The 72089-nt window shown below is 41.8% G+C and overlaps 2 protein-coding genes across 3 annotated transcripts; one reads left to right on the forward strand and one right to left on the reverse strand.

The window, feature by feature from the left end:
• The first annotated feature begins 1585 nt into the window (after nt 1–1585).
• On the forward strand, nt 1586–48814 carry LOC308284569 (phosphatidylinositol 4,5-bisphosphate 3-kinase catalytic subunit alpha isoform). 2 transcript variants are annotated; one of them, XM_080725228.1, is made up of 22 exons: nt 1586–1723; nt 3211–3351; nt 6485–6773; nt 7866–8075; nt 10609–10859; nt 12739–12984; nt 14635–14720; nt 15910–16015; nt 19903–20055; nt 24646–24780; nt 26469–26593; nt 27923–28004; nt 29539–29703; nt 32560–32663; nt 34151–34322; nt 35052–35158; nt 36838–36959; nt 38392–38470; nt 41999–42169; nt 43824–43941; nt 45390–45541; nt 47614–48814. In XM_080725228.1, the coding sequence occupies exons 2-22, from the start codon at nt 3289–3291 to the stop codon at nt 47882–47884; spliced, it is 3207 nt and encodes a 1068-aa protein (XP_080581354.1). In that variant the 5' UTR covers nt 1586–1723; nt 3211–3288; the 3' UTR covers nt 47885–48814. The 2 variants fall into 2 exon arrangements, with proteins under 2 accessions (XP_080581354.1, XP_080581355.1); XM_080725229.1 differs by lacking the exon at nt 1586–1723 and adding an exon at nt 2166–2298.
• A 12094-nt stretch (nt 48815–60908) lies between these two features.
• On the reverse strand, nt 60909–67170 carry kcnmb3 (potassium calcium-activated channel subfamily M regulatory beta subunit 3; the record flags this gene model as incomplete). The annotated part of the gene is made up of 4 exons (XM_080725919.1): nt 60909–61409; nt 64518–64665; nt 65956–66168; nt 67076–67170. 4 exons carry the CDS (start codon nt 67168–67170, stop codon nt 60909–60911), a joined length of 957 nt encoding a protein of 318 aa, XP_080582045.1.
• Nucleotides 67171–72089: the final 4919 nt, after the last annotated feature.

Below are 72089 nucleotides of genomic sequence, written 5' to 3' on the forward strand. Positions count from 1 at the left end.
TCTAGCCCCCATAAGTCACATCCAACCATGAAAGATTGCGTTGTATCTTGGGAATGGGCTTATTCCGTGTAAAATGACATATTTAGCCACTTGTACGCATGCCACTGAAATAAGAATCTCTAAAACAATAGAAAGGAGTAAATTAAATCATTTTAACACTCATCTTTTATATTCTTTAATTACAATCTAAAATATGAACCCTTGTTTTAAAAAAACAAAGTTGTCCTTTAAGATTCATTGGGCCCGCGTTGTCTGCCGCTAAAGGGTTCCCCTGTCGGCCCTGACCTCTATCTGTCACTGTTTTATATGTCTTGCTGTTTCTGGACTGATGCTGAACTGTGCTCAGTGAATTTTGTTCCGATCTGGATTGGGTACCTGCCCTCTCCATGCTGAGGGGGTCGTGGGGGGCTGGGGACTGATTGCTTCGCTCATCATGTATTGACTTTTCCATTCTACATGGTATTGTGTCTGTCTTTTTGTTGTTCCAGTTTGTCATCTTATTTTTTTGTACAGTGTTTTTGTTGTTTATATATTGTATGTTTAAAAATGTAATAAACATATTCTTCAAAAAAAAAAATATATATCAAAAAATCTAGTGTTGCAATTTGCGGCTAATGTTTGCCTATCCCTGGCATGGAATTGTGGACTGGTGGCCCGTGGCTTAAAAAAAGGATCCCTGGCTAATACGACAAATATGCCGTAATACATTATAATTGTCCTCTATAACTACAATGTAAAATTAAAAACGCCTAAATAATTTTATTTCTTCAAGAAATAGCTAATCTTTCACTCAATAGGTGTAAATGCCTGTCGCAAGTTGATGTCATAAATGTCATGTGTACTTTTTATGGCATACAAAACACAAACACATTTGAAATATTGATTTGATGCTCATATTAACCATATGAAGTATTACGTTTGTTTTTATTTGCACATGCATGCCATAAATTCCATAGGGATAGATCACAATTACATTTATGACAGGCATTTCCCCTATTGAGTGAAAGATTAGCTATTTCGAGAAGAAATACAATATTTAAGGTGTTTTTAATTTTACATTGTATTTATAGAGGACAATTATAATGTATTAAGGCATATTTGTCATATTAGCCAGGGATCCCTTTAAATGCCGAATAAATAACCCTGACATGAAAAACGTTGAAAACAACTGTACTAGAGCATTTTCCTGCACTGCATTTCTACTTTTACTTGAAAGTAAAAATAGTATAATATAGGTATAACACTTTCTCATTCTCCTGCAGTCTAACCTCAGTCCAGTAGATGGTGGGCGGTCCGTTAGGTCTGGTCTAGGGCTAGCCTGTGAGGAAGCTACTGCAGTCAGCTAGCATTACATTACACTGTAGTGTGCCTGTGACTGTAGTGTTTATGGTGCTGCTGGGGGGGAATGGAAGGAATGGCACGATGGTGATTGTGATGATGATGATGGACGACAACAACATGACGACGGAACAGCAGCTCCTCTACAACCCTCAGCGCTACACTGACAGCATCATCAACAGCTACCGTTAGTTAGAGGAGAGAGGACCAGCCAGGGACTGACTGACAGCCCAGCCCAGGGGCCTGTGGTGGTGGTCCGTGGGGAGGAGGTGGTCCCCTGCCCTGCAACTGCCCGCCCCGGGCCGGTGGTGGTCCCCCCGCCTAGCCGTGTGGATGGACGAGAGCCCGGCGACGCCCGGCGGTCCAGAGGTCTAGGACGGGACGGGTAGGGTACCTCCTCCTCCTCTGGCTAATGCTAATGCTAAATGCTAATGGATCTCAAATGGGGTATAATTGACCCAGTGCAAGTCTGTAACTCTGACAGTGTGACAAATGGAACCAAAAATTTGGTTCCATTTGTCACACTGTCAGAGTTAAAAAGAGGCCTTGAAATGTCAAAGTGTGAGAAACAGTGCCCCTATGAATGTATTGTAACTTATTGGGGAGCTAGCTAGCTAGCTTGGAGGCTAACCCGGCTAGCTGCTAACTGCTAACTTGGTTAGCCTAGGTTTACAGGCGTACATTCACATTTTGGCTGGTTTTTAGTGTTTATTATTTGTTTGGCCTTGTGAAACGTGTATATGCGAGCCGAGGTGTTATCATACATCTTTTATTTGCAAGCTTTTTGACATTGTTTTACTGCGAGGCAGGGTGCTATACAACATGTAAGGTTGTTGCTGCACAGTTGAACTTGGAAACAACTAGCATGTTCCTTGTCCCATATATTCCATAGCAAGGATAGGGAATGGGACAGCACCGTGATAGTATAGTAGCTGCTGATGCTATAAGCTGTGTTAGCTGGTTTGTTTACATTGTTTCGTATCCGTTTTCATTCCACATCTGTACCGATAGTTTACACCCAACTGACGCATATTATGCTGCTTACTTTGGACACAAATTGAAATATAGTTTTTGCGACGCACTTGCCAAATCGGAGAGTGTTTATATTTAGATGTTTTTTTAATATTGATAATTTTTATGATGACATTTTGTTTAGCGTTGGCTAACTTTAGAATGAACGTGGTGACTGACTGACATCCCTTCCTTTTATATTATGCATTTGGATCATTGCCAACGTTGGCAATGACATTTTAAAATTGGCTTGTCATGTTTTGTGTTGTTGTCACCACTTATGATGACTCTCACAAAATACGTCTTATGTTTTGTGTTTGCTTATGTTATAAGGGGTGGGGTGTGTCTAATATTAATGCAATCTAATGTAATTTACAACAAACCCAATCTCGATTCAAAGGAGCTTTATTGGCATGAGACAATGCGCAACATAGTTTGCATTGCCAAAGCAAGTGTCAACATAATAATAAAAACAACTGAACAAGGGTAACATTATACACGGTTGGAAGGGGTACAGCATTGTGTAAAACAGCCGTGTCACATTTCGTTATATACATGTTATATACAGGTTACAAAGCTTTTGGAACAAATAGCAGCAATCTTGCAGTCACTTTCGGACACCCTAACCCACGGCCAAGGGTATATCCATTAATGTCTCTCTATAAAGTAAGTAACCAAGTTAATGCGTATGACCCATCCTGATGATGATGATATTGGGTTACATTGTACGTATAGTCTTTCTGCTGTCATCGTGCAAATCTGCCTCCACTGACTCTATATTGTTTTACCATAAACATCTTGCACGATTATAATCAGGTCACTGGCTGTAATAATACTCTCTCTCTCTCTTCTCTCCCCCAGTGGATAGACATTACTCAACCTAATTACCAGGCGTTGTGCTGAAGGCACCAGACTAGCGGCACCGCCAGCAGCACCACCATGCCTCCCAGGCCGTCCTCAGGGGAGCTATGGGGGATGCACTTGATGCCCCCCAGCATACAGGTAGGGGTCGCTGGGTGATATTAGGTGATAGCAGTGTTGATTTTGTTGACTAAAACTATGACGAAAAATGTTTGTCGACTGTGTTTTTTGACGAAAACGAAATAAAAACTACACTGTGATGACTAAAACTAAGACTAAATATATTGACAATTTCGTCAACAAAATAAAAAACTAGACTAAAACGTTAGGGAGGGACTAGTGGAGAAGAGAGTCATTTTATGTTTGGTTGCTCTCAGGTGTTGCAGATTGCAGCTTGCAGATCGGCTATTTTCAGCACGCAACCACGTGTAAAATCAGCCATTACCATGGCATCAAGGCCTGCAGAAATACTGTAGATTTAGTCAACTAAAATCTTATGATATTAAAGTCGACTAAAATTAGACTAAAACTAAAAGACATTTTATTCAAAAGACTGACAAAATTTGCTGTCAAAAACAACACTGGGTGATAGGGATAATAATAATAATAATATATTAATAATATAATATAATAATATATAATAAATAGATAATAATATATTAGGCACAATAATCATATCGTGGGATCAGTTAACTTTTTATTTGCCGAGCTGCATAGCTGGTACCATTTAAACCCTTTATAATTGGTCAAACGGACCAACATACTTGATAGTCTTTTTTCACTCTCTACCAAATCTCTTTGCCAAAAAATAACCGATCTACAAGCTCACAACGTGTCTAGCATGTAGCTCTGTTATTTTGTGCCAAATATTCCGCCCCAGGATAATAGATGTTGGGGATATTTTGATTATCGCAATAATCGTGACATGACATTTTCATATTGTCCCATCCCTAGGCGATATGGTGATAAATAGTGCTTTTTTCTTCTAGTTTTTGTAACCTTGTAGGTGGTTGTACTGTTAAATAACTTGGCAAAATAACCATAAAAACCAACATGAAAAAGACTTGTGATGATGAGATCGTGGATCGTGATACTGCTTGAAAAAGAATTGCGATAGGATTTATATTTTTTCTCCATATCGCCTATACCAACATCCAGGTAGGGATGGGACGATACTCGTTATTATCGTTTATCGTGATAAAAAAACACTCACAATAATCGCATCGTGGAGATTTACATTTATCGTGAAATAATCCTCTGTCATGTACTGAGATCAATTCACCTTTTGTTTGCCGAGCTGCATATCTGGTACCACTTAACACACGCATGGCTGAACAGGTAATTTTTTTTAGATTTAGAAATGAAATTAGATTGCTCAGGAAACACTCAAACAAATGTATTTCATATTTACAAAACATCTCAAATGGTAGAAAAAAAATCAAACCTCGGTTCGAAGTGGAGCGGTGAATCTGTGTGTGTGTGTGTGTGTGTGTGTGTGTGTGTGTGTGTGTGTGTGTGTGTGTGTGTGTGTGTGTGTGTGTGTGTGTGTGTGTGTGTGTGTGTGTGTGTGTGTGTGTGTGTGTGTGTGTGTGTGTGTGTGCCTGCACAACAGCGCCCCTCCTTTAACTTGTGTGGCCACTCAAGGTATTGCCATGCTACGGACATACCCAGCCAGCCAGCCAGCCAGCCAGCCACATAGCCAGCCAGCCACATAGCCAGCCAGCCACAGACATACCTGTCGATTGGGAGCGCTTTCACCGCTCCAAAAAAAAACAAGACTTGGCTTGTATGTTCAGGAAAAGTCATGAAAGGGAACATTTCTCAGTTTCCTGAGCAAACCCAAACCACCTAAAAATCTCAAAATCAGGCTCAGTCATGCGAGTGTTAAACCCTCTATAAGGGTGCCATCACACCAAAATACCTATGAGAGTGGAAATCCGCGTTCTGCCAATGCATTTCAATGAGAGTGGAGCGGTTTTTGCAGAAATCCTCTACTGGCATGAAACCGCTCCACTCTCATTGAAATGCATTGGCAGAACGTGGATTCTACTCTCATAGGTATTTTGGTGTGAGGGCACCCTAATAGACCTTTTGTCAGCCTTCTGATTGGTCCCTGAGACTCCCTGACTGGCCAACCAGAAAAAACATTCACTTTTTGCTATCGGGGGTGGAGTTTGTGCAGTGGAGAATGTTGCTTCAGCCTTTCAAAAACTGTCCGCAGTGCGGAGCACGGCAATCGCCTGGTACGGCCGCGGCAGTAGGGGGCGATCTCGCTCATCATAATGAATAAGCTTCAACAAACTAGTTCACATGGACCTTATCAATGGTCTAACTAGTTACGATTGGGTACATATATTTTAAATGGGCAGAATTACGTGTATGTGAGGAGAACAGATTATAGTTCTCCTCTTCCTACCCAAGATTCAATGCGCTTTCTATTGCTATTTCTATTCTCTCTCTGATCCAGAGGATTAAACTAATTAAAACATATATTTTCGGGGGGAAACTACTGTTTTGCTATGTAATTACTGTACCCTTTTCTTCCCTTTTTATTAATATCACGTAGATGTGTTTTTTTGGGTACTTTATATAGCTGTAATGAGGCTATGAACAAAAAAAAATCCCATCCACTTCCACTATAAAAGAATCTGCAATAGTGATTCTGTCCCACTGGGATTAAACACATTAAAACATATATTTTCGGGGAAACCCCCTGTTTTGCAATGTAACTACTGTACCTTTGTCTTCCCTTTTTATTAATATCACCTAGATGTTTTTCCTTTGGTACTTTATATAGCTGTAATGAGGCTATGAAAACATAAAAAAATCCCATTCACTGCCACTATAAAAACAATCTGCCCAGGGAAAATGTCCCATCATAGTAACAGGGCAGAATGGGGCGGGATTTGCAAACTAGTCTATTGGTCAAACGGATCTAGAAATAACGTACTTGTCTTTTTTTTCACTCAACCATATCTCGTTGCCAAAAAAATTGCCGATCTTTTCCGCCCCAGGATAACGGATGTTGGGAATTCACGGGTTGCATTTGTAGTCCTACACCAGCCATATTGAGGACCAACACAGATGTTTTGATTAACGTAGAACATTGGTTCTATGCCAATCAGACAAATTGAACACCTGTGTTGGTCCTCAATATGCCCGGTTTAGAACTACAAATGCAACCCGTGAATATTTCGATTATCGCGATGGTGTCTTAAATCGCAATAATGGTGACATGAAGCCTTCATATGGTCCCATCCCTACGTCCATCCAGGTGGACTGCCTGCTGCCCAATGGTATGATCCTGACGCTGGAGTGCCTCCGGGAGGCCACGCTGATCACCGTCAAGCACGAGCTGTTCAAGGAGGCGCGCAAGTACCCGCTGCACCACCTGCTCCAGGAGGAGACCTCCTACATCTTCGTCAGCGTCACGCAGGAGGCGGAGCGCGAGGAGTTCTACGACGAGACGCGGCGGCTGTGCGACCTGCGGCTCTTCCAGGCCTTCCTCAAGGTCATCGAGCCCGTGGGCAACCGCGAGGAGAAGATCCTCAACAGAGAGATCGGTACGACGACGGCCGCTCGCCTCGCCTGGTCCGCCGGGAGGCGATTAACCGAAAATGTTGTTTTTCATTGATTAACGACCTACTTGATCATACTACAGTGTCACGCAAAAGTAGCGCCTCGTTTTAAGGCTATGTCGCACCAATGCAACTCCTTGCAACTGCCATTGGGGATAATGGTTGCAAGTAGTTATACGTTGCAAGGAGGTGCATTCGTGCTGTTTGGCCTTTATGCACTTGACGAAGGGGTAATTGCAAACCGCACCAATGCAACAAGTCGCAACTCCTTGCCACAAAACCGTTTTAAGGTCAACCGCACCAATGCAACTGCCATTGGCGATGATGGTTGCAATGCGCTAGATCCCTGGGAGATGGACTGCTGAGGTGGAGCGCCTCACCTACCATCAGCTCCCAGTAGCAAGCAATCAAGCAGGGCATTATCTTATGAAAAATATCAATATCCTTTGAAAATATCAAGGTTTCTGCCCGACAGCAATGATATTGTGATATATGGCATTCACAAATAGTGATTTTTAGTATTCGAATTATTCGACCTCAAAGTATTCGAATAGTCGGAATATTCGACAGGACTGGCCAAACTCAAGTAAGCAAGAGGCGAACATTGTGAAAACAGCCGATCTAACAGTAGATCTGCTATTTTCACAATATATATCTGCGGAACCGAGTCACATTAAATGTAATGCCTACAATTCCAAGTGCTTGTCAGGGTGGGGGTCCCCAGTTAATATATGTTTATTTTGGGGGTCACGGCCTAAAAAGGTTTGAGAACCATTGACAAATCATTTTTATGACTTCCTATCTAGCCAAGCTTTATAAATTACATATTTTTTAAAGAGAGAGAAAAAAAAGCGCGAATATTCGACTTCAGTGAACAACGTCGAATAGTGACTTTGATATTCGAATATTCGGTGAATGCCCTATTGTGATCGTGTGATAGGGATTGTAGTCCATTATGCCTTGACATGCTGCCATTCACATCCAGATGGTAATGAAAGTGCATGCTTGAATTGTTATCGACTCACTACTAATGAGATTAATGCATCTAGTGCTGCTCTCTCCTGTCCTGTCCCACAGGCTTCGCCATCGGGATGCCCATATGCGAGTTTGACCTGGTGAAAGACTCCGAGGTGCAGGACTTCCGGAGGAACATCCTGAACGTCTGCAAGGACGCCGTGGACCTGCGCGACACCAACGGACCCATCAGCAGAGCCCTGTACGTCTACCCCCCCAACGTGGAGTCTGGAGTCGAGCTGCCCAAGCACATCTTCAACAAGCTGGACAAGGGTGAGGAGCAACGACGGCCTTTTAAACCAGTGGTTCTCAACCTTTTCAGGCCGTGACCCCACAAATAATCATATTTTAACTGGGGACCCCCAACCCTGACAAGCACTAAGATAACACTGTTCTATTGTGAAAATAGCAGATCTACATGCTCACAACGCCTCGCGCTGCGAGGCGTTGTGAGCATGTAGATCTGCTATTTTCACAATTTCTGCCTCTAATGTTTGACAATTTGTCCAATGTTTAATTTGTTGTTTTAGAGGTATTAAAAAGTCCTTAAATTGTCACTTTAGAAATGTGCAGATACCCTCTATACACTTAAACTTTATGCTGGTTTGTTTACTGTTGAGTGAGAAAACAATGTTGCACATTAAGTTAATCATCTGGGGACCCCCCAAAATAATTTGGGGGGTCCCGACCCACAGGTTGAGAACCACTGTTCTAAACCAGGGTTCTTCAACGTTTTCAGGCCAAGGACCCCTTAGTTGAGAGAGAGAGATGAACCAGGGACCCCCCCACAACCTTTTCATACATTTCATATAGTTTCATTGTTTGACAGCACAATCATTGTATTTTGGATTCTTGTCATTTTGTCTTATCAGATATTTAACCACTTGAACCGTCAATACTTAACTTGACATTTCGCTATGTACTTGGTCTGCTATTTTTCCCCTCTACGCCAAACGTTGCGCTGCGAGGCGTTGTGAGCTTGTAGGTCGGCTATTTTCGGCTAAAGTTCTCAGAATATGGACGCTAGGATTCAAGTGGTTAATATAAAAAAGGAGAAAAAGGTTTCTATCACACAAAGATTTGGAGGACCCCCTGTAGTAACTCTGAGGACCTGATACCCCTGTTCTAAACCCATTATGACCTGAGGACGATGCAAAAAAAAAAGTCTTTAAATCCTAACAGTTTCCTGAAAAATCATTGCTATTACAGTGATTCTCAAACCTTTTCATGTCGACGACCACCCAAAATGATATGTATTTGGCCGCGGACCCACATCTCAAAATACATTGTTACAGGGACTCCCAGAAGCAAAGATTTGAGTTAGAAATGTTTGCTTTAAAGGAAAGCAATTCATATATTCAAAGATTGCTCACCTAAAAAAGAAAAAGCAGATCTACAAGCTTTCGATGGTTCCGGGGATGTCCCGAAGGGGAACTTCTAGGTCTTGACCTTGGCCTGCCAGCTCCACCATTATGTGGCAACATTAGTTTCACAGGATGCTCTTTCACCAGCTCTTACCACTTGTGGGGAAGGCCGCGTACAGGCCTGTCATCTTGTTCCCCAAAAGGATTTATTTGTGTATGTGTACATGTTTAGTTCTACAGAAGCAAGGAAGATACACATTCATAAAAATAAATGGGTCAGGACTAAGATAACACATAAGGAAATGATTCTGCAACAAGAACGGCACACTGGTGAACACATATTTTAGCCTCATGGCAGTTGTACAGCACTCCCCAAAAATAGTTTGGATAATTAACATACACCCAGTGTAATTTTACGCAGTAAAGCATGTTTGGTTTTGTTTCGCATATGTTTTACAAAGCAAAAGCAAAAAGAATATAATGTACATCACTTTTCAGCTTGCTGGTTTAGATCATGAGAAGTGTTATTTACAAGGGAAAATGCACTGCATGGTGCCACATTATCAGCTTGCCCGGCGTTGCTGGGGTTATGTTGACATTATCGATCAAGTTTCAGTACAGCATTGGCCAGATTATTGCGTGGGAGAGCTAGTATAGGCTCTCTCCCCCCTCTAAAGGGCTTTTTCACACAGGCGCGATGTTCAACCATTACGTTTTTTCCATTTGCTGCATGACTAAAACGCATTGGATTTGGTGTTCAAGGCTGTGCGGAATCCGTGCTGCGGATCCAAAAAGGAGTGATGAGTTTTTACCACTTGCACAAATCGAACTGGGTTCGATCGGGAAAAAACTGACTGCCGCAGCCACCTGCCACATGGCAAATTTGGAGCCGGTGTGCATGAGGTCACAGAGAATCATTGTTGTTTAGAATCAGTGATGTCGGGTATATGTATATATATATATTTGGTTGTTTATTAGTAGGATCGTTGCAGTCGGGCAGAAACTGCCTATCTCTATTCTTATCTGACTTCAAATTTCGAGCTTGCTGAATTGCTATTTTTTGAAGCGGTGAAAGCCGCTTCTAAGGAGTGGCTTTGTGTGTATCGTGCGTCCAGGATTGAGGATTGGTCAAGCTTCACATGACAATTTGGCCCTCCAGATAAAATCATTCATTCATTCAGAATTCATAAAAACGTAGACTGAAGCACATAGAAAGTATAGATCTAGAACGTAGAATGTATAGATCTAGAACACAGATTTCATAGCTCTAGAACACATAGAATGAAAATTCACCGCTTCACTTCGAACCGAGGTTTGCTTTTTGAATTAGAATCCAAGAAAAGTAACAGTTTCCGGCCATATGAGGTTTTCACCCGACAGAGACTATATATATTTGACAATTTGACATCCATACCGGTCCCTCTCGCTCCTTCTCTCCGCAGGACAAATCATCGTGGTGATCTGGGTGATCGTGTCGCCCAGCAACGACAAACAGAAGTACACGCTGAAGATCAACCACGACTGCGTGCCGGAGCAGGTGATCGCCGAGGCCATCAGGAAGAAGACGCGCAGCATGCTGCTGTCCCACGAGCAGCTCAAGATGTGCGTGCAGGAGTACCAGGGGAAGTACATCCTCAAGGTGTGCGGCTGTGACGAGTACCTGCTGGAGAAGTACCCCCTGAGTCAGTACAAGGTAGGAATGGACATCGGAATCGGCCAATATAAAAAATCGGCAGGTATGATATCAAACCGGCTGAATCGGTGACCGGCAGGTCACTGACATAAATACCGGTTTTATGCCAATTGTGTCTATGGCACTGCACAGCATGATGCTCTAGTCCTGTGACTAAAGTAAACATTAGCAAGTTGCAGCCAGTCTACTTAGTGGCAGCCTACAGAATACAGATGGTGCTGATTACCTTTGCAATGTAAGGATATATTCCATAATCCTGTGTCAATGTCGTCTCCAAAAAGAAGGGGAAAAAACAAAAAAGCATGCGTCACCTGCCTATTCCAGAAGTCATATTAGACTGGATATTGTCTGTGATTTTGGATATTGTACTATTGTGATTGATTTGGCATTGATTTGGCATTGATTTGGCATCTAGCTTATTGGTACTCAAATTGAAGTATGTCTTGTAGGCCTACTTGGCCTGAAAAAAGGGTATTGGAGCAACCCTATTTTCTAGTTCTTAGCTAAAGAAATCGGTATCGGAAAAATCGGTTTTGGCAGGTCAAACCTTAATAAAACCGGTGGATCGGTATTGGCCAAGAATTTTGCAATCGGTCCATCTCTAAAGGTAATGTAATCCAGTCTCCAGAGAGAGATCTCCTGCCTTAATCCAATCTCCAGAGAGAGATCGTCTGCCTTAACATCCACTCAAACGTCATCGCAGAAGACAGCCTGACATTTATGACGCAAGATTGAATTTTAACGCAGCATCCCCCCCCAGTGAAAATGTGCTGATACAAGCCTGCGACATACAGCGTATATCACTGTGTTAACACAAAATGCAGTTATAGTTCTGCTCGCATCCAATGCCATCACCTCAGTGATAAAGATAATGGGACATGCAACTGTAAAACTCCCCAACAGTCAATTTCACAATAAACTTGAAAATGAAATCAGTTAATGGAATAGAAACCTTTTATTTTTTTGAAGATATTTTGGGGGGCTTTTTTGCTTTTTATTGAATAGTGCAGTGGCGTGACAGGAAACAGGGGAGAGAGAGAACGAGAGAGACAGGGAGAGACAAAGGCCTTTGGGCTCGGGAATCGAACCTGTGACTTGCTGTCACGCATTAGTGCCCATTTGTGTGGTATGCGCCTTAATAACTAGGCCATCTTCAACCCCAAACCAGACCTTTTTTTTTTTATTGTTTCTGCAGGGAAAATTCAGTTACAGTCTTTTACAATAAGAAAAAGCCTTGGGAGTCAAAGATTTCCTAAAACAACAAAGCGCTCAGGCATCTGGAGGTTTGCTTGGCATTCTTTGCTTGCTTGCATAGACTGTAAAAAAAATATGGACGGTGCGAAGCCATTGGTTTCTATGCCGCTAAAATGGCGCTTTTTTGTCCCTTGTATGGGTGTCGCCATCATTGTTTGAATGGTACCCCAGGAATCATAAGGAATGCTATTGGCTGCCAACGGTCAGGGATACATGGGAGAATGTGGTCGGAGCCTCCCGAAATACAGCACATGAAGAAGAACACAGCCGGCTGGTATCAGTTTAGTTGGCCACGCCCCCCGCAACTTTATCATCAATTTTAACATAAATGGGACCATATTTGCATAAAACGCATATCATGGTAATTGAAAGGCAGTTTTTCACTAGCGATAGGAACCATAAAGTATTTATGACAATGTTTATTAAGGTTAGAAAATCAAAGAGGAAAATTAATGGGGTCCAGTGGAGAAAAAATATTTTTGGTACCTCGCGGGGGGAAAACAGCACAACTAGCGGCCAATCATGGGATCTTTCTCTTCTGGGAAAGCTTCATGAATAATCCAGCCAACAACACCCCTGCTTGCTTGAAATCTTGCCCTAATGTGTTTTTTTCTTCCCCCAACAGTACGTGCGTAGCTGCATCATGCTGGGCCGGATGCCCAACCTGATGCTCATGGCCAAGGACAGCCTGTACTCCCAGCTGCCCATGGACACCTTCACCATGCCGTCCTACGCCCGCCGCATCTCCACCGCCACGCCCTACATGAACGGCGAGACGGCCACCAAGTCACTGTGGACCATCAACGGAACGCTCAGGATCCGCATACTGTGTGCCACCTACGTCAACGTCAACATCAGAGACATCGACAAGGTGCAGCTCACACTAGGGCATTCACCAAATATTAAAATATTCGAATATAGATAGATAGATAGATAGATACCTTTATTATCCCAAGGGGGAAATTCAGTTGTCCAGTTGTAGCACAGCAGTATACAGTTATTTACAAAGTTACAGAGAAGTAAGGTAGATAAGAGTAAAAAAGTCACTATTCGATGTTGTTCACCGAAATCGAATATTTGCTTATTTTTTTTATTGTTTTGTCTTTAAAAATATATGTCTTCATGGTTTATAAAGCTTGGCTAGATAGGAAGTCATAAGAACCCTGACAAGCACTTGAAATTGTAGGTATTACATTTAATGCGGCTATTTTCACAGTTTTCGCCTCTTGCTTACTTAATATTTGACAGTTTGGCCAGTCCTGTCGGATATTCGACTATTTGAATACTTTGAGGTTGAATAATTAGAATACTAAAAATCACTCGTGAATGCCCTAGCTCACACAAGGGCCACATCCTTACTTCATACTTGAATTGATTGTATACTTTATTAGCTGCTTTAAAAAAAAAAGCACAGGAAAGTACAGTTCAATACAAAGTCTGCTGGAGGATTTTAAACCCAAGAGTGATTGTGAAAATATCTGTTTATTTGCAATAATAACTATTTCCATAACTGCGAGTGAAAAAGGGAGCAACAGAAATCTCGTTTCTGTTGTGATGTGGGGCCGTTGCAAAATACCCATCAATTTTCGGGGTCCTTGACATGAAAATGTTTGAGAATCACTGCTATATGGGACTTGGATTTGAGAAGTGAACCTAGTGACACTGACTGGGTTTCAATTGCACAGCACTGAACGTAATTATCAGAAAAACATCAATACGGTTGAATTTCTACAATGAATCTTTTGTTCCCTTGGAATTTCACACCGAGGGAATCAACGTCTTGTCTTCTGGTTTAACTTAGGAAAACAGATGGCTCATACAGATGTCACTCATAAACCAATGTTCCTCTCTTAGTATTATTCTGAAAATGTCTTTCAAAGAACAAAACAAAAAACATGGTGTTTTTCCATGGGGAATCGGAATTGATCAAACAACTCGGCCCTTGGGCATTCACCAAATATTAGTCACTATTCGACGTTGTTCACCGAAGTCGAATATTCTCTTTTTCTTTTTGGTTTCTCTTTAAAAAATATATAGTTTATAGAGCTTGGCTAGATAGGATTAAGTCATAAGAATGAGTTGTCAATGCCCCTGGTGGATGAATTTGTTAATGCTTTTGTTAATCCAGGGGTTCTCAAACCTTTTTAGGCCGTGACCCCCAAAATAAACATATTTGAACTGGGGACCCCCACCCTGACAAGCACTTGGAATTATATGTATTACATTTAATGTGACTCGGTTCCACAGATAGGTATTGTGAAAACTGAAAATAGCAGATCTACATGCTCACAACGCCTCGCAGCGCGAGGCGTTGTGAGCATGTAGATCGGCTATTTTCACAATGTTCGCTTCTTGCTTACTTAATATTTGAAAGTTTGGCCAGTCTTGTCGAATATTCGACTATTCGTATACTTTGAGGTCGAATAATTCGAATACTAAAAATCACTATTCGTGAATGCCCAAGTGCACAAGTCATAAGTTGAACTGTTGAATGTTCTTTGTCCTTTGTGGCTGGTTTCAGATCTACGTCAGGACGGGGATCTATCACGGTGGGGAGCAGCTGTGTGACAACGTCAACACTCAGCGCGTGCCTTGCTCCAACCCCAGGTATGTTGCCGTCGAGCCCAGCCTCCTCCTTTACGTACCATAGCGATTCCTTACACTCGCAAGGTCGATAGTCTCCATACCAATGTGTAATTAAAAAGCAAAAGGAAAAACAAATTAGGACAGTGGCTCTCAAAGTTGGGTCCAGGAACCCTCTGTGTTCTTTGAGTGGGTTCCACATAGACACTGCAAGGTACACGCTGCAAGATGTTTCCTCCGATTATGCTGTCGCCGACAAAAACCCCGATCTGACGCAAGATCGGGCTTTGCACGATTCCAGCGCTCCGTGAGCGAGTAGAGAGAAGCAATGCGAGAAGCATCAGTTTCAACAAGTGAGAGAACACTCAGCCCGGCAGCCGCTCCTCCTTTCCTTGGGTCCATGTGTTGTGCATATAAACCAAAACAAACAGTGGAGACGATAACGGCGTGGCTCCAAAGAAAGTGCTCAACACAATAACACATGGTCCAAGGGAAAAGGAAGGATTAACTGGTTGACATTTGGCAGAGATGTAATCTCCAGTTTATCGTTTCAACTTTATTCGCTGAGTTTCACACAAACTCACAGCAGCACACACACACACACACATACACAACAAAACATCCCTCCCTCCCTCCAGACCAATCCCTGGGCTTCATGCTGCTAATGTCGATTCCACACCAACACCCCCTCTCATTGGCCAGAAGCTCGGATACAGCTCATCTAAAAGTACTGTGAAATGTCTTGGGCTGCATTCACACTAAAGAGTGATATACCCTTTCCCTGTCCTAGGGGAATGAAGGGGAGAGAGTGGAATCCAATTCTTTCATGCCTCTAGCAAGCCTCTCGGGGTAGGGCGTCGTCGCTTTAAGCCAAGAGGCTTGGAAGAGGCATGAAACCATGTGACTTCCATAGGGAATGAATTGGATTCCACTCCCCCCCCTCATTCCCCTAGGACAAGGAAAGGGTATATCACTCTTTAGTGTGAATGCAGCCTTGCAGTGTGTGATCCCTTCTCGGCGATCAATCGTGTTGTGAAAACCACAACGATATTATGACAGCCGATTTCAAGAAAGACTCTCGTATAGTGTGAAATACCTTGAGTCCCTGTTCACTTCCATATCGGTACAGTGTGTTCCTGCCTTAATTCTTGAGTGTAGAAATGGAACCAAATTCATTTTTAAATAGTGTTTTGTGTTGTCCTGTTGCTGACAGGTGGAACGAGTGGCTGAACTACGACATGTACATTCCAGACATCCCCTGTGCCGCCCGCCTCTGCCTCTCCATCTGCTCCGTGAAGGGAAGGAAAGGAGCCAAGGAGGTGAGACAACACTGCTATTAAACCACTTGAGCTCTATCTAGTCAGTGTTCATGTAGCTGTTCGTCGACTGCCCTTTTTCACTTACAAAGACTAAAACGTTAGGGAGGGACTAGTTGAGAAGAGATCCAGTAGAATTAAAACCAGTAAGACTCCCTAATTGGGAGATAAGCGACCGTCAGGTTGCAGCGTGATTTTCGGGCAAAATGTGTTGGAGCAGTATCCAAAAATGTGTTTAAAAAAAATCAGCCTGATGGTGGAGCTGTATGGGACAGAACCATGTTGATGAGATGAGTGTAGATATACTGTTATATAACGATTTGCGTGATTTGAGGGCAAAATGTGTAGGAGCAGTGTCCAAAAATGTGTTAACCCTGCAGGTTTTTCAGTTTTTCCCTGTTTTTTATTTGGTATTTTTCTTGTTTTGAGGGACTGGGAGGTGGGAAGCAACCTTTTCTTCACGTTTCACTCAATCTAAGATACTGTATGTCTGTCAATGAACACGATCAAACGTCCTTGCAGCTCTGTTCAAAGCCCCACTCTATATCTCTTTCTCATGCTCTCTCAGTCTGTCAATATTCAATAAAAGGCGCTGGTATGTTTTGTCCACCTACTTATCCTACTGACTAGTGTGTGGTGAATGCGTTACTATGGTAATGATGACCTGTTGATTTTTGTTGTGCTCGAAAACTGCCGACAAGCGTAACATAGCATGAATACATCGATTTCACTTCCCTTAAATTAAGTTCTGTAGCAGGACTCATTTATGTGCCAAGTGTGGTACAAGATGATACGTATATGCAACATGCTCGATGTTGTGCTTGTATATGTTCTTTAACGCACAGGGTGTAAAATCGGGATTTCAAATCCGACCGTCGACTAAAATCAGGATATAACGTTTCTTATATTAAACTGTTGCCGCGGCTCCACGGCACCCGGCACTGAAGCAAAAACTAAAATCCCCATAATCCATCGGGAGAAAACGGAATCAGCAAGTGAAATCAACCGTTGATCTGCAGGAAAATGGCTTCATCTCAGATAATCTCCAGATCGCGTTCTTATTTAAAACTAACCCTTCTCTCTACGGACCATAACAAAAGCACGGATGTAATAACGTTTTTCCCTGAGCCGTTAAAGATATGAAGATAATAATTACACATTTTATTTATATTGCACTTTGCATTTGAAACAAACCTCAAAGTTCTACAGAATAAAAAAACATTTGCATAAAACTATCTAAAAATGGAGGGCTTTAACAAAAACTTTAAAAAAAGCAAGGGGACAAAGAGAACCCAGGGCATAAAAGTTGAATACCTAACTGAATGTTCTATTTAAAAAGGAGAAGTCTTTAGTCCTCTCTTAAAAGCATTGACAGACTGCTGAAAAGATATTTTAACCACATCCTTGGCTCGGTGTGGTGAGTGTGCCTGAAGTAAAGCTCAAGAACTTCTTCTTTTTTTCTACAGTCTTATTAGTTTGACTTTGTGAGCACCTTGCACTCACCTAGTGTTTACTACTTTACAACCTTAACTCATTTACCGCCCCTCCCGATAGTCCCGTTAAAATCCCTATGTTCCTCCTCTCTGCCGGTCCCGATAATCCTGAGAGATTAATATGCTTTAATCACTATAAAACATTAAAAAGTAAAATCGCTGTTTTATTGCAGAAAATGCCTAACCGGAAGTGACCAACCGGAATCACTTCCGGTCGGTCACTTCCGTATCCGGTCGGATCCGTTTCCGGTCTGGGGCGGGACTATTGCGCAACTACTGTTGCGCTTTTTATTGAATATTGTCAGACTGAGAGTGCATGAGAAAGAGATATAGAGTGCTGCTCTGAACAGAGCTGCGAGGATGTTTGATCGTGTTCATTGACAGACACAGTATCTTAGATTGAGTGAATAGTGAAGAAAAGGTTGCTTCCCACCTCCCAGTCTCTCAAAACAAGAAAAAAAAAAGAAAAAAAACAGGGAAAAACTTGGTGTCCACCAATTTACCTTCTATCATTTTTGTGATTTTAACGATTTTGATTTGCGGCTTAATGTGTGTTTTTTAGACACAATAAACCCATTCCCAAGATGCACCACAATCTTTCATGAAGATGTGACTTATGGGGGCCCGGCTGGTGTAAATAGTAACAAAGAAATTGACGGCTTATTGTGTCTAAAAAGACATATTTAGCCAATAGAAAGCAGTAAATGAAAACATTTGAACACTCACTTTTATTTTCTCTAATTACAATCTAAAATATGAACCCTTGTTGTAAAAAAAACAAAGTTGTCCTTCAATAATTTGAAACCAACCCCTCCCGCTCAGTCAGATCAGCTAACACAGGGACGCTCGCTCACTGAACTTTATCTAAAACACCCAGAACAACGCTCCACTCGTCCCAGACTCTTCTCCCTCCTGGCCCCCAAACTGTGGAATGAACTCCCCATTGCAGTTAGAACTGCAGACTCACTCCCTAGCTTCCACCGTAACCTGAAGACTCACCTCTTCAGACTCCACCTTAGCCCGTAGCACTTAATGTAGCACTTATCCCTAGCCTTGACGACCTTGCAGGCTCATGCAAAGGCGAATATGTAATTAGATAGCATGTTATCTTGACCTGGCATCCTATAGTGCAGGGGTTTTCAATGTGGGTGACGGGGCACCCTGGGGTGCCGTGGCGGCAGTCCTGGGGTGCCGTGAGATAATAATTTGATAATATTTGGAATTGGACACTTGAAAAAATATTTAGTATCATTTTATACTTGAAGTACAAATTTATTGTCAGTTCTAACCAAAATGGCTATTATGTCAATGTTTTCCTCGCAACATAATCACTAAAATATCGTCACTGTCGCGCAGAAACCTTGTATCTCAAATGTGTATGTCTTTTGGTAAAGCAACGACCTGCTTCATCATTCAAGACCGTTGCACAAAACTAGTGAAAACAGCCGATCTACAAGCACACAACGCCTCGCGATATGAGGCGTTGTGTGCTTGTAGATCTGCTGTTTTCACTAGTTTAGTACATTTTATAGATGATGAATACAAAACGAACGGTTTTGGACATACAAGGTTTCCACCCGACAACGGCGATATGCTCTAAATATAAGGTGCTGGGAGTGAAAATTATAATGTAGGGGTGCCTCGGATTAAAACAATATTTATGGGGTGCCCTGAGACAAAAAAGTTTGGGAACCCCTGCTATAGTGCAGTGCTTCAAACTTTCACATTTCAATGTCTCCCCTTAACTCGTGACTGTGTACAAATGGAACCAAATGAACCTGTTAGGGTTCAATTGGTTCCATCTGTACACAGTCAGAGTTACCGACTTAGTTGGGTCAATTTAGACCCCCCTAAAGGAACCCACAGAGTCCCTGGAATCCTCTTTGAGAAGCACTGCTATTGTAGATTAACTAAATAATTACACAGGAGGATGTCGTAAAATGTAATAGTCTTTGCTTTAGATAAGGAAAAGAAGGGTAACAAGGGAAAAAAAGGTACAGAGATATCCTTTTGAAATGATTTATTTCTAGTTGGGCTCTCAGCTGCTATTCACACTGGTGAGGAAGTAAAGTCAGTGACTCCCGGTCTTGTTGCGCTAAGCCTTATGGGAGTTGAAGTTAGCTAGGCAATTCAAGCAAATAGAAAATCAGTCTCAATTCCTTTTAACTCAAAATACTGTATCATGAATTCAATTCTTTTTAACTGTAAATAGCAACTTTTAACTCTGTAAATATCAATGATTAAATTAACAGCTTTTTAACAATGTCAGGAAATATCATATGAAATATTATCACCATGGCATAAATGAACTTAACTTAGTCGCTCCGGATTAAGAGTGCCTGCTAAATGCCTAAATGGAGAATTGGGTCATTGTTGGTTTTTGTCCCTTTTTTTCAGGAGCACTGTCCGCTGGCCTGGGGCAACATCAACCTGTTTGACTACACACACACGCTGGTGTCTGGGAAGATGGCCCTGAACCTGTGGCCCGTCCCCCACGGCCTGGAGGACCTGCTCAACCCCATCGGAGTCACCGGCTCCAACCCCAACAAGGTCAGCCAACCTAACCTAACCCTAACTAGGGATGGGACCATATGGAAATGTCATATCACCATTATTGTGGTAAAAGAAATCGCGATTTACGATATTATCGCGATAATCAAAATCCATTATCCTGGCGTGGAGCGTTTGCCAAAAAATAGCCGATCTACAAGCTCACAACGCGTCGCTTTTGTAGGTAGGCCAGCGGGCTCCCCTAATTCAAGATTTTTCAGTCACTTAAAGATTTCTCAAAAATCGTAGATTAAAGATTTTGCGGCACAGCACTGTCAATTCAGCAGTTGAGAAATGTTCATTAATTTTCAAAATGAAGTGTAAAGTGTAAATAGCTTGTGAGCATGTAGATCGGCTATTTTCACGATTTCTGTAAATAGCAGACCTACAGTACAAGCTCTGCCACAGTATGCGTTGTGAGCTTGTAGAGCAGTCAACCACATTAAAAAAAACTACCTGATAACCTTCTCATCCCACTTCAATCAATTATTCACTGATGCAGTGCATGGCCCACAGTGCATTATGTATTTCAGTTATTGGTACTACTAGTCATTGTCAGTCACTTCTTTGTATCTCGCAGAGTTATTAGAATTTTTGTTTAAAAAGCCCAAAAGGGCAAACACATGTAATTCTTTTGGAATGTATTTTCATGATCTTGACAGCCCTACAAACAGCTTAACCAGTGAAGATGGCAATAGCGTGTGGGTGTAAAAACACACGCGCACGTACTGTAATGCGTGCAGGGGGGTCCTCAGGGTTAGGGTGGTCCTCAGGGTTAGGGGGTCCTCAGAGTTACCACAGTGGGTCCTCCAAATATTTGTGTGATAGAAGCTTTTTTTTTTTTTTTTTCTCTCATTTTTTATATCGACCACTATGAACCCTAGCATCCATATTCTGAGAACTTTAGCCAAAAATAGCAGATCTACAAGCTCACAAAGCCTTGCGCGTTGTGAGCTTGTAGATCGGCTATTTTCGGCAAAGAGCTTTGGTGTAGAGGGGAAAAAGAGCAGACTAAGTACAGAGCGAAAGGTTATTAGGTAATGACGGTTCAGGTGGTTAAATATCTGAAAACACAAATTGACATGAATCCAACATACAATTATGATTGTGCCGGCAAACAAAACTATATGGTATCTATAGGTTGTGGGGGTCCCGACTAAGGGGTCCTTGGCCTGAAAACGTTGAAGACCCCTGCTGTAGCGCCTTTTATGTGCATTACCGTCACACACAACAAACCACGCGAGGCACCAACCTGCTCATGGGAAGCAATTATAGAGGGTTCATTCAGTGCCTTGCTCAAGGACACTTGGACAGAGTAACACAGTGGGCGCCTGGGATCGAACCGGGCCACTCTGTGTTGATTTCGTCGACTAAAACTATGACGAAAAATGTTTGTCGACTGACGAAAACGAAATAAAAAATAAGCTGTGATGACTAAAACTAAGACTAAATATATTGACAATTTCGTCAACAATAAAAACTAGACTAAAACGTTAGGGAGGGACTAGTGCCGAAGAGAGTCATTTTATGTTTGATTGCTCTCAGGTGTTGCATTCTGAAAATAGCTGATCTATAAGCTCACAACGCGTCGCAGAGCGACGCGTTGTGAGCTTGTAGATCTGCTATTTTCAAGTGTAAAATCTGCTATTTTCAAGTGTAAAATCAGTCATTACGATGCCTGCCAAAATACATTTTAGTTGACTAAATCAACTGTAGATTTAGTCGCCATAAAATCTAAATGATATTTAGGTGACTAAAATTAGACTAAAACTAAAACTTTTCAGGTGACTAAATTATGACTAAAACTAAATGACATTTTATTCAAAAGACTATGACTAAAACTAAATCAAAATTTGCTGTCAAAAACAACACTGGCCACTCTACCTCCTGGGCCACTGACGTGACTGATATACCAGGAACGTTTCAGGTTATGGAAATCTTAGTTACCCTTCGCTGTGGAAAAAAAGCCATAACCACAGCGGGAAAGCACAAGGTCTCACGTTTCAGTGAGTCACCTCGTTTTAAGCCATCAGCTTATAGCTTCTCATCCCAACTTGTAAATTATTCACTGATACAGTACAAAAGGTGCCGTTATTTTTTGTGGTTCTCAAACGTTTATTTCAAGGACACGCAGTTGGGTTATTTATTTTGTCCTGCATCACGCATGTTTTGTAGAGGGTGTGTACTGTTTTTCATTATTGATGGTGTTCCTTTTGTGTGTGCTGTCTATACCCTCCAGCACCTACAGTAGTGTTGATTTTGTCAACTAAAACTAGAAAAAAAAAGAAAAATGTTTTCACTTAACGAAAATGTAATTATAAAAACTAAGCTATGATGACTGAGAGTGAGACTAAATATATTGATAATTTTGTCAACAAATAAAAACTAAGAGAGAATTCTTGTTTTTTTTTGGTTGTGCTCGGGTGTTGTACTCCGAAAATATCCGATCTACAAGCTCACAACATGCCGCAGCGCGACGCGTCGTGAGCTTGTAGATTGGATATTTTCAGCATGCAACCAAGTGTAAAATCAGCCATGAGGACGCCATCAAGGCTCGCCAAAATACATTGTAGTCGTCAGAATCAACTGTAGATTTTGCAGACTAAAATCGTATAATATTTAGTTGACTAAAACATTTCAGATGACTAAAACTAAATGGAATTTCTTTCTAAAGACTATGACTAAAACTAAATCAAAATTTGCTGTCAAAATCAACAGTTCTTTTCTCTTGCCCCGTAACTGTATCTTAACTACTCTGCTGCCTCTGGTGACCGAATAACCGTCCCGGGGGCAATAAAGGTCTTCTCTTAAATTTAGGAAGAATAGAATTATTGAATGCTTTAACTATTGAAAAATAGCAGATATACAAGGGTCCTTGTAGATCTGCTATTTTTGAAAAAGTCAAATGTTTGCAAATCTTTGAATATAATGTATTTTTAAAGCGAACGTTTGTAACTCAAATTTTGCTTCTGGGTGGTCCCTGGAACTAAATATTTTGAGATGCGGGTCTGTGGCCAAATAAATATCAGTTTGGGGGTCCTTCATAGGGCTGACCTTCGATTGAATTTTTTGCAATCGAAGCTCGTTCGACGAAATCGAGCGAACTTCGAAGCTTCGATGACGGCGGGGGGGGGGGGGGGGGGGTCGGGACTCGGGAGCAAAAGTTTATCGGTTACATAAGTGATAACCGTTAAGGAAATGTGTTTAAAAATGCGCGATTTACCCAATTTTAAAAGGGAAAACACACCAGTTTTTTCCTCATAATAAAGCTCCCTATTTTCATTCAATACAACAATACAACGAGGAAGAAGAAGAAGAATAGGCTATGATACGAATGTTTTCAAGTGTTTTTGCAGCACAGTAGGATTGACATATAAATCACATCACGTCTGTAATGTAACACATCGCGGCTGCAACAGCAAACACTGCAGCGCGACTCAAGAGCCCTATATAACAAACAGATTAACTCCCAAGTCCCAAGGTGTAGACTACTGTACACGCAAATGTAATAGTAGATTTTATAGTAAATAATTGCACTGCAGTGTGTCTGATTTAACGTTCCACACTCATCAACCGAAAGCTGACGGTCAGGCTCAGACAACTCTATGCGGGCGCGACTAGTGAGCTTGCAGATCCGATATAAACTTGTCATCATCAACACCACGACAACGTAACCCTAGCAAGCTGGTTTTAAGCTCTTTTTTCCTCTTTAAAACGGGATCGACGCTGACGGGGTCCGTTTTATAAAATCCAATTTTCGCTGTTTGTTTCCTTGCGTTGAGTTGTGTGTCGAGTCAGCGTGTGGAGGACAGCAACCGCATGCATGGATGTTACACCGACATTGGTTTGGTAAAGAAATGTGTGACTGCATCGCATAGTTGCATTGGGTGATGTTACTCAGACATTGGTGTCACATTATGTGACAGCGCGCTGTCTTTTCTTCATCGGCGACCATTCTGATGGCTTCATGCATGCTCTTGTTGTTGTTGGCTAGTTATTAATGTTAACACGTGTGTGAGAAGGGGGCGACGCTATCACGCTAGAGTGGAGCGAGGCTCGTGCAAGCTAAGGCACGCGGCCCCCCCAAAGGACAAACGGCCGCGGCCGATTAATATTCGAATTTATCTTTCAAATTCGAATACCGTGCATTCGAACGAAGCTTCGAATATTCGATTTTTTTGGGTCAGCCCTAGTCCTTCACATGAAAAGGTTTGAGAACCACTGACATAGTAGTCTCTCAAGAACAGACTAACTGAGCTCCAGTTAAGTGAAAAGGACCTTTTTCTTTGACGATGGCTGGCCAGATTGCTGACATAGAAACATAGGTTTTTCAAAAAACCTTAGAAGGATTCAAAAGACACTTATAGAATCGGGTCAAAATTCTAATTTTCACAATTTAAAAAAAAATAGCAGATCTACAAGCTCGGTGCCGCACTGTGAGCTTGTATATCTACTATTTTCAATAGTTAAAGCATAAAATAATGATACACAATAATGTGTACCCGTTCTGAAAGGGTTAATTACAATCTAAAATATGAACCCTTGTTGTAAAAAACTAAAGTTGTCCTTTAACCTCTCTTAAACGTCCAGGAAACGCCATGTCTGGAGCTAGAGTTCGACCACTTCAGCTGTCCTGTCAAGTTTCCTGACATGGCTACCATCGAGGATCACGCCAACTGGAACATCTCCAGGGAGCTGGGCTTCAATTACAGCCACACCGGTTTGGTAAGGCCTAGCAAAACGTCTGTGTGTGTGTTTGGGCGTGTACAGCTAATCTGTATTGACAATGTAAAATCCCTCATAACATAAGTCAGGAATGACTTTGACTTCCAGGACTTTGTGTGTGTGTGTGTGTGTGTGTGTGTGTGTGTGTGTGTGTGTGTGTGTGTGTGTGTGTGTGTGTGTGTGTGTGTGTGTGTGTGTGTGTGTGTGTGTGTGTGTGTGTGTGTGTGTGTGTGTGTGTGTGTGTGTGTGTGTGTGTGTGTCAGGGCTCCCACGGCCATGAAATTCCTGGAAATATTTTGACATTAACATTTTTTTTTCCAGTACTGGAAAAGTTTTGGAATTGATCAAGGGTCCTGGAAGGTCCTGGAAAAAATAGCTATGCATTGTCTTTGATTATTGATTTTGTTAATACCTCTGAAATGACAAATTAAACATTGGCCAAATTGTCAAATATTAGAGGCAGAAATTGTGAAAACGTTGTGAGAAAACGCTCACAACGCCTCGCGTTGCGAGGCGTTGTGAGCGTATTTTCACAATAGAACCGTATTATACAAAATTCCTCAACTCTTAGTGCTCGTCAGGGTGGGGGGGAGGGTGGTTCCCAGTTCAAATATGATTATTTCGGGGGTCACGGCCTGAAAAGGTTGAGAACCACTGGCATACACTATCTGTCTTTGGGCATTGCGCATAGGAGTAAGCGACCTGTTATAGAGCTGAATTGTTATATAGTCTGGAAATCGGGTTAAATATTCTGGAAAGGTTTTGGAAAAGTTTTGGAAATTAATTGGTAAAGATGTGTGGGAACCCTGGTGTGTGTGTGTGTAGACCTTACCACACATAGCCAAACAAACAACTGCTACCAGCAGCATTATATTCTACGGCCTCGTATAATCAGCCACAATTGCTGCTCTTGTCTGTGTCTGTACACGTACGCATGTGTGTGAGCAAACCTTTGCAGATAATTACAATTTAGGCATCTAGTAGACACTTTTATTTAGAGTGTCTTTAGAGCAAATTTCATGAACCCTTACAGCTCATCCGCACTGCCCACAACGCAAGCGACGCAACGCGTTGTCCCGCGAAATACTGTCCGCAAATGGAGCGTCAGCCATTGCATTGCGACGTAGCCCGAACCAATAAAAATAAATAAATAATAATAAAGGGGACTGCCCATTGGTCCGAAGGTTCATTAGTCCGAAGGTTCATTAGTCCGAATTTAGTTAGGGTTACTGAAGTTAGGGTTAGGGTTAGTGATAGTATTCTTAACAAATTCATGGCCATTTACCATTTACCTCTATGTACAGTACACCTCGCTCAAATAGACACTGCGTCGAGCGAAAAAAAGTAGGGGTGTACAATGTCGCGGCACAACGCGTTGTCTTCAGGACAGTCTCATTGAAACAAATGTATTTTTAATGAGATTTTGTCGTTCACATCGCGGGCAGTGCGGATGAGCTGTTACTCAACCGATGACGGGGTATATCACTAAGTAAACAGTGCAAAGAAAACAGTCAAGTACTTACAGTAAGTGCTTACAAAGTAACCAGGACACCAGGTAAACATCAAACCCAGCGCCTAAACAACATGTTCTATCTGAATAGCAAACCCATATGAAACTGATCTAATTATAATATATTGGGCAAAGCTGATTCATGTGTGTCTGCCTGTGTTGTGGTGTGTTTCTCCAGAGCAACAGGTTAGCGCGTGACAACCCCCTGACGGACAGTGACAACGAACAGCTCCGTCTCATCTGTAACAGAGACCCTCTGTCTGAAATCACAGAGCAGGAGAAGGACTTCCTATGGAGACACAGGTACAGCACTCAAATACCTGGAACGCGCTCTAGGATTATTGAATGCTTTAGCTATTGAAAAATAGCAGATATACAAGCTCACAGCGCGGCACCGAGTGCCGCGCTGCGAGCTTGTAGATCTGCTATTTTTGAAAAAGTCGTGAAAATGTGTGCAAATCTTTGAATATATGCATTTTTAAAGCGAACGTTTGTAACTCAAATTTTGCTTCTGGGTGGTCCCTGGAACTAAATATTTTGAGATGGGGGTCCGTGGCCAAATAAATATCATTTTGAAAAGGTTTGAGAACCACTGACATAGTAGTCTCTCAAGAACAGACCAACTGAGCTCCAGTTGAAGTGAAAAGGACCTTTTCTTTGACGATGGCTAAGCCAGATTGCTGACATAGAAACACAGGTTTTTCAAAAAACCTTAGAAGGATTCAAAAGACACTCATAGAATCGGGTCAAAATTCAGTCAAAGCGCAGCACTCGGTGCCGCACTGTGAGCTTGTATATCTGCTATTTTTGAAAAATCTTGAAAATGTGTGCAAGTCTTTGAATATCTTTGACCCGATCTTTGACCCAGACTTCTAAATCCTTCTTCTAAATCAGTGGTTCTCAAACTTTTTCATGTCAAGGACCCCCGAAATTACAGGTATTTGGCCACAGACTCTCATCTCATAATATGTTGTTCCAGGGACCACCCAGAAGCAAATATTTGAGTTACAAATGTTCGCTTTTAAATATACATGTTCAAAGACTTGCAAAAGAAAATCTTGATTTTTCAAAAATAGCAGATCTACAAACTCGCAGCGCGGCACTCGGTGCCGCGCTGTGAGCTTGTATATCTGCTATTTTTCAATAGTTAAAGCATTCAATAATTCAGGTCTAAATGGGTTCAGCAGTACATCCAATTCCGCCTCTATGACACGTCTATTTTAATTCATGCATTACAATGTCAATATAAATATTTAAACTATTCAGATTTTCATTGCATCTTTGAATGCCTTATTGGAAAACCATTTGTTAAAATGATTTCCTTTTGCTATCCATTGCTTCCGCCGTTTAACTCGTGTCAATATTCAGAAGTCTGATTTCAGTAATTTTAGATTAAACATCAAGGTTCAATAAGGTACAGCACATTAAGGTACATTGCTGAATTGCCATTAGTAAAACATGAGAAACATATTGAATATCAGTGTTTCAACACTTTCAAGCCATATCACTCATCTCCTCTGTTATATGCTGACCAAACTTATACGCTCATCGAAATAATCTCTACTAAGTGAAATTGCACAGACAGGCTTTAATGTAGGTGTGTTATTTATTGCATCTCATGTCTTGTTTCAGACACTACTGTGTGAATATACCAGAGATTCTTCCCAAGATCCTCCTGGCAGTGAAATGGAACTCCAGAGATGAGGTTGCACAGGTGGGGAGCAGCTCTCATGTTTCTGCTTTCTGCTGCTGACACACTTAGACCTTTGTATGGCGTTGCGTCGACAAATTCATACTAGGGCATTCACCGAAAATACGAATATCAAAGTCACTGTTCGACGTTGTTCACCGAAGTCGAATATTTTTTTTTTTTATTTTTTTTTTTATATAGTTTATAGAGCTTGGCTAGATAGGATTAAGTCATAAGAATGGGTTGTCAATGCCCCTGGTGGATGAATTTGTTAATGCTTTTGTTAATCCAGGGGTTCTCAAACCTTTTTAGGCAGTGACCCCCAAAATAAACATATTTGAACTGGGGACCCCCACCCTGACAAGCACTTGGAATTGTAGGTATTACATTTAATGTGACTCGGTTCCACAGATAAATAGGCGTTGTGAGCATGTAGATCGGCTATTTTCACAATGTTCGCCTCTTGCTTACTTAATATTTGACAGTTTGGGCAGTCCTGTCCGAATATTCGACTATTCGAATACTTTGAGGTTGAATAATTTGAATACTAAAAATCACTATTCGTTAATGCCCTATTCATACGCGTTAGACCAGGGGTCTTCAACAGGGGGTCCTCAGAGGGTTTAATTCTTTACTTGTCTGAAAACACACATTTAACACATTCGCTGCTTTTTATAAATGGCCACTTTCAGGCTGAACCGCCAAATTCTCCGTTTACTGCCATGTAATCCATAGTGCACGGATCATGCACGCCCATGCACAGATCGTGCACCACGTGTGTGCGCGCTGTTCATAGCTTTCAAACCAAAAAATCTGCTTGGAAATCCGTTCACGCATTCATGAGATAGCAGCCATCATCTTTTCTTCAAATGTAAATAAACACGGCTGCCATGTTTGGAAGATGGGGTTGGTCTGGGGGTCAAACATGCAATTTCGCGATCGTGATCACGTCTAGTAGATGGTAGTAGATTTTTTTTTATTATGCAAATTCGGCCAAAACTCAGGCGTGGCGGCGTCAACGGGAATAACTCAGGAAACTCGGGAGGTGGCAGCAAATGAGTTAACTCATTTGCTGCCACCGACTTTGAGGGTTTCCTGACACGATTTTCTTACCTTTTGACGTCAGTGGGCGAGTGCGTGTCCATCGTGCACAATCTGCATGCGCGTCAAGGTCCGTTTGTGGCATAAACGCTTTATTTTTGCTACACTGCCTGTCTTTGGGCATTGCACACAGGAGTAAGAGACTCGTTATCGCGCTGAATGATTGTTATATAGTCTTGAAAATTGAGTTAAATATTCTGGAAAAGTTTTGGAAATTCATTAGTAAAAAATGTTTGGGAACCCTGATTACTTTAGTTTACATTGATGCCGCTCCAATAATAACACTATTAGTAAACACTTCCTAATATATTTTAAAGTAGAGTCCGACCAATATACATTTGTGAGCTTTTTGGTTGTGAGCTTTCTGATTTGCTATGTTTGCTGTCACATGCCGTACTGTATTATAGGGTTAATATCCAAACATAGTATTTCAGCTCGTGTTTTGTTCTGTGTCCAGATGTACTGCCTCCTGAAGGACTGGCCTGCCATTAAGCCGGAGCTGGCCATGGAGCTTCTGGATTGTAACTTCCCCGACCCCATGATCAGAGAGTTTGCTGTGAAGTGCCTTGACAAATACCTAACGGACGACAGACTCTCACAGTACCTCATTCAGCTGGTTCAGGTGTGGGACAGGTGGCAACGTTACACCACACTTCATTAAAGCAATAGGCCACACTAGGGCATTCACCGAATATTCGAATATCAAATTCACTATTCGATGTTGTTCACCGAAGTCGAATATTCACTTTTTTTTTTTTTATTGTTTTCTCTTTCAAAATATATAGAGTGTATAAAGCTTGGCTAGATAGGAAGTCATAAGAATGAGTTGTCAATACCAGGGGTTCTGAAACCTTTTTAGGCCGTGACCCCCAAAATAAACATTTAAACTGGGGACCACCACCCTGACAAGCACTTGGAATTGTAGGTATTACATTTAATGTGACTCGATTCCGCAGATAAACATTGTGAAAATAGCAGATATGAGGCGTTGTGAGCATGTAGATCGGCTATTTTCACAATGTTCGCCTCTTGCTTACTTAACTCTTTGAGCGCCAGCGCCCTCTAGGGGCCAAAGAATGCCAGCGCATCTCTCATAGGCGAGCGCTTTAGCTTCCAGGACTTCAGCTTCCAGGACCTGACGTCCTCACGTTCATGCACGGCATGGAAATGTCCCGGATGAAGATGCTAACAGAATGGCTATTCCCATTTTGTCATCTAAAAGATCATTTTTGGGCGATTTCGCCGTAAATAAACCTTGCGCCGCTTTCCTAAAACACAAAAAAGAGATATAAGCCTTTAAAGTTGCTGTCTTTCATTGGATTAGGCGGAGATTGGCGATTGCGTTCGCAAATTACGGCCAGCCGGGACGTTGTTAGCTTTCGGCTAGTAGCTACAAAAATCAAGCCAGGCTTCAGAAGGCCTCTTATCATTTTATTCATGTAATTAAAAAAAGCCGGACTACTTCGGGATCGGCACACTCGTGTACTCATCGGAAGCGGCGCCGAACATCGGGTGAACATTGGGGAGCTCAAAAATGTATTTTAAACCATTTTTAATGGAATATATCGTCGGACAGAGTAGAACGGCTAGCTGGCTAGCGGCTAGCGAGCCAGGACCACCCACGACTCTACAAGCAGCTTGGGGTAAGTGAATTAATAAAAAAAAGATTGTATTGGATTGAAATAAAGCCGAACTAGTTCGGGATCGGCACCAGATGAGTTAAAGGTGATACACAATGAAAATTCACTTTTCCTATTTTAAAACCTTTTTTTGGGGTCCTACTAGCACCTTCTATCCTCACAAAGTCCCATTTCAGACCGTTGTGTCTTTCTCTGGTTTTGGGAAGGTGGAGGTTAAAAGCATCCCACGGGTTCTCAAAACAGGCTGTCCAGATTTGCTGCCGTTTGTGACGTCATAAACGGGGGGGAGCAGTTCAGGCCAAAGATGGTACTGCAGAAATGCTCTGAGAGCCATTCAAAAATGAGAGGCTCTCTATTCAGGAGTGGTAATTTAGCCTCAAACCTTTTGAAAAACGTTTTTGGGACATAAACAATATGACATATATACTTTTTAAATGCATGGTGTATCACCTTTAATATTTGACAGTTTGGCCAGTCCTGTCGAATATTCGAATACTTTGAGGTCGAATAATTCGAATACTAAAAATCACTATTCGTGAATGCCCTGGGCCACACAACGGAGAGCCTAAAAACAGCAGGAACAAAATATGAAGAATACACACTAAAGTGTGTTCATTGTAAAGGGATGCATACAGCTGCTATCGGGCAGAAACCTTTTGTGTTCTTTCATAAACTAATGCCCTACTTGATCATATTACAGCTTCACACAAAAGCAATGTGGTTTGTGCTTGTAATTCTGCTGTTTTTGAATCCTGAAAAGTAACAGTTTTGGACATATGACACTAAATATTATTGCGTAATGCCTATCTCAACTGTAGTGTACATAATTGTATTGTCTATAATAATTTACCACGGTTTTCACCTAGTGCAGTTAGATGTGCAAGCTATACAGGCTATATACACCTTGCATTGAGAATAAAATAAAAGGCTAATCTAAAATCTAATTGACTAATAATTGTGTACACAGTACACACTGTAAAAAGCAAAAGTATGTCAAAAGGTATTTATGCAAATATTGTGCTCCACATGTGTTATTGCAACAGTGATGGGAAATAACTGCAATTTGTCAGTGAGCAGCCCAACCACTAATGGCATTTTCAAGTATGTCTACATTTGTGTAGGCAATGGTAGTGGTAATTAATTATTGAAGGACATGTCACTCAACCGTGGTTACCCTACGTAACCATTGTTTGTTTTGATGTGAAGATACAATAAAGAAAAGGGAAAACTAACCATTGCCACTATGTGCGACATATTGCCTATTGAAATGTTGATGATCTAAGATGGTTGGGCAACTTTGATGATGGAGAGGGCCACTACATTCTCACACTCACTCCAGAGGGCCACAATGCATATACTGCATTGTGGTTTTGAGCTTGTAGATCGGCTATTTTTGAAGTGGAATCCTGAAAAGTAACTTTTTTTATTGTATTTTATTTGTTCATTTCAAATGCATTTATATGTTCTTATGTTAAGTTTATGAACTGAAATACAACTACATTGGACATGAAAAATACAATAACATTTTAATACTAGTCATTAAGCTACTAATATAGACTTAAGTAATTAAAGGCCGTAATATTTCCATGTTTGCAATTGTAACAGCTGAAATCAATAATATATCAGTAGTCCAATATCAACCTGCGGGCCGCATTAAGTGAAGGTGGGGGCCGCCAGTTGCCCATGTATGATCTAAGAGGATACTGCATCAGTGCAAGTCAGAGCACGGTGGTAACAAAAGAGGCTATTTATCATTTCAAGTATGTCTCACACCGATTTGTCCCTCTTTTACTCGAACACAGCATTTTACAACACATCCTTTTGTCGTCTGTCCCCAGGTCCTGAAGTACGAGCAGTACTTGGACAACCCGCTAGCGCGCTTTCTGCTGAAGAAGGCCTTGACCAACCAGCGGATAGGACACTTCTTCTTCTGGCATTTAAAGTGAGTCAATGTCACGTAGCTGCTGCGTAAACAAACAGCCCATTGAGCCGTACCAGTTGTTTATGTTCATGTCGTCTCAAAAAGGTCGTCTCGTGTGAATGTCCTCTGACAATCTAGTTTCAGGTCCGGTCGAGCCCGTTGGAAGTGACACTCGCTCTGTGGAAAACGCTGACGCCAGTGTTTTTGAACTCTGTGTGTGTGTGTGTGTGTGTGTGTGTGTGTGTGTGTGTGTGTGTGTGTGTGTGTGTGTGTGTGTGTGTGTGTGTGTGTGTGTGTGTGTGTGTGTGTGTGTGTGTGTGTGTGTGTGTGTGTGTGTGTTGAGGACGTAAACACTCTTTCCTCCGTGCTTCCCTCTACGCCTGCACCTTTAGATTTATTTTCTTGGCGATTACGATATTGATTACTTTTTCAATCAATCCGGTAAATCAAATCAAGCAGTTTAAATTTCTTTTTTTATATATATATATATATATATATATATATATATACATACATATATGTGTGTGTGTGTGTATTCTTTATACACCAACAAAACGGCTTGAAAATTGACTAGGATTTTTATAATCGACAAAATCAATACTTCCGATTTAAAAAGGTAAGCCCCATTTTACACTTCATCGTACAATTGCTGATCTACAAGCTCACACCGGTCAGATCACGGTTTATTTTGAGCTTGTAGATCTAATATTTTTGCTACTGAATAAAATAAATAATTAGATTCATTCTTTAAAATCCATTTTTATGATCATTTAGTTTGATTAACACATCGATTGCCAGGCCGTTAATTAATTCATCTGCCTGTGCCATGGGTTTTTCAGCGTTTTTAACCTTTTTTTCCCCCGCCGGCAACAGGAAGGCACAATATCTCCATATGTAAACAAAAGCTGTCTGGAGGGGGCCAGCCGATCATTCGTTCTTTTCATTCACCCGGAAAAGAAAAATGTTATCCGAGATCATCCGTTCCTTAGTTATGGTCCGTAGGAAAAAAGCTTGTTTTGACCATATAAATAGAGAGAGTTATGACACTTACGTTGACTCCCATTGTAAGCGTGGAAAGCGGACGGGACGTCACTATTTAGCCTACTGGAGTCTGGTGATATTCCTGCTGCTCTTCAGCCTCATCCACCTCCATTGTAACCGAGGCATTTTCAATCACTGGTAAGTAGACTAAATCACGTCTTCCCCCTTTTAACGCATTCACAGGCCTTTCCAAGTTAATTTAAGTCAATTTTAAATTCAATAAAGTAAACAATTTAAAAATCAATAAAGTCAAATTTCTTACATTAAACATTACCGGTAACTAGAGCCGATTACGTGAAATAATAATGTTGCCTACCTTGGAGAGGCCCGTGAATGCGTTAACATTGTGAAAAAGACACGATTTAGTCTACTTACCAGCGAGTGAAATACAATGGAGGTGAAGATCAGCGAGATCAAAGTGTGACGCTACTCTCCTCCCCTAACCCACAATCTCCAACCCATGGCAGGTCGGAGATGCACAACAAGACGGTGTCGCAGCGCTTCGGGCTGCTGCTGGAGTCGTACTGCCGGGCGTGCGGCATGTACCTGAAGCACCTGAGCAGACAGGTGGAGGCCATGGAGAAGCTCATCAACCTCACTGACCTGCTCAAGCAGGAGAAGAAGGACGAGGCCCACAAGGTGGGACACGCACGCACGCAGCACGCACGCACGCACGCACGCACGCACGCACGCACGCACGCAGCCACGCACGCACGCACGCAGCCACGCACGCACGCACGCAGCCATGCACGCACGCACGCACGCACGCAGCCACGCACACACACACACACACACACACACACACACACACACACACACACACACACACACACACACACACCACCACCAGTGTTCATTTTGTTGACTTAAGCCAGTGGTTCTCAACCTTTTCAGGCCGCGACCCCCACAATAATCCTATTTGAACTGGGGACCCCCCCACCCTGACGAGCACTAAGAGTTGAGGAATTACATTTTGAACACGGTTCAAATGTGAAAATAGCCGATCTACATGCTCACAACGCCTCGCACCGCGAGGCGTTGTGAGCATGTAGATCAGCATGTAGATCAACTATTTTCACAATTACATTTCTGTTTGGCTCTCAGGCTTTGGAGTTGCACCTAGCAATTATGATACATATACTTAAAAAAAAGAACATTGATAGTGGAAATAGCCGATCTACAAGCTCACAACAGGTCTGCTTTTGAAAGTGTTTGAAACTACAGTATATTAACATTTCTCAACATGGAAACGATTATGACGATTATGCAAAATAATTGCGATTACCTCAAATAATTGCGATTAGACGATTATGTAATAATTGTGACCGCCCTACGTATTGTAGTGTAACCTGTGCTGTGGTCTCTCAGGTCCAGATGAAGTTCCTGGTGGAGCAGATGAGGAGACCTGACTACATGGACGCCCTGCAGAGCTTCACCTCCCCCCTGAACCCCGCCCACCAGCTGGGAAACCTCCGGTACAGCAAGCCCTCACTTCATAACCACTTAGACCAGGGGTCTTCAACAGGGGGTCCTCAGCGTTACTACAGGGGGTCCTCCAAATCTTTGTGTGATAGAGACTTTTTTTCTCCTTTTTTATAGTAACCACTTGAATCCTAGCGTCCGTCCATATTCTGAGAACTTTAGCCGATCTACAAGCTCACAACGCCTCGCAGCGCGAGGCGTTGTGAGCTTGTAGATCGGCTATTTTTGGCAAAGACGTTTGGTGTAGAGGGGAAAAAGAGCAGACTAAGTACATGGTGAAATGTCAAGTTATGTATTGACGGTCCAAGTGGTTACTTGTATCTGAAAACACAAATTGACATGAATCCAAAATACACTGATGATTTTACTGTCAAACAATGAAACTATATGGAACATATGATAAGGTTGTGGGGGTCCCTGCTTCATCTCTCTCTCAACTAAGGGGTCCTTGCCCTGAAAACATTGAAGACCCCTGACTTAGACACCCTATATACGTTGTTTTCTTTGTTTTTCTTTTACCTGAATGAACAAAATCTTTATTTTGAACACGTTAAAACCAGACAAAGTAAAACAAACGCACCTATCTGTACACCAGATCTCTTCAGCGACAATACCCGGTCTATAATCTTGTGAGCTTGTAGATAGACTCATGTCATTATGCCCTTTTATGCAAGTATACCAGGAAGAAAAACCGTAATAAGCTTTGGAATTGATAACCATGCACACAGCATCCTTCAAGCACTTCAAAGTGTGCTATGATTGATTCATGTACATACTTTGCTATTTTTCTTACTATTGTTGCTATTCTTTTATTATTTCTAAATAGTTGTTAATGCTACATTATTTCTTTGTTTTTGTTGTTAATGATACTACAATGTGAGGAACCAAAACTAGACAAACAAATAAATAGAAAACATTCTCTGATGATGAAGCTGCATCTATAAAGAAATCGGTATATGATCCAGCCTTGAGACTGGAATGAGCACCTTGCCCACCTGCCCCCGGCAGGTAAATAAAACGTCAGGGCAGGTGAAGTTGGCTTTCAGGTTGCCCGACAGGGCAAGTGCTCATTTGAGAGGGGACACACATGTCTATAAACACAACACGAGATATCTGTCTAAACACCTGAACATGGCCAGTGCGCTGTGTCTTCTGGTCTGTGGAATGTAAAATAAGAACACTGTGTGCTGTTTTTACTGTTGCTACATTTAAAACAAAAAAATAACAAGTGTGAACCCATAGACGTATTCAATCATAGCTAAAGTATTTGGATTTGGAGGTATGACATTTTAGCGCACAGCCCCAGAAAGTAAAGAAATAAGTGTTAAATTGAGCAATAATTAAAATCGTACCTATCATTTTATAATGGACGATTTACTTTCGGGCAAGTGTGCATGACCTTCGGGCAAGTAGAACATGACCGATGGGCAAGTGCCTCTGATACCTTTGTGTCAACCCCTGTTAACATGTACGAAGCATTGTTCATTTTGACGGCACATTTTTATTTAGTCCTAAAACATTGTATTTTTGTCATCGATTAAGATCACATCATTGATCCTGTGGGGGGGATTTTTCAGTTGTAGTGTCAGTTTGTGCGACTCCCTCTTGGTGTTTGTGCGACGACCTTTCCCTGCCCCGACTCCTCACCGCATTCCACGGTGTGTGTTTTCAGCCTGGAGGAATGCAGGATGATGTCATCGGCCAAGCGGCCGCTGTGGCTCAACTGGGAGAACCCGGACATGATGTCAGAGCTGCTCTTTCAGAGCAACGAGATCATCTTCAAGAACGGAGACGGTGAGCAGCTCTTCGTGTCGAGTCATCTCTGTCATCATGGTGTCACGTCTGGCCTCATGCCTCATCTCCAGCATTAACAGACAGAATAACAGACAGAATAGTGTTCATTTGGGTAACATGTCATTAGGTCGAACACCCTTTGGATCGACCACCAAACTCTAACCCAAACACTAATCCTAACTTCAGTAAAACTATGCCTAACTCTAACCCTAACCCTAAACCTAACCTCAGTAACCGTGACGCGGGTGATTATCTAAGCTCTCAGTAAAACTATGCCTAACTCTAACCCTAACCCTAAACCTAACCTCAGTAACCGTGACGCGGGTGATTATCTAAGCTCTCAGTAAAACTATGCCTAACTCTAACCCTAACCCTAAACCTAACCTCAGTAACCGTGACGCGGGTGATTATCTAAGCTGCCGACGCTCGCAGGTGATTATCTAACCTGCCGACACTGTTCGTCCCAACGGGAGTTCGACCTATGGGGCAGTCCCCTTCATTTGCAGTCCAAATTCGTGATAATATCGTAAATCGCGATTTCTTTTGTCACAATAATCGTGATATGAAATGTTCATATCGTCCCATCCCTAGTCGGGTGCATTAAATGTACAAAACTGTACCTTATAGGATTCAAATGCAAAAGTGGGGCCCTATTTTCATCCATGCTAAACCCTAAACCCCTAAACTTCTTTGCCTTTTTTTTTTTTACAATTTTGAAAAACATTTTTAAATACTTCAAATATTTGATCTTCAAGCTCACCGTGTCGATCATGTAGATTGGCTATTTGAAGTATTTTAAAATGTTTTTCAAAAAAGTAAAAAAGAAGGCAAAGAATTTGAGGGCTTTAGTGTTTAGCTTGGACGAAAATGGGGCCCTAGATCTACGATCTCAAAACGCGTCGCTTTGCACCGCGTTAAACGCAATTTAATTAAAATTTTTCGAAATAACACTAAAAGTTAAAATATGGAGATTTTAAGATATCTGCACTTTTACACACCAGGTTTCCCAGCCAGAAACCTGTTAATCGTATGTCGGCGCTGCGTTCCAACTGCAGCTACTCAGGCATTCTGCCGTTCCATAATCCATACATGATGACCCAACTGACAACGTTCATAATGCATCACACTCCTGATCAAAGATCTGCTCGTCATCTGAGACCACACTCAACATGACCTCTCTCTCTCCTCCCCTCTCTCTCCTCTCTCTCTCTCTCTCTCTCCCTCTCTCTCTCTCTCTCTCTCTCTCTCTCACTCTCTACCTCTTTCTCACTCACTCTTGTTCTCCCTTTATCTTACTCTCTGTCGCTCTCTTTCTTTCCTTCTCTCCCTCTCTTTCACTCACTCTCGAATCTTTCTCTCTTTTACCCCCCCATCTCTTACTCCCCCTCCCCCCTCTCGTCATGTGTCTCTCTCCCTCCCTCCTCTCCTCCAGATCTGAGGCAGGACATGCTGACGCTGCAGATCATTCGTATCATGGAGAACATCTGGCAGAACCAGGGGCTTGATCTCAGGTACCTGCTGCTGCTGCCTCCTCCTCCTCCTCACACACACTGACATGAATAGTGCATGGACCCCATAACCCCAGAGCACGTTAATGAGCTCTGCTGCTATTCATTAAACATGAAGCCCATCGTCCTCTGCAGTCCCTCATAACTCCACTCCACTCACGGAGAGAAGTGAGTAGCTCCTGGAGAGAGAGAGGGTAGAGTGTTATGTTAGGCAGTCCTTCTCAAACGTTTTCTCCATGTCTTGTTTATTTGGCAACGGACCCCCATCTGAAAATGTTTTGTGCCAGGGCCCTGATAATTGATGTATGTAGGTTTAAAGTGGTTAAAAGTTTACGCTGAATTAACTTGATTGATTGAATACTATTAGAACAGGGGTCTTCAACGTTTTCAGGCCAAGGACCCCTTAGTTGAGAGAGAGATGAAGCAGGGACCCCCCACGACCTGTTTATAGATTCCATATAGTTTCATCTTTTGACAGCACAATCACTGTGTACTTTGGAATCATGTCAATTTGTGTTTTCAGATATTTAACCATTTGAACCGTCAATACTTAATAAACATGACCCCCTGTTGTAACCCTGAGGACCCCTTAGGGGTCCCGGACCCCCTGTTGAAGACCCTTGTGTTAGAAGTTCGCATAGGAAAAGTACAGGACAGTACAGTTCAGATACAAGGTCTACTAATAGGATTTAAACCCCAAAAAAGCACAATGGCTTGTTTACTTAGGGGTTTTTATTTTTTACCTTTTTTTCTCTCTTCTGGGCGTCCCTGCCTGGCACAAGAAAACATTTATACAAATACATACATAGCTATACTTTTGTGGGTCCTTGACGTGGAAAAGGTTTGAGACGCCTGCGTTAAACGTGACGTTGTCCATGAGCTCTGTGGTCCAGATCCTCCAGGCAGGACGTGAGAGTGTAGAGTGTTATGTAGGTCACTCACTCAGCGTACGCACGCCTGGAGGGACCGGAGGAAGTCAGAGCACAATGATTGCAGTTTGATTATGTTTACAACAGACCTGCTGTGACCACTGGAGACCTTATTTTATATTCTTCACGTCGTATCAGTGTTCACTGTTCTGTGACGAGAAAACACAGAGCAGAGGTGCTGCTCACTATGTATACTGTAGGTGCTTATCCTCGCTATCCTCGTCTGTCAAACTTATTACATCATCGTCTAATTGCAATTATGTTTTCATAACTGAGTACCTGAGACGAATAACAGTATAAGTCCTTATTTTAAAATTTTGGATGAAGATATTTTTTTGATTTACCAGACTGTAAACCACAAACTAGAAGTTTTTAATCTCTTAAAGTCTTAATGTACTCCTCTCTCATTTTGTTGAATTAGATTTTTTTACTTCACTCATTAGGAGTTATAAGACATAATACTTATGGAAAGTTGGAAAAACAGTATATCTCCAAGAGTTTGTGTAACAACAGTATAGGTCCGTACAAGCAATATTCAGCAGACAAAGGGAGCAGATAACATTAAAACCAACAATTAAACAAAATGAGGGGTGAGTGCATTAACAATTTAACAGATTAAAAATGACTAGTTTGTGGTTTACAGTCTGGTAAATCCAAAAATATATATATATAAAAAAATAATAATATATGGACTTATACTGTTATTCGTCTCAGGTACTCAATTATCATCATCGTTTCCATATTGAAAAATCTCATATATTTTCAAAAATAGTGGAAATAGCTGATCTACAAGCTCACGGCTATTTCCACTATCAATGTTCTTTTTTAAGTATAAAAGTTGTCAAATATGCCAGTCATTGCTTGGTATATTTAGGCTATGTGTCATATCTGCCATGTTCAACTTCAAAGCCTACTGTACAAGCCAAACAGAAATGTAATTGTCAACGACAAAATCACAATTGATCGCAATTATTTGACAATTAATCGTCATGTAAAATGTCATAATCGTGACGGCCCTATCGTCGCTGTTGCCTTTCAGAAAAAAAAGAACCTGCGTTCCAATGAATCTAATGTAGTTATTACATTTGTTCTCGTTAATGATTTTAATTTGTCAATATTTATAAAGCCCACAGGTAGACTTGAGCACTTCCATTGTGCAAATGGTTGCAAAGTTGCGAAAATAGAAGCTCTACAAACTCACAAGGCGTCATAATAAGATGGGTTGTGAGCTTGTACATCGGCTATTTGTTGACTTTTGCCCGACACTCGTGTCTGACGAAGCATGGCATTAAATAATGGGGGGGGGGGGGAAGTTTTGAGTTGGTTTCTTACTGATAACAACTATATCGTCGTTGTCGGGTGGAAACCTTGTATGTCCAAAACCGTTCCTTTTGCATTTATCATTTTAAAAATGATTTAAACTATAGTGAAAACAGCCGATCTACAAGCACACAACGCCTCGCACCACGAGGCGTTGTTTGCTTGTAGATCTGCTGTTTTCACTACTTTTGTGCGACGGCCTTGTACGATGAAGCAGGGCTTTGCTTTGCGAAAGAAAGTACAAATTTGAAACTTGGAGATACGAGGTTTCTGCCCGACAACGACGATATGCTCTGTACATTCATTGGCTGAGTTACCAGGCACCCCCCTTTAGCCAGACATTTTGACGTGTCATAAATGCTTAAATGCAGCTGTCAGTAGTGACATTAATTCTTCATGGTCATATAGGTGTTACAGTGTGTGTGCGCGCGCGCTGCACAGTTCGCACACATCATATGAAGATGTCTGCCTTGAATAACTTCCATTGCATACCAAACATTTCTCTTCGTGAGAAAAGCAGTCTCCCTCTTAGACTTCACAGACAAAGGACAGACATAATTATAACATAATTATCAGGCTAATTAGGTTCCCAATGCGAATGCATAAACAGACGAAACTTACAGAGCTGTTTCCGTCGTCGTTACACACTCCCACCTCACCCCATACCTAGGCCTGTCACAATTTTAACATAATCGTCTAATCGCAATTATTTTGGTCATAATCGTTTCCACGTTGAAAAATGTTCGTATAGTTTCAAACATTTTCAAAAATAGCGGAAATAGCTGAACTTGTAGATCTGCTATTTCCATTATCAGTGTTCATTTTTAAGTGAAGCTGTCAAGTGTGTCTGTCATTTCTTTTAGGTCATTTACAGTAGGTTATGCGTCATATCTGCCATGTGCAACTTCAAAGACTAAAACAGGATTGTAATTGTCAACGACAAAAAAGTCAATCAAATCGTTCATCGCAGTTGTTTGAGTGAGAATTAATTGTCATGTAAAATGTCATAATCGTGACAGCCCTACCCATGCCACCCCCACCTAGGGCTGTCACGATGATGACATTTTACATGACGATTGTCGCGATGAGCTTGTAGATCTGCTATTTCCACTATTTTTGACCTTTTAAAAAAAATATATAAACATTTTTCAACATGGAAACGATCATGACGATTATGAAAAATAATCATGATTATGTCAAATAATTCCGATTAGACAATTATGTAACAATCGTCCCCTAACCCCCACCCCTTTCTAATGACCTTTATCCCCCCCCCCTCCAGGATGCTCCCGTACGGCTGCATGTCCATCGGGGACTGCGTGGGGCTGATCGAGGTGGTGCGGAACTCCCACACCATCATGCAGATCCAGTGCAAGGGCGGCCTGAAGGGGGCGCTGCAGTTCAACAGCCACACGCTGCACCAGTGGCTGAAGGACAAGAACAGGGGAGAGATGTGAGTGGAAGGCTCTGTTTGTCCACTGCTCATTGAAGAAACGCTAAAATGACAATAGTAATAGTACGAAAAACAGTTTAAAAAAAAGTAGAAAAACTAAGATAAAACTAGAATAACACTTGCCTTCAGCAATATCCAGGGGCGTCACAAAGGGGGGGGGAGGGAAAGTTGGATTGAGTTACTAAGGCCCTGTCTTTAGCTATCGAAAAATAGCAGATATACAAGCACTGAGTGCTGCGCTGCGAGCTTGTAGATCTGCTATTTTTGAAAAGTCGTGAAAATGTGTGCAAATCTTTGAATATATGTACTTTTTAAGCCAACATTTGTAACTCAAATTTTGCTTCTGGGTGGTCCCTGGAACTTAAGTATTTTGAGATGGGGGTCCGTGGCCAAATACATATCATTTTGGGGGTCCTTCACATGAAAATATTTGAGCACCACTGACATAGAAAGAAGCTCACTCGGTGCCGCGCTGTGAGCTTGTATATCTGCTATTTTTCAATAGATAAAGGACAAAATGTGAGTGAATCCTTGACCCAGTGCCCAGAATTTGGTGCTGGTCAGTGGTAGCAATATCGCAATGCACATTTACGGGTAAAAAGGCCTGTTTTCACAATTATGCTTTACAAAATTGTTGGCTTTTAAATAGGGCTTAAGAGTTTAAAATGTCGACCTCTTTTAGTGGAGACCCCTGGAACCCCCTCAAGGATTCCGGAAACCCACTTTGACAACCAGTGGACTTTACAACTAGTGTATTTGTCTGACATAATGACATAATTACACCAGATATGCTTTATTAGATTGTATTGCAATCATTTGAACTTAAGGACTAGACTCAGCATTGCATTCTAAACACAGCCATTTTTTTTAAATATTTTTATTATGATTTTATGAAAGACATCACAGACAATACAAACAGTACATGAACAAGACATAACAAGACAAACACACCAGACTATCATGCATAAATCAAACACGGGTAATTCACCTATCATATAAAAAGTACAAAAGGTGGCAACCTTTGAAAGTACAAGCACTTGTACACATTCTAAAAACTGTTATATATTAGTCATCCTGATGTGCCGTAATAGGACCCCAGATGAACTCAAATGCAGCATGACTGTCCTGTTTATAGCAGCGAAGCCTCTCCAAATGGATTATTGATACAAATTAAGTAAGCCATCTTTTGAAACAAGGTATAGTAGAGGTTTTCAATTGAGTTAAAATAATTATTTTGGCTACTAGTGTACCAAGCATGAGTGTCTGTTGGACAGAGTACGGCAGAGAAAGAGAAGCTTCGGAGCAACCAAACAGGACAGTTAGTGCAACACAGCCCTTGTTAAATGTGTTGGGTTTCAATTGACTGAGAGTGGGACTACACCGTAATGCACTATTAAATCCACACGTCGACAGAGTGTCCACTTGAGCATTATTTTCATCCAGGGAGCTGAAATCACACACTTTAAAAGCTAACAGGCAAGCCTCATAAATCATTCAAATGTAGCCATACGATTATGTTAGCTTGTTTAAGGCTACTCAAAAGAAGGACTAGTTTCTACAGGGTTCCCTCGAAATCGCACAGCACCTGAGTAAATGTACTTGCCTTAACATCACTTGTTTTGAGTGAAATAATGTATTCTTTGATATTTCTCAGGTACGACCAAGCCATAGATCTGTTTACGAGGTCGTGTGCAGGCTACTGTGTAGCCACCTTTATCTTGGGCATAGGAGACAGGCACAACAGCAACATCATGGTGAAAGATGACGGACAGGTAATGTTTATATCCACATTTTAGTTTTTTTTACATTTCCCAGTGTTGAGTATGAAGCCTGATTAAGGCAGCCATCTCCTTGCAAAGTTGAAGACGACACGCATGGATTAGTTCTCAGTCGCCCCGACCGATTTCAGTCATTCGCGTTCCATAGAAGCCAGCATGTCATCTAGCACAGTGGTTCTCAACCTTTTCAGGCCGCGACCCCCAAAATACATAGAAAAGCATTTTGTATAACACGGTTCGATGATTGTGCTGTCAAACAATGAAACTACAGTATGTGGAATCTATGCTTCATCTCTCTCTCAAATAAGGGGTCCTTGGCCTGAAAACGTTAAAGACCCCTGGTTTAGGAAATAGCGCAAGTGTGGGGAGGGCTCCTTTCATTCAGACTGTTTCACAGATCATAATCAGTGGTGATATTTATTCAGCTTCAATCCATGTGTGACATGATTCCTGCCTGCGGGCCGTGTCCACAGAACGCTCCTGATGAGTGGAGGAGTGAGCGCTTTGCTTATCATCTCCAGAGCGCTCGGCACAGATCATTTATTGATGCCACCAACCTATCAACCATTGCTTTGCTGCGGTTATTATTAGCACAAATCGCCTGTCTGAGACAACGGTAAACATGGACTTTTGATGGCTTTGCTCACCATTCATTATCAGACACAGCAGGATCAAATGAGCAAAAGCAACATGACCATTTATCACAAAGATGAGCCTTCCCAAAGTCTGTTTGAATTTTATCCCACAATGTTGTAATCCTGTTTTCACCCAGTGCCAATGGCCTAAACTGTAATCCTGGGTGCTGCTCTCCCTCTGTCAGCCTGGGGAGAGCCCCGAACTGAGCTCATGTTTCCTTCAATGCATGAGAAGACCAAGCAGCTTCTTATCACCTGACGGGGGGGAAATATTTTCCCCGGTAGGACGTAGCGCTTGGAAGGAACACATTATTCCAACCAGTTCCTTCCCCCTCCTTCAGGCGCCCCCCGGCTGGCCAGGGGGAGGCAGGGTACGGGGTACTAGTGTATGGGCACTGTATGACGCGGAGGAGAGAACACGCCCCTAGCGCCCCCGGCGGGAATGGAACCCGGGACATTCTAGCCGTGAGGCGACAGTGCTACCGACATGTACTGTAGAAATGCATGGCAGACAGCTAAAAAGGTGCTTTTTGTGGACAAGACATTTCCCCAAGGCGATGGGAAATGGTGAACCTTAATGCAATTCAATTCAATTTCAATTCAAAAGAGCTCTATTGGCATGAGAAAACATACGTTTATATTGCCAAAGCAAGTGTCAAAATATAAGAAAGACTATTGAAAAGGCGGGAACATGCAGTATATACCATTTTAATGCAACAGAGCTGTTTATAAAAGTGTGACACCTAGTGGATAAATGTTGTCTGTTGTTCCTCCATTCTTTCTTCTCTCTCTTGCCACATTTCACAGCTGTTTCACATAGACTTCGGCCATTTCCTGGATCACAAAAAGAAGAAGTTTGGCTACAAGAGGGAGCGCGTGCCCTTCGTGTTGACGCAGGACTTCCTGATCGTCATCAGCAAAGGAACACAGGAGTGCACAAAAACCAGGGAGTTTGAGAGGTAACGTTGGCCCTGTGTCCTTTTGGTTTTCGCCTGTTGGGCTTTGAAATGCCTCAAAATCACAACAAAAGGTAAAAGAAAATGTCGGTGGTGAGGCCTGGGAATGTACCGTAACTTAATATCACAATAGTTTTTAAACCAAACACCTCAATATTGATATTGTGAGGATGACAAATATTTGCACAATGATATTTCTTTGATAAATATGCGATATGCATCATTCAATATCATCGCAATAATCAAAATAACCCCAACATCCATTATCCTGGGGCGGAACGTTTGCCAAAAATTGCAGTCACAACGCGACACGTTGTGATCGCTTGTAGATCTGCAATTTTTGGCTATTTTTTGGCAAAGAGATTTGGTAGACATTGTAAAAAGACTGTATCAATGTCCGTTTGACCAATTATCGAGGGTTTAAGTGGTACCAGATATGGGGCTTTTAAGCCGTGACATCATTTTGTAGGCAGAGGAGAACTCTGCCCCCAGAGCATTTTCTGTCCCTCGCTATTTCAACAGATCCGAGACAAAAATAACGACTAAAGTATAATTCTACCACTTTCCTTTCAACAACAAAGAGAAGAAAAATTGTAAAAATAGTAAAAAGATTCACGGAAACTGGGGGCAGAAATTCTCCTCTGCCTACAAAATGATGTCATACTTAACAGCATGGAAAATAAAAGGTGAATTGATCCCAGTGCATGACAGTGGACGATTTCAAGATAAATGTAAATCTCCAAGATACGATTATTGGGGGTCCGCTCAATATGCCGACGGGCCGTTGTTCCGACTAGCGTCGGCAGGTTAGATACTTGTCACGGTTACTGAGGTTAGGTTTAGGTTTTGTTTCAAATTATTTTGGGGGGTCCCCAGATGATTAACTTAATGTGCAACATTGTTTTCTCACTCAACAGTAAACAAACCAACATAAAGTTTAAGATTATAGAGGGTATCTGCAGCTGCACATTTCTAAAGTGACAATTTAAGGACTATTTAATACCTCTAAAATGACAAATTAAACAATGGCTAAATTGTCAAATATTAGAGGCAGAAATTGTGAAAATAGCAGATCTACATGCTCACAACGCCTCGCAACAATAGAACCGTGTTATGCAAAATATTACTCCTCAACTCTTAGTGCTCGTCAGGGTGTGTGTGTGTGTGGGGGGGGGGGGGGTCCGCAGTTAAAATCTGATTATTTTGGGGGTCGCGGCCTGAAAAGGTAGAGAACCACCAATATGCGATAAACGACAATAACGATTATTATGCCATCTAGGGGTGGGACAATATGAAATTTTCATATCACAATTATTGTGATATGAAATCATGATATACGATATTATCGCTATAATCAAAATCCATTATCTTGGTGCGGAACATTTGCCAAAAATATGCTGATCTACAAGCTCACAACGCGTCGCGTTTGCGACGCGTTGTGAGCTTGTAGATCGGCTATTTTTTTGCAAAGACATTTGATAGAGTGAAAAAAAAGACTGTATCAAGTACGTCTAAGTGTCTTTTACCAATTCTAGAGGGTTTACGTGGTACCAGACATGCAGCTCGGCAAATAAAAGGTGAATTGATCCCAGTGCATGACCGAGGACAATATCACGATAAATCAAACCTCCACGATACGATTATCATGAGTGTTTTTTTTTTATCACCATAAATAATAACATCGCTTATTGTCCCATGCCTAATGCCATCTAGGGCTGTCACGATATGACATTTTACATGACGATTAATTGTCACTCAATTGGCGATTAACGATTTAATTGTGTTTTTGACGTTGATAATTACATTTCTGTTTGGCTTTTAGGCTTTGAAGTTGCATATGGTAGATATGACACATAACCTAAACACACAAATAAATTACTGACATATTTGACAACTTACTACTTAAAAAATAACATTGATATTTCCACTATTTCTGACATTTTTCAACATTCACGATTATGACGATTATGACAAAATAATCACGAAAATGTCAAATAATCACGATTAGACGATTATGTAATAATTGTGACAGCCCTAATGCCATCCCTGCCCCCCACCCCACCGTGCCCAACCAGGTTCCAGGAGATGTGCTACAAGGCCTACCTGGCCATCCGGCAGCACGCCAACCTCTTCATCAACCTGTTCTCCATGATGCTGGGCTCGGGCATGCCCGAGCTGCAGAGCTTCGACGACATCGCCTACATCCGCAAGACGCTGGCGCTGGACAAGACGGAGCAGGAGGCCCTGGACTACTTCATGAAGCAGATGAACGACGCCCACCACGGCGGCTGGACCACCAAGATGGACTGGATCTTCCACACCATCCGCCAGCACGCCATGAACTGAGGAGGAACCCGAGGATAGAGGCGCCTCGGAACCGAGGAAGAGGAAACCTCGACCTGGGATGAAACGGAGGCTCGACTCCCCAAACGGTGCTTTTATAGAGGGTATGCACATGCATAAAAGTGAGTGGCAAGTCGAGTGGCGCAAAGTGAGTTTTAACGTCGTTTAACGCTATCAGATAAGGACTGTTCTGTTTGGATGTATGGGGCTGTCGAGGCCGGAAAGTCGTTTTTTGTTGCCACTCGGTAGGCGTTCCCGCATAACTTCCGGGTATGATGATGATGTCACGCGCATACCCTCTATTCCCTCCCCCGACTACGTGGACTAAGCGAACCGTGTCCGCGTGCCGTGAAAGGTATTCACGGCGCGGGGTTCTGGGGATTTGTTTTCCGTAATTCTTATGCTACTTACGGCTCGGGTTTTTCAACGCGCGGGTTCTTTCCGAACCTGACTTTTGTGGCCCTGCTGCTCAGGAGGTCGTTTCCAACCGTGAGTCCTTTGTGGGGGGAAACCCCCAGGGCTCTGAACTTGTACCTTTCAAAAAATGCGAAGAATAGCCGCTATACAAGCTTGATACGATGAACTGTGAGCTCGTAGATCCGCTATTTTAGCTTCCTTTCTTTTTTTAAACTAGTATTTTTTTATGAAGTACCTCCCCTCCCTGGCTCTGGAAACTTAAGCAAACAAACAAAAAAAAGAACATTGCGGAACCTCTCAGGGTTCTGGAAAGTTTCAGGTTAAGGAGACAAAAGGTTCTGGGTTTTCCGGATAAGAGCCTTGGGGAGGACTGGCGACATGACAAACTAAAGTCCAAACTAAATCCGATGACTTATTATAAAGTCTGTTGTGGACCGAGGTAACAGGGAAGAGAGGATTCACACAGCTTTCTGCCACACACACACACACACACACACACACACACACACACACACACACACACACACACACACACAGGGGCGTCACAAGGGGGGGGAAAAGTGGGACTGAGTTACTAGGGCCCAAGATGGAGGGGCCCTAGTAACTTTAGCTATTGAGAAATAGCAGAGTGCCACGCTGCGAGCTTGTAGATCTGCTATTTTGAAAAAGTCGTGAAAATGTGTGCAAATCTTTGAATATATGTATTTTTTAAGCACACATTTGTAACTCAAATCCCTGGAACTAAATATTTTGAGATGGGGGGTCCGTGGCCAGATACATATCATCTTGGGGGTCCTTCACATGAAAAAGTCTGAGCACCACTGACATGGGAACATAGGTTTCTTGCACGCATTTTCACGATAAAAAAAAAAAATAGCAGATCCACAAGCTCGCAGCGCGGCACTCGGTGCCGCGCTGCGAGCTTGTATATCTGCTATTTTCACGGGGGGGGGCCCGCAGTGAATCCTTGTACCCAGGGCCCAGAATTTGGTGTGACGCCCCTACACACACACACACACACACACACACACACACACACACACACACACACACACACACACACACACACACACACACACTAAAGACGTAGATCATGATTTATCTTTGAGCGCTCAGTCTTCCAGCACGCTGTGAAGCGAGGATGCCGGGCCATGGACGGGGGGGGGGGGGGGGGGGGAAAGACAAACTAAACGCTACAAGGATTTTTAAATATCATCTGGCGCCTCGCTCCATGGACCTGGGAGGGGCGAGGAGGTGGTGAACGGAACGAATGCTCTTTCATTGTAGGAACAAGAGGAGTCAGTCCGGTGCAATTCGAACATCGTTTGCCTTCTCGATACGTACAAACTCCAGGCAATTCTTTTTTTTTTTTTTTTTTCTTCGACAAGTGCAACAACATCTACACTCATTAAGCATTAAGGACGTCTACACGCTAAGCATTAAGGCCGATAACTTTGTACAGGGACCCCCGGTCCCCCTATATAAGCTCAAAACCACATTGTACCCAACTAGAATATAATACCCTATACAACATATGCTATGAACTAATAGAAAGCCAGATCTGTATCTCATCCAGCTGGCATTGTTGTCAGCCGAGCACAAATCGTCGTTAACAACCGTTACAAAAGAAACAATCACCACCCCTTTTAAAATCATGCCATTTTGACCATGTGTGTCAATAGTACTACCCGGAGGTCTTTTGTTGTGTAGTATATGGTAAAATCCTCCCGTGTTAATTTATCTATATGTAGTGGGGGTTCCCTGCTTCCTCTGTCGTCTCGTTTAAGGATTCCTAAGGAGCCTGGTCAGTAGTACTGCTGGGCGATATGACTCGGTCATCAATGTCATGATTATTTTAAACTTTTGCCTCGATTACGTGCAATGGACTTATTTTATTTATTGTGAAAATATCCCAGTATACAAGCTCTCAACGCGCTGCGATGGAGACTCGTTGTGAGCTTCTAGATTGTCTGTTTTTGCTATTTTTGTACGCCACCACTGTACAAGGAATTATAATACAGGTGGTTTAACCCGTCTAATCGATTAAATCGAGAAAAAAAAGCTATTTGCTTTTTTTTTCATGGCGATTCTTGATATGACATGAATTTAAAAACATTATAAATAAACAAATCTGCTTATTGATGATTTGATTAATTTAGAAGTCGGTTATTGCTTTCAAATGTGGCTTTTGTCACGATCATGACATTTACGATTTAAATGCACGGGGCAAATATGACGAATAACTTAAATATTTAAATAAGTTACATCATTTTATACTTGTAGACCGCTATTTTAGTGGAGAAGAGATCCAGTAGAACTAAAAGATAAGTAATTTTATGGCTCAGGTGTTGCACTCTGCTTGTGCGCTTGTAGATCTGCTATTTTCAGCAGGAAGCAAAGTGTAAAATCGGGCATTACGAGTACGACACCATCATGGCAAATCTGATTAAAACTAAATGACATTTTATTCAAAAGACAAAAGCCCCCTTTACACTATGAGGTGGAACCACAACTTTCCAGAACCTGAACCTATTTTTTTGGTTCTGGTTTTGTTTCCATAGCACACAGACCGGTTTCAGACAAGGTTCTTTTTATGAGGTCCTGCTCTTGAGGTAGTACTAAACTTGAGTTCTAGGAACCCAGCACAGCAGCGCTTCTGCATTTGATTCTGGACCTTCCCGGTTGGTTCTGGTTATATAGAAACATAAGCAGAACTTGGTCTTGGAACTTCACAGGTTCTTGAAAGTTCTGGTTCGACCCTGTAATGGAAAATGGGCTTATGACTGAATAAAACGGAATAAAATTTTCACCGTCAAAATCAACACTGGCTCAGCACAGAGCTGAGAGGAAGACACTATATGTGGGCAACGGAAGCAGCGATAATAAATGAATAAATTAACAAGAGAGGATTTTACTGTGCACCAGCAATATGAAACCCCGGTGACATGATATACAGCCAGTTGTAGACGCTAAACTAACATTCAACACTTTGAAAGCGTTAGGACAGGTTTCTGTTTGTTTTTAACCCTTTAAGACCTGGAACGCTATTGTGTGACTTATTTTATGCTTTAACTGTTGAAAAATAGCAGATCTACAAGCTCAAAGCGTGGCACCGAGTGCTGCGCCGCTACCTTGTAGATCTGCTATTTTAAAAAAATCATGACAATCTGAGCAAATCTTTGAATATAAACGTCTCCTTGATCCTAACGGGTTTCTGAAAAACCTACGTTTCTATGCTCAAACCTTTTAATGTCAAGGACCCCCTCACCCCCCCCCAAAATGATATGTATTTGGCCACGGACCCCCATCTCAAAATATTAAGATCCAGTGACCCCCAGAAGCAAAATGTGAGTTACAAATTTAATGTTCGCTTAAAAAAAATACATATATTCAAAGATTTTTTACGGAATTTTCACGACTTTTCAAAAATAGCAGATCTACAAGCACCGAGTGCCGCGCTGTGAGCTTGTATATCTGCTATTTTTCAATAGCTAAAGCATGAAATGACACACACACACCGTTGAAAAACAATGAATTATTTCAAATCTGGAAGTCGGGAGACGATAGCGGCAGATTTGTCTCTCAACCCCCCGTTGAGGTTTTCTGTAGAGATGTATTCATAAGTCTCATTATGCATAACTGTGCACATTACTCGTTTTTTCTTTGTTTTGTTTCTTCAGTCCTCATTTTATAACTGAGCCAAAGCACTAGATAACAGCTCCACTACGCAAGCAGTCTTATTTAAAAAAAACAAGTAAAGAAAAGTCACGACTATTCCAAGTCCCGCGTGTCTTCCTATAGCACTGATTGCTCATGCAGTATTTGTATTTTTTTTGTGTGTGTGTGTGTGTGTGTGTGTGTGTGTGATTATGTTGTTTTGTGTGTTTGCGTGTGCGTGTTTCCACTATGTCTCTGCATCAGTATTAATGTGTGTGTCCGATATTCGGGCACGAAATGTCTGCCGTCCGCTCCGGCTCCCCCCTCCCCCTCCTCCAAGTCAGATGCAAAACACAGAAGGACTCGAGATATATATATATATAAAAAAATAAAAAAAAGTCATTCATTATTACTCTTAAGCCTAACCAGGACACAAGACCACAACAGCAGCCGGACATCAGGTTTTGAATTCACCCTCGTCTAAGTCATATTTCGTTGTCTTTTTTTCCTTTTGTTTTTACATTTTATTCTTTGTCTTCTCGAGTGTGGCGAGGAGCACCCGGGAGGAAATGACGTGCAATGTTCTTATTCAGTGGTTCTCAAAAAGTGGGTTCCAGGGAACCTCGGGGTCCTAGACAGGTCTGTAACTCTTGAGACCGTGCGATTGGTCCATTTGGTTCCAGTCGCACGGTCTCAAGAGTTATGGAGGGGTCCTTGAGAACCGCTGCTCTTCTTATTGTACGCTGTGCTGTTAATACTATGCAAAAAAAAGTGTGGACTTTTAACATGTACTGTACCTCGAAAAAGAACACAACGAAAAACACTTTGAAGCCGACACCCGGAAACGACTAAAGGATATGCGTTACTTACATGGCAACACACGGCCATTAACTCATATGCTGCCATTTAACAATACCTTCGTACTCTTTAACTGCCATTCGTCTCCATAGACTTCCATGTAATTCATAGTGCACGGATCATGCACACCCATGCCTAGATAATGCACCACGTGTGTCCACATTGCTCACAGCTTTCAAACAAAAAAATCCGAATGGAAATCCGTTCAGGCATTCATGAGATAGCAGCCATTATGTTTTACACTGTTGTGAGCTTGGAGGTCTGCTACCTGAGTTGTATGGGGGTTAAACAAGCAATTTCGCGATCGCTATCATGCCTACTAACGTTTTTGGGGTCCCAAAACATTTTTTGAAAAAAATTTTTTTTTGAAAAAAGATTTTTTTTTTTTTTCAAAATGGCGGAAATTCTCGGGTTCCTCGGGCGTGGCAGGGAGGGACATCGCGAAATTCTCGGGTTCCTCGGGTTTGGCAGGGTATGAGTTAACTATAAACTATGTACAAGGGAACAGTATACAAACGCAGAAAACACACACACACAAAAATCACAGTTATGCACTGCAACGATATCGCCCGTTTCTTCCCGACAGGCTATAGTATGTGACTCTGAAAAGAACTGAAGAGAAGAAAAAAACAGCAACAAAAAAAAGCAAACTAAAAAAGTAACCCTGCCTTCTTATGATTTTCCGGTGTTTGCCGCCCCACCCCTTCCACCTCCCTCAGAGCGTTAACTTGGTGCATGAGATTGATTTAATGGAACGCGCAGGAAGAATTCGTCAGAAGAGAATGTTAGTTAGTAGATTTTATTTTTGTTGTCCCTCCTAAAGCCTTTCCGTTGGCCCGGGCCGGGCTGACATAGGACTGGTAAACACACTAATTATCCTTTTCTTTTTTTCCCGTCGTCACTACGTTCGATATACAATCCTACGTCGGGGACGAAGTTGATCCAAGACAAAAAAAAAATAACGAAACAAAACAAAAAGATAATAAGCCGAAGTGGATTTGTGGTTTTAACCCTCCTCAAGTGTCTTTATTCCCGCCTTCTATCCTATGATTGTGGTCCTTTCATTATGTAACGGGGAAGTGATTTGTGACGTTGGCTCGCTTGCGTAGACGACAGAAGCGGGTCGACAGCCCCCCCCCCCCTTCCCCCCCAGCCCCCTCCCCAGCTTAACCAAATGACACAAGAACAACGTGGGGACACTTTTTTTCCTGGGACGCTCGAGTCCGTCTGAAGAAAAGTCCCAACACTTTGAAAAAAAACCTTGAATGGATGCTATACTATACACTTTGTTTTTGTTCTTTTAGTTCTGGACTTTTACAACTGCCCAGGAAAGCGGTCCTTAACAGTTTGCGTCTCTGTACGGGATACAGGCGGACAAGTGGGCCGGACCCATTTGAAAAGAGAGAACTAACTAACAGAGACCCCTGACGTCCAAGTATAATACTACAGTATGTGTGGAAGAGCTACCTTTCGCCGCCTTCACCTGTTTTTGTTTGGTTTTGTTTCATTTTCTTTGTACTTGGCTTTAGTTAACTGTGTCTTTTACTCCTTTTACTCTCAAGTTTGATGTTCTGCCTGGTTTTACAACTCTGGCACCAGTGGTGGACAAAGCTCTCGACCCCAGTACTTCAGATATTACTTGACTTAAAAGTACTGAAGTACTGGCTTTTAGAAATGCTTGAGTATTTCAACAAGTACACGCTTCTAAATTTACAAAAGTATTGAAAAGTCTGAACTACAAAGTGCATTTGGTTTTTAATATCAATGCTTTCGTCTTTTGACAATTCTGACATTTTCCCCAAAAGGATTCAAAGATTTTCCAGGAAACAAAGGTGTTGTGAGCTTGTAGGTCTGCTATTTTCACTATTTTTTAAATGGGGCTTTATAAGTTGTTAATTCATAATCTACTTTTTACTTTTTTTAGTGGAGTGAAAAGTACAATATTTGTCTTAATATCATATAAGTGTCCAAGAAAATGTAAAATACAAATACTCCAGTAAAGTACAGATACTCTAAAAAAAGAAAAGGAAAAGAAAACGGCCGACCTACCAGCTACAAAACGCATCACTTTGGCGCCGTGTTTCGAGATCTTGTTACTTTTTGATGCTTTTGTGTGACAATGTTGTCCTGATCGAGTAGGGGCATTGGTTTACGAAAAAAACGCAAAAAGTTTAACCCATTTAGACCGGGAAAGCATTATTGCGCTTATTGTTTTGCTTTAACTATTGAAAAATAGCAGATATACAAGCTCACAGTGCCGCACTGCGAGCTTGTAGATCTGCTATTTTTGAAAAATCATGAAAATGTGCGCAAGTCTTTGAATATTTTGACCCGATTCTATAAGTGTCTTCTAAATCCTTTTTTTTTCTGAAAAAACCTATGTTTCTGTGTCAGTGGTGCTCAAACATTTTCATGTCAAGGACCCCCAAAATTGCATGTATTTGGCCACGGACCCCAATCTCAAAATGTGTTGTTCTAGGGACCACCCAGAAGAAAATATTTGAGTTATAAATGTTCACTTTAAAAAAATATATATTCAAAGATTTGCACACATGTTCACGACTTTTGAAAAATAGCAGATCTACAAGCTCGCAGTGCGGCACCGAGTGCAGCACTGCAAGCTGGTAGATCTGCTACTTTTCAATAGTTAAAGCATTGAATAATTCTAGGCCTAAATGGGAGACAGTGACGATTTACTCCACCACTTACCAGAGTGCAACCGGGCATGAATCAAACCTTGTGTTGCGTGAGGTCCTCAACTTTGTGCTTTTTGTTAATTTCTTTTTGACCCGGTGTTTGTTTTGTTTACTTGAATCTGGTGTATGAAAAAACCTTGTTACGTTGTCTCCGAGGTACAACAACATGTCACAATGAAGGTAACAGATTTACTGCTACTGCAAAAAAAAAAAAAGAAAAAAAAATGTGTGCAAATGCTTTCCTTGAATAACTCTACAGAGGTAATATATTTTTGTATTCTTAAAAAAAAAATGTAGGCAAACTCATTATATAACTATGAAAATGCTAACCAAAAAAAGATTAAAAAAGAGAGCGAGCGCGAGAGTGGAAATTATGCATTTTGTACAACATCCTCTTTTATGTCAGTGGTTCTCAAAAGTCTAGGGACCCCTCAGCAGAGGGTATCCTAGATCTATAGACCCTCCTTATGGATCTGCAAATGGAACCACAATGTTGTTCCATTTGTATACCGTACTCTCAGAGTTACGGAGGGTCCTTGAAATAAAAGAACGTTTGAGAACCACTGTTCTTATGAATCCCAAGTAGACTGCTTCTTGTTGAAACTATGAATTGGCCTCAAAGCAACTCGGATGCTCTCTGCACCCAAGTTGCACCGATCTCCATTTAGGCCATTCATGCATGAAACAGAGAGGTCCATACATGCAGTACTTAATCGTATTAAACAACCACATAAACTAATATTGCACCTGTTACGTCCTGTTTCGAAATTGCACATTATGCACAGGGTTCCCACAGTCATGAAATTCCTGGAAATATTTTGAAATTTGAAAAATATTTTTTCCAGTACTGGTAAAGTTTTGGAATTGATCAAGGGTACTGGAAGGTCCTGGAAAACATAGCTGTGCGTTGTCTTTGGTTATTGATTTTGTTACTACCTCTGAAATGACAAATTAAACATTGGTCAAATTGTCAAATATTAGAGGCAGAAATTGTGAAAATAGCAGATCTACATGCTCACAACACCTCGCGTTGCCAGGCGTTGTGAGTATGTAGATCGGCTATTTTCACAATAAAACCATTTTATACAAAATTCCTCAACTCTTAGTGCTCCTCAGGGTGCCGGGGTCCCCAGTTCAAATAGACTACGGCTATGATTATTTCGGGGGCCACGGCCTGAAAAGGTTGAGAACCACTGCATACACTGCCTGTCTTTGGGCATTGTGCATAGGAGTAAGCGACTCGTTATTGAGCTGAATTATTGTTATATAGTCCTTGAAATTGTGGTAAATATTCTGGAAAGGTTTTGGAAATGAATTGGTAAAGATGTGGGAACCCTGTATGCAGGACGTGAAGTGATTTCAAACGAGCGCTTCCCGACTCATCCACACGGAAAGATCATGGCTGCACAGAGAGAGAAAGAGAGACAGGAAAAGGATAACCCAAGCTGTGCATACAGGTGCAAATATTGGTGAGTTTATCATCATTTTAATACAATCGGATCAGGACCTTTTTTTTCTGTTTTCATGAATGAGGCTGTCAGTGGAGCTTGTTTGCAGCTTTTGGATGCTCTCTCGTTGCAGCTTGGATGCAGACAGACAGCATCCAAGCTGCTCGTGGCTGGATGTGAATGATAAGACGGAGGTGAGGAGCTACGAAGGACAGGGAGGTGGTCTGAGAAAGATGGCAGAGAGGCCCGATGCAGCCGCGTTTTCACCGTGCAGCCGCGACGCGTGGCTCTTAAATCAAAACTATTAAGAAAGAAATGCGTAAAGCCTAGGGTTGCAACTGTTGATTATTTTCTATCGATTGCTTTTCTAATAATCGCAAAGCCTGATTAACAACTTCAGCCCAATTGTAATGCTTCAACATTAGTTGACAGGGTCATTGCAGATTTACAAGCTCACCGTGAGCTTGGTGATCTGCAAATTTAGCTATTTAAAGTGTTTGAAAGAAAATGTATTTATTATTTTTATACAACAATGATTATCGATACTTCTTTAGTAATCAATTAAATGGATTAGTCTGTTGTGCAAAGGGCTTAAGCTACAGTCGAACTATAAATCAAATCAGCTAGTATTGTTTAGTGTTGATTGATATAATAGTATATAGTTTGATATAAAAATGCAAACCCCGAATAAAAACAATGCGCTCCTCGATTAACCACAAAAGTTATCGATAAAATAATCATCACTAGGTTGCAGCCCTAAAATCAGTTCTATTTGGGGAGTGGCGCAGCTGCACGATGATTTATAAATTAAGCCTGATTTATACAGGGTTCCCACGGTCATGAAATTCCTGGAAATATTTTGAATTTAGGAAAATATTTTTCCAGTTTTGGAATTGATCAAGGGTCCTCGAAGGTCCTGGAAAAAATAGCTATGCATTGTCTTTGGTTATTGATTTTGTTAATTCCTCTGAAATGACAAATTCAACATTGGCCAAATTGTCAAATATTAGAGGCAGAAATTGTGAAAATAGCAGATCTACAGGAGCATGTAGATCGGCTATTTTCACAATAAAAACGTGTTAAACAAAATTCCTCTACACTTAGTGCTCGTCAGGGTGCCGGGGTCCCCAGTTCAAATATGATTATTTCGGGGGTCACGGCCTGAAAAGGTTGAGAACCACTGGCATACACTACCTGTCTTTGGGCATTGCGCATAGGAGTAAGCGACTCGTTATTGAGCTGAATTTAGTAGAAATTAATTGGTAAAGATGTGTGGGAACCCTGTTTATACTTCATCGCTCGAAGGTGTCGTGCGCCGGAAGTAGCCGAGCTTGTAGATCTGCTATTTTAGGGCGACGCGCGTCATTGCGACGGGACACGCCGCGCTCTGCTTTAGGATCCCGGAACGGTAGAACGGCCTGTAAGCACAATAAGGATGAAGGGAGAAGCAAAACCCCTGCATGTTTTAAAGGAACCCGTCTCATTATGTGTCTCTTTACTCATCTGTATATTCATCTGAAATCTCTGAACACAACAAATACTCTTTTACTCATATCTTCTTCCATATGACCACGATGTCTGATGAGAGCATTCATTCATTCATCCACCCGTTCATTCATTGTACTGCTAAATAAAACATGTCTGTATATGAACTCTGAATATACCTTAAAAAGAAAAGCTTTTATTTTGTACATTTTATGCTTTACATTGTATTAAAGGGTGTGAATTACAAACAAAAGCAAAAAGGTTTAATCCCTTTACCACGCTTTGGTGCTTGAATTAGAAGGAAAGGTTCCTAAGCTAGTAGGGCATTCACCAAATATTCGAATATACAAATATCAAAGTCACTATTCGACGTTCACTGAAGTCGAATATTCGCTTTTTTTATTTTTATTTTTTATTGTTTTCTCTTTAAAAAATATATAGTTTATAAAGCTTGGCTAGATAGGAAGTCATAATAATTAGTTGTCTAATTGCCCCTGGTGGATGAATTTGTTAATGCTCTATACCAGGGGTCCTCAAACCTTTTTAGGCCCTGACCCCCAAAATAAACATATTTGAACTGGGGACCCCCCACCCTGACAAGCACTTGGAATTGTAGGTATTACATTTGATGTGACTCGGCTCCACAGATAAATATTGTGAAAAACACGAGGCGTTGTGAGCAAGCCTATTGCTGACTTAATATTTGACAGTCTGGCCGGTCCTGTCGAATATTCGACTATTCGAATACTTTGTGGTCGAATAATTCGAATACTAAAAATCACTATTCGTGAATGCCCTAGTCCACAGAATGTTTTACTTGGAAGTTAAACGTAGAAATGAACACAACGTAGAGATACTCCGTTAGGGCACTGTCGCACCCCACTTTTAATCTGCCTATTGTATGGGTGGATTCTGCCAGTGCATTTCAATGGGAATGCTTTGCTGCCATTTGCGGATTTCTAAAAATCTCTGCCAATGCATTCCCATTGAAATGCATTGGTATTCTACCTATTCTGCCTCATAGGTGGAATAAAAGTGTGGCGTGAGCGTGCCCTTTACAAGTAAAAAGCCTGTATTCAAAGTATTACTTGAGTAAAAAAAAACGTACAAATATTGGCATCAAAATATACTTGAGAACAACAGTGAAATATTCTTTATGAAAGACAAACTGCCCTGGCATCAACAGTATCATTTACCGTGTCATTTAAAGCAGTGGTCCGGGCAACACTTGTGGTCTTTGAGGGACCAAATTGACCCTTAGAGCAAATTGACAACGCCTCGCATCGCGAGGCGTTGTGTGCTTGTAGATCTGCTGTTTTCACTAGTTTAGTACATTTTATAGATGATAAATACAAAACGCACGGTTTTGGACATACAAGGTTTCCACCCGACAACGACAATATGCTATAAGGTGTTGGGAGTGAAAATTATAATGGAAGGGTGCCTCGGATTAAAAAAATATTTATGGGGTGCCCTGAGACAAAAAAGTTTGTTATCTCTCCTATGGTACCAACATCAATACAGCATGGAATTGTGGACAAAATCATATAGTCGGGGGAGCCACAAGCCCAAAAGATCGAAGAAAAGGGTTGAACCTGTGACATCATGACATACTTTTTTATTATAGTTTTTTCTATTACTTTGGTCACACAGAATTCCTTTTGGTACACAGGATGAGAGGCCTGCTCTGCCAGAAACATTGCGAAAAAGTTATGGCCATGGAATGTTTTCCATGCAAAACAAACGCTTGCAATGGATTCAGAATCATGAAGAACCCCTAGTTTGACTCCTCACATGCTATGCATTTGGTTCCATTTGTACACAGTTTTTGTGGTCCTTGCAAATAAAACGTTTGAGAACCACTTTTACTATTAGGCTACTGGTGGACACCTATATGTGCCATAGTGTCGTAGTAAATAGCTGTGTCACACATTCTGATGAAAACCGGGAGACTTGACGTTAAGTAATTGGGTATTGGGCCTCCGTAGTATTATGATCAGAATAAGAACATTATACTGGTGTGTAAAACAGTGTAATGGACCAGACTAAGTCTTTGCCACGACAAATTCCAAGCTAATAGAAACTACAGACTTTTGTCCTTCTGGAAATAAGTTCTAGCATACTGAACTATTGATTAATTTAGAACATTCTTGTGTGGGATTAGTAATCAATCCCTATTTTGGCATGTCCTTATAGGAAAAAAGTAAAAGACAAACTGCAGCCAACTTTAAAAAATGTTTTAAATCCAATATGCGCTTGATGATTATTCTACTAACCAACAAAGTATTCTATAGAGAACAATCATTAAGAAAATAATTGCTATTCAAAAACAGCAGATGCACCAAGCTCCTAATCTGCTATTTATTTTTTATTTTTTTTACATATTTTGAAAAAAATCTTAAAAGTGTGAGAAGATTTTTAAAAGCCTCTTTTGTAGAATCAGCCTCAGGTCTTACAATGAGTTAATTAGGCACACTCTTGCATGGGCGTGTTCCCGCCGGCCCTCCTGAGCATCCTGTAGAGTTTACCCTGCGTGTACCTGGGGGAGGATGCCCCCCTAGTACTGGAGGATGCCCCCCTAGTACTGGAGGATGCCCCCCTGCCCTCCTGGGCGTGCCTGGAGGTTGCTGCCCCCTTGCCCTCCGTGGTGCCGCTATGGCCTCTTCTAGCCTCCAGCTCGGAGCAGAGGTGTGCCAGCCACTGGGTCAGCTTGACCAGTCCCACCAGCAGAACCCCTCCGCCCAGCATCAGCCCGGGCCACAGCAGCGCCCACAGCGCCCGCCCCAGCGTGTACTTCCTGTTCAGGATGGCGCTCCCCGCCGGGCGGCGCCGCCTGGCGGCGGGGTCCGTCAGGCACGGCAGGGAGCCCCGCCCACCCAGCTGCTGTTGGTCCAGGCTGCTCTTCACCTGCAGCACCTCCTGTTGGAGCTCCGCCACGTCCATCTGACACTTGGGTATGTAGAAACACTGAGAGGGAAAGACCTTGTTTTACATTTAGAGCAGGGGTCTTCAACAGGGGCTCCGGGACCCTCAGAGTTACTACAGGGGGTCCTCCAAATCTCTGTGTGATAGAAACCTTTTTTTTTCTCCTTTTTTACATTAACCACTTTAAGAGAACTTTAGCCGAAAATAGCTGATCTACAAGCTCACAACGCCTCGCAGCAAAGAGGCTTTGTAGAGGGGAAAAAGAGCAGACTAAGTACAGAGTCAAAGGTCAACTTAATTAAGTATTGACAGTTCAAGTGGTTAAATATCTGTCAAACAGAAATTGACATGAATGCAAAATACACATGATGATTGTGCTGTCAAACGATGAAACTATATGGAATCTATGAACAGGTTGTGGAGGTCCCTGCTTCATCGCTCTCAACTAACGGGTCCTTAGCCTGAAAATGTTGAAGACCCCTGATTTAGAGTTCAGAGGTATAGTCCACCAGATTCTTTTTTTTTTTTTTTTTTTAAGATTAGTTTTGGGTCTTTTATGCCTTTATTGATAGGACAGTAGACTGACAGGAAATGAGGAGAGAGATGGGGAGTGACACGCAGCATAGGTCGTCGGGAACGGGACTCGAACTCGCGACACGCTGTCAGGCATCAGAGCCTATGTGGTATAGTATGCAACTGGCCCCATGGAGACATGAATTAATGGATATGTTTTTGGCCCATTCCTAAGGCAATAATTTGATGACCAGCAGGGAACCACTACCGGTCATCAAATCCATCCATCTTCAACTGCTTATCAGGAATCAGGAGGCAGGGATCCCCAGGCCAGGGTTCCCACGGTCAAGACATTCCTGGAAATATTTTGAAATTAGAAAAATATTTTTCCAGTACTGGAAAAGTTTTGGAATTGATCAAGGGTCCTGGAAAGTCCTGGAAAAAAATATCTATGCATTGTCTTTGGTTATTGGTTTTGTTAATACCTCTGAAATAACAAATTAAACATGGCCAAATTGTCAAATATTAGAGGCAGACATTGTGAAAATAGCCGATCTACATGCTCACAACGCCTCGCAATGGTGGGACTGGTCAATAGAAACGTGTTATACAACATTCTTCAACTCTTAGTGCTCGTCAGGGTGCCGGGGTCCCCAGTTAAAACATGATTATTTCGGGGGTCACAGCCTGAAAAGGTTGAGAACCACTGGCATACACTACCTGTCTTTGGGCATTGTGCATAGGGGTAAGCGACTTGTTATTGAGCTGAATTATTGTTATATAGTCCTGGAAATTGGGTTAAATATAACAGTTTTGGAAAAGTTTTGGAAATTAATTGGTAAAAATGTGTGGGAACCCTGCCAGGTGTTCTCAGGCCAGTGTGGAGATGTAATCCCTCTAAAATTATTATATTAAATATCCATGAATTTGAGTCTCCATGGGGAGAGTAATCGATAGAAAAAAGTGATTTTGGGGGTGAACTATGCCTTTTAATGGAGATTGGTGGTTAATTAGTACGATGAAGACATTCTGAAAATCTCTGGACAGCAAATTCCCTATTCTTGTCCTGTTTGACCTTTAAAATATATAGGCTACTGTATAATATTCTTGAAATATTGTCGCTGTGGGGCAGAAGAAACTCCATATTTTAGCTTTTTGTACATTAAGGCCCTACTTGATCATACTGTACTACAGCGGAAAAGCAACAGTATTGGACGTAATGAGGTTTCCACCCGACAGACGATTATGTAAATTGTGCAGCATCATGTACAGGTGCGTATTGAGGTCGGTGCAGGGGATTCAAATATCAATCACACTTGGAAATGTGTGATTTCCCTACTTGGAGTAATCTAAACTACTGTACATGCAGTACTTACACTTCCTTCAATAAGTCCATATTATGTGCTTATTGAAGGAGGTTTACACGTGTTTTGAATGTCATACTGTTCGTGTGAATATCATGTGAAAGTGGTGATCTGTTTTGTGCCTAAACTTTAAAAGGGATTTATCACTGCTGTGATAAATCTGGAGTCACGGAAATGAATGATTGGTTGAGCAGGCTTAAACATAGAGCTGGAAATTAGTATGGAGCAGGGGAGAATTCCTCCCTTAGCTTATTGTAATGTCACAGTGATATACACTGTGGTGACCTTCACACAGCACAACATCAAACTGCCCTGAGATAAAAGGTATTTTCAGGAGCAAAACATGAAGTATGGTAATGGCAATATAACATACAGCCTAATACTGCATGTGGTTGAATAGTATAAAGCAGTGCTTCTCACACTTTTTCATGTCAGTTGATGAATTGAATTCCTAGGACCCCAACGGGAACAAGACCACAATAGGCTGGTCGTATTTCAGAAAAAAAGGCCTATAAGGAGGTTAGAGGCATTTTGGGGTAAAAGTGGGGAACCAGGCCATTTCAACTAATTCAAGGGTGCTGAATCTGAAGAGAGAAAAAAAATTGTCCCAAGCTAAATTTTGAGTTTTTGACCTTCTAATTTGCCTAACAAAATAGCTGCCGAATAGTACATTTTTAACTATTTCTTAAACGCATATTTCACTTTTGAGTTGTTTGATTCAGTTTAGATTTAGATATTTTATATTTTTAATCAGACACACCCCCTTCCTATACAAACCCATTGTAACGTAAAACTCCATTTTAACCATGATAGATTTAATGAAAACCCCTGTCCTTTTTTCTGGTGACTCCTGACACCCTCCTAATACATGAGCATGTTGGGTTTTTCTTTTTGATAACTTATTTAATTTATTTTAAATAATTTCTTTATTGTATACATTTTTTTCATTTTCCCAAATAATTATAGAAAATGTACTAAAAATGTTATCGGGGGAAAAAAAACACTGCCTGTTTGTGTATTAGGAGGGCATCAGGAGTCACAGGATGGGTGTTTTCATTGAATCTATCATGGTTAAACTGTATGATTGTGAAATATCCCTTTCAATAACTCAACAAGGCAAGCAAAACTGACAAAGTGGCCTGCGGACCCACGTCTGAAAATATTTTGAGACTAAAACTAAATGACATTTCATTCAAAAGACTATGACTGTCTAAAACTAAATCAAAATTTGCTGTCTACAACTGAACAGTGTAATGAATGCAGGCCCTCCTACCTCCAGGCCCTGGTGGACAGGCTCCTCGTCGTAGTGCAGCAGGAGGGTGCGTTCAGAGCCGCTGACGTTGGCCAGCACCCTGAGACATGGAACGCTGCCCACCCCCCTGCAGCCCACCCAGTCCTCCTGGAGCTCTGTGTGGGACACCCTGCACTGGGACTGCACCGTCCACCCACTGGACACACACGCACGCACGCACGCACGCACGCACGCACGCACGCACGCACGCACGCACGCACGCACGCACACACACACACACACACACACACACACACACACACACACACACACGTACACTATAAAAAGCGCTATATAAATGCACCATTTGCCATTTTAAAGTAGTAGTTCACCCCCAAAATGATTTTCTTTTTCTATTTATTAGTCACACCATGAAGACTTGAATTCAATAATATTTTTTTTTTGTATTCGTTGCATTCCTAAGACAAAAACAATTATTATTATAGTAAAATGCATTTGGGTCAGATTGATTCTCCCATAAATGCATTTGGGTCCCCATCCAGGGACACTCCCGACTTTTTACAAAACCTGTATCAGTCATTTTGGGGCATAAACAAGAAGTTGCAGGATAACATTAAGTCTGATAATGATGAGCTGTGCATGTTCACATCATGTATTTGTATGCTTTACATTTACCGTAAATGTTTTAACATTATGGACAATTCATCAAGCTGCCCAGATGTCCCTATAGTGCAGTGGTTCTCAAAGTAGATTTCAGGGACTCTCTAGGTTCCTTTATGGGGGTCTAAATAGACTCTTACAAGTCTGTAACTTCGACTGCGTACAAATGGAACCAAATGGACCCTGACGTAGAGATCTGCGTGACTGTTTTTAAAATCTCATTACCGCCCGCTTGATTTCTGACCAATCCCACCCGCCACCACAATGATTTCATTTTTGACCGCCCGCAGACAATTCCTGTCTGCCGCTCCCGCCCGCAACAAACAAATTATGTGCATTTTTGTCCCACGGACTCCCTCGGCGCATAGTACCGCAGCGTGTCCAACAGCCTCCCTCCCAAGAAGGCATGTTGACATTTGTATCTTATCCATTGAGCCTGTCTTCAGGCTCAGCAGGGGAAATTAAGTTCTCTACATATTCACATCTTGCTTAAGTATATATATAAGCTTATTGCGGTAGAGTGCAGGATTTTGCAGGGCCCGCTGGCTTTATTTTGACCGCCTGCTCACGCCCTGCAGGGATTAAAATACAGGCCGTGCCGCAACTATTTGCGGCGGGTCCTGCGGGTCCCGCGGGAGCACGCTCCCACTGCAGACCTCTACCCTGACGGGTCCATTTGGTTCCATTTGTACGCTGTCAAAGTTAAGGGGAGACCTTCAAATTTTAAAGTTTAAGAATCACTGCTATAGTGCACAACCATCCCGTATCCCTTTGTAAAGGTGTCCTCTCCAGTCCTGACCTGTGGACGTAGGGCTTGACGGTGGTGAGCGCCACCACGAAGAACATGAGCACGGAGAAGGCCATCATGGCGAAGCCCAGCAGCATGGCCCGGTCCTCCCCCACACTGGGCAGGGACTTGGCCCTCTCCTGGACCGTCCCGCCACGGGCGTCCATGCCTCTCCTCCACGATGCAGCCTGCTCCTGGTGCTGCTTCACAGGCTGGTAGAGCTCTCTGAGTGACACACACGCACGCACGCACGCATACACACACACACACACACACACACACACACACACACACACACACACACACACACACACACACACACAGGTTACTAGAATTATTTAATGATTTAACTATTGAAAAATAACAGATATACAAGCTCACAGCACGGCACCGAGTGCTGCGCTCCAAGCTTGTAGATCTGCTATTTTTGAAAAATTTGCAACTCAAATATTTGCTTCTGGGTGGTCCCTGGAAGATGGGGGTCCGCAGCCAAATACATGTAATTTTGGGGGTCCTTGACATGAAAAGGTTTGAGAACCACTGATTTAGAAGAAGGATTTAGAAGACACTTCGAGAATCGGGTCAAAAATATAAAGATTTGCACAAATGTTCACTATATTTTTTATAGTTAAAGCATAAAATAATGGTTAAAGTGGTTCAAATCTAAAGTAACACAGATTTGCTGGCTTAACACATTTACTGCCATTGGTGTAATAACTAGTCACTTGATATCCAACAGTTCACTGCCAATTTCCAGGCTGTAGCTTTCAATAACTTCAAAGAATCCCTGTCAGTGATGTCACTAGGCAGGTTTCTGAACGGTCCATATTCCACCAATGACACACAGCAAGTAGAAATGGTGGCATCTCTTAATGAACGTTAGTGAGGCGTGGACGTTTCTATAATTCAGTGGTTCTCAAACCTTTTCATGTCAAGGAGCCCCAAAATGATATGTATTTGGCCCCCACATTTTACATATTTCAATAATGGCAGATCTACAAGCTCGTATATCTGCTACTTTCAAATATCTAAAGTATAAAATAACAGTTAAACTGTGGTTAAAATCTAAAACCACCACAGATTGTGGTTTCAATGGATTAAGCAGGTTTCCCCTCTCTTTCCCATATCTTACCGTGCGTTCCTCCTGCGAGCTCCCTGCAGGTTGATGTTGACGGGGACACTGAAGGACCTCCGGCTCCGAGGGGACGCGGGCTGTTTCAGGAACATCCCCACTTCCTCTGACTCATCCGCAAACAACACTCACAACTCCACACTCGGATGTACCGAGGCCCCAACACGCTGTTCTCTGTGTGTAACCCATTAGAGCCCTGTCCATACTTGCCCTGCCCTGTCAAAAGGTCCTTTTCGACCCTTGTGACTTCTGAAAAGCATTAGACCGAATGAGTGTTCGGAAATTTGCATTTCGGAAAACACAACTCACCTAACATTTCGGAGATACTATGGACAGGCCTTAAGACTTCTAAATCCTAATCCTGATGTTTCTTTATCTGTGGTGCTCAAAGTTTTTAATGTCAGGGACCCCTAGAATTATAGCTATTTGACCGCAGACCCCCATCTCAAAATATTTTTGTTCCAGGGACCGCACAGAGGCAAAGATTTGAGTCAAAAATAGCAGATCTACAAGCTCATAGCGCGGCACTCGGTGCCGCGATATGAGCTTGTAGATCTGCTATTTTAGAATATCCAAAGAATAAAAAAACAAGGGTTAAAGTGGTTGCGTGACACAGATGGCGTCCCCGGTGTTTATGGTATAAGTCAATCAGTCAGACAGACATCCCTTCTCTCTCTCTTCCAGTGACATGGGTCTTATCTGCAGCACACTCCAGCGTAGCGTGGCGACCGACTCAGTCAGCCCTGGAGAACTGGGAATTACCACTGCTGTTTACCTAGGCTCAAAGGTGAGCACCAAACCACACACACCTAACGCCCTCGTCTCTCTCCGGGGTTTCTGTAGCACTGGTGGGAAGTAACTAAAGCCCCTTTTCCACTGACATGGCCCAACACCACACCACTCCACACGGCCCACTTGTGCCAGGTTTTCCACTACAAGGACCTGGGTAGAGTGGTGTGAAAGTGGTACTAAAAAGTATACAATCTAGAGTAGGTCTGAGCTAGGCCAAACAGGACCAAACACTTCAGAATGACTTTTCATGTAGACCACCAATATAGTTGTAATACATGATAATAGATTCTATTGTGTTATAACCACTATTATAATCTATTATAGTGTATTATAATTGCAGTTATAATGCATTATAGTGTAATATAATTAATTAGGATAGTTGTAATACAAATTTATATTGTATTATAATCACAGTTAAAAGGGTAAATTTGTTTCTTACCGATAGGGTAGGGGTTGCAATGAAAAAATGCCTATTTGCCTGCGGGTGTCGCTATTGAGCGATTTTGCCTGTCAGTTTGCAGATTTAGATGATTATTATAAAACATACATTTGCCACTAGAGCCCTTTTATCCTTCAGGCTATTCGAAAATAGCCAGTGAGGCTCGCGGCACGTCGCAACACGTAGATTCTCTAAAGATTTGGCACGTTTTGAAAACTCGCGAAAGCGTTGACGCGAATCGACTTGAAAATTTGAGTACTTTTTGTTGGGTACATAACTGAATTCTTTGATGCCCATACATTTACTTTCACTTAAAGCAATAGAGGCCTTGTAAATGTGCACTGAGTTGTGCTATTGTTACTTTCAAGTCTAAAAGGAAATCCATCTTCCAGCAGTGCGTTTACCTAGTGAAGGCTCAAAGGTGAGCGCCACACACCTTCCTCTCATCTCTGCAGGGTTTCTATAGAAACTGACACACAGGTACGCCAAGTAGGAGGACACTAATGGTCTCCCATGGTGCGGCTGGGTTCCCTGCACACACACACACACACACACACACACACACACACACACACACACACACACACACACACACACACACACACACACATCACCTGCGTTCTGTTGTGGAAAGTGCTGCCGTGTGAATCCCTTCTTGATTAGGCCAGTTTATATCATGGTCTCGGTCGGGTGGAAACCTCAGTCTATGACTGTTAACTTTTCGGGATTCAAATTCAAAAGCAGCAGATCTACAAGCTCGAAGCGCGTCGCTTGGCGCCGTGTTTCGAGCTTGTAGATCTGCTACTTTTGATGCTTTGTGTGACGCTGTAGTATGATCAAGTAGGGGAGTTAATTCTAGTAAAAACACAAAAGTTTATAATATGGAGATTGGAGGTTTTATGCCTGACATCAATGATATACATAATGACATGTCATAAAGATGCTTTAGACTGGAGGCATGAAGATGCTTTGATCAATGTGATATAAGCACACACACACACACACACACACACACACACACACACACACACACACACACACACACACACACACACACACACACACACACACACACACAGGCAATACCCATTTTGGCTGTTGGGTCCTCAGAGTTACTACAGGGGGTCCTTCAAATCTTTGTGTGATAGAAGCTTTTTTTTCCCTCCTTTTTTATATTAACCACTTGAACCCTAGTGTCCATATTCTGAGAACCTTAGCCAAAAATAGCAGATCTACAAGCTCACAACGCCCTTTAAGCTGCGGCAAAGAGCTTTGGTGTAGAGGGGAAAGAGCAGACTAAGTCCAGAATGAAAGGTCAAGTTTATTAAATGACGGTTCAAGTGGTTAAATATCTAAAAAAAAAGAAAATACAAAATAAATGACATGAATCCAAAATACACTGATGATTGTGCTGTCAAACGATGAAATGATGGTATCTATGGGTTGTGGGGGTCCCTGCTTCATCTCTCTCTCAACTAAGAGGTCCTTGGCCTGAAAACGTTGAAGACCCCTGCCTTAAAACAACCATTGCCCTTGTAACAACTGTTTCTCAAATTATACTATACTGTACTTGTGGGGACAATTGGCCCTTGCGCGCACACACACACACGCACACACACGCACACACACACACACACACACACACACACACACACACACACACACACACACACACACACACACACAGGGAATTGCTACTACATAGTCAGATGAGTTGTACAAAGACAAAGTAGTTCATCATACTGTTTGCCAGTTCCACTCCAGAAAGCATCGGTCGGACTGTCCCAACCACTTATTGCATTGTACTGGTTGAGAAACGTTGGTACGGTCTGCGGACGTTTATCAACAAATCCATTATTCATGACAGTTCTATATAAAAACAACGTATATTATTCATAGCGGGTGGATTATGGGTGTTTAACTTATTTAGGCCTTGAATTATTTAATGCTTCAACTATTGAAAAATAGTAGATATACAATATAATACAATATTTTTGAAAAATCTTGAAAATGTGTGCACATTTTTCAATATAACATTTTCAAAGCAAACTTTTGTAGCTCAAATCTCTGCTTCTGGGGGTCCCTGGAACAATATATTTTGAGATGGGGGGGGTTTGCGGCCAAATAAATGTAATTTTGGGGGACCTTGACATGAAAAAGTTTGAGAACCACTGATTCAGAGGAAGGATTTAGAAGTCGGGTCAAAGATCGGGTCAAAGATTTGCACACATTTTCACACATTTTTAAAAATAGCAGATCTACAAGCTCGCTGTGAGCTTGTATATCTGCTATTTTTCAATAGTTAAAGCATAAAATAATGGTTAAAGTGGTTCAAATCTAACGCGACGTGGGCGCGTTCCGGGTATTTGAGGGTTAAACAACATATGGAGGAATTATGTTAATACCAGCAGCCCAAGGCTATGGGAGTATAGAGCTGCAGCTTGTAAATGGAACTGGCCTGTCAATAAAACAGACAGCGCCGCCTCGCACAATGCTCTCTGTACTGAATACCAATATGCAGAATATGACTATGAATAATATTAATAATGTGAATGTTGTTTCAATAGGTCTTCTTGGCACACGCAGGAACCTATATAGCGTCCAGTGGTGGAGGACATTTACAAGCTGTGTGCGCTCAGGGGCGTCACAAGGGGGGGGGGGGGGGAGTGGGACTGAGTTACTAGGGCCCAAGGTGGAGGGGCCTTAATTATTTTATGCTTTAGCTATTGAAAAATAGCTGATATACAAGCTCAGTGCCGCGCTGCGAGCTTGTAGATCTGCTATTTTTGAAAAGTCATGAAAATGTGTGCAAATCTTTGAATATATGTATTTTTTTAAGCGAACATTTGTAACTCAAATTTTGCTTCTGGGGGGTCCCTGGAACTGAATATTTTGAGATGGGGGTCCGTGGTCAAATACATATCATTCTGGGGGTCCTTCACATGAAAAAGCTTGATCACCACTGACATAGAAACATTTTTGAAAACACCTCAGAAGGAGTTTAAATATTCAAAGTCTTGCACAAATGTTCAAGATTTTTCAAAAATAGCAGATCTACAAGCTCGCAACGCGGCACTCGGTGCCGCTCTGTGAGCTTGTATATTTGCTATTTTTTTCAATAGTTAAAGCACAAAATGTAAGTGAATCCTTGTACCCAGGGGCCAGAATTTGGTGCGACACCCCTGCGTGCGCTTGTGGGTGTGCATGTGCTCGCACAAACTTTTCAACCTAAAGGAAAATCGTTGCTGTCGGCCAGAAACATCTCCATATTCTAAATGTGTTTTTTTTTTTTTCTAAATTAAGCCTCAAGACCTGAAGGAATACCAGAAATATGTCTTCTAAAATCCTAGTTTTCTGAAAAAAAAATTCATGTAAAGGAACCCTATAATTGTGTATATATTTGGAACACCTGACGCAGAATAATGCTGGAATAGCAAGAGAGGCCCGCATCATGAAAAAACAGAAAAAAATTCAAGGAACGTGGACCTGGAATTGCTGTGTGTTTATTAAATTAAATGGATCCTCGCCCGAAGAAGCAAAGATCATGAAGGTAAGGGAACTCAGTGACTTAGACTCATACAGATAAGGCAACTATGGGCCCTGGTGGCAATAGATGACCAGGCAAGTGGAGAACGAACCCTTACACGCATGATGGAATATCTCAAAACTTTGTTTTTTCTGCTTCTTCAAAACTGTTGCCTCGTTTTTCTTGCCCCATTTTTTGCATGGATTTTTTTGCATGGATTTTTTTCTAATCTATCTTTGTACTGTTGCATAGACCCT

Source organism: Nannobrachium achirus (assembly GCF_963921795.1).
Source record: "Nannobrachium achirus genome assembly, chromosome: 5".
Classification (NCBI taxonomy): Eukaryota; Metazoa; Chordata; class Actinopteri; order Myctophiformes; family Myctophidae; genus Nannobrachium; species Nannobrachium achirus.

Coding starts and splice junctions, on each gene's coding strand:
- LOC308284569 (XM_080725228.1), top strand. CDS start 3,289: ATGCCTCCCAGGCCGTCCTCAGGGGAGCTATGGGGGATGCACTTGATG. Junction 10,860..12,738: donor ACCCCCTGAGTCAGTACAAG/GTAGGAATGGAC, acceptor TTCCCCCAACAG/TACGTGCGTAGCTGCATCAT. Junction 16,016..19,902: donor GAAGGAAAGGAGCCAAGGAG/GTGAGACAACAC, acceptor CCTTTTTTTCAG/GAGCACTGTCCGCTGGCCTG.